The 71,795-nt window shown below is 45.8% G+C and overlaps 1 protein-coding gene across 1 annotated transcript; it reads right to left on the bottom strand.

The window, feature by feature from the left end:
- Positions 1-31,200: 31,200 nt before the first annotated feature.
- Ttc9 (tetratricopeptide repeat domain 9) lies at positions 31,201-65,664 on the bottom strand. The gene is made up of 3 exons (XM_021653958.2): positions 65,011-65,664; positions 36,509-36,691; positions 31,201-33,774 (listed from the first exon to the last, which is right to left on the bottom strand). The coding sequence occupies exons 1-3, from the start codon at positions 65,414-65,416 to the stop codon at positions 33,695-33,697; spliced, it is 669 nt and encodes a 222-aa protein (XP_021509633.1). The 5' UTR covers positions 65,417-65,664; the 3' UTR covers positions 31,201-33,694.
- Between the last annotated feature and the right edge of the window lie 6,131 nt (positions 65,665-71,795).

Here is a 71,795-nt window from a genome sequence, read left to right as displayed (position 1 = left end):
CGAACTGCGTTTGGTGTATGCCTCAGGGCCTGTACACTCAGGCATCTCTTTCTCTGGAATGTTCTTTCTTTGGAGGTCTGTGCAATGGTGCCATAGCCTTACTGGGCCTTGGCTCAGTCTTTTCAAGATCATTTTTTTTTTCTAGGTGTCAGCCACCCCCCTGTCCCTGTCGAAGCAGCTTCTCCATCATTTACGGTTCCCTCGTGACTTTTTCTCTAGCATTTCACTATCACTTATATTTTCTGTTCATTGCCTGGCTTTGTTTTGTTTAAGTTTTTTTTTTTTTCTCTTAGTTATGTGTACATGCTTATACATTCAGTGTCCTTGGTGTCTGGAAAGGATATCCGATCCCTTGGAGCTTTACAGGCAGTTATGAGCTGCCAGACGTGGGTGCTAGGAACTGAACCCAGGTCCTCTATAGAGAAGCATGCGCTGTTCACCTCGAATAATCTCTGCAGCCCCAAGAGCAGAGGTTTTTGTGATTTTATTTGCTGTAGCAGCCCCAGAGTTCAGAACAGTGATGGGATCCTTGGAAGGAGATTATCAAATAGGAATGGACATACATTTGAGCAAATAACTGAGTAAATATTGTCCCTTATTTATTAAAAAAAAAGGTATGAAAATTAAACAGGAAAACTGCTGTAGATTAAAAAAAAAATGACCACTAACACAAACCCAGGTCTTATTCAGTGTCTGTTTTGAAATGTATCGGGTACTTTGCATGGATTATCTTATTTAATGGACCTTTATCTTCATTTTGCAAAGAAGGAAGTTGCGACTTAGAAAACTGGGGTCACCTTTCAGGGTCACTCAGGAGTCAGGTCCATTTTAGATCCAGGTCCTGATCTCAGATCTAGGACTCTTGATCCTCAAAACTTACATTTCATCCATGGTAATTGCCCTCTCTAAGTCATCTCTTATGATGGATCTGTAGGGTCTGCCTCCCTCCTCTTCTGTGAACCCATCCCTCTACTGAAAACATCTTGGGAGAGTCCCTCATCTGGGGAGGTCATGTGTGGTGACAATGAGATGGGGAGATTGTTAGAAAGGCTTTCCTTGCTCCTAACTCACTTGTTATCTGGACAATTTTCGCCCTCCTGCCGTCTGCTGTGTAACTGAACACTGAGCTATCTCTAAGCTCGAACACCCTGCTACCGGACACCTCACCTCACAGAGGAGGACCCTTCCAACAAGCCATGGCTTGGACCAGTCCGACCCAAAATGCAGTCTACCCTGACTGAAGGACTCCTGGGCTTTCCCCTCCCATACCTCTTGAGCTTGAATTTCAGGCTATGGATTTGAGTGGGAAGATGAGGGGACAAGTATAATTTCTTCTCTAAGGTGAGCCCAAGAGAGAACTAAGATATGGGACCCTTCCCACCCTTCCAGGAAGGAGGCCAGTGCCCCTGAAAGTGTCCCTGTGTTAGAAGGGCCTAGGCCGACCAACACCTTCCCAGTTCCTGAGATGAGCCTCCTGCCGAGTGCCAAGGGTCCTAACGAAGCATTTATTGGTTAGCCCTGAAATCATCTCACTTCAGTATAAGTTACAAATTGAAAAATCTTTTTCCTAGTTGAATAAACCAAACTAGCTAGAAGCTTGAGTATTTTTCCTTCATTGGTTCACTCATTCCATTCATTCATTCATTCATTCATTCATTCATCTGTTCAATATTTATGGCTAGACTGACACAATTAGCTAGGTCTTGACAGTTTAAATTGCGCAATTGATAATGTAAGGAGAGTTTATTTATTTTAAAGCTCAAGAACAACTTATATTAGAATTTAAAAGAAAAGCCACACCACCGGACAGACAAGCTATAATAACTCCTGGCAACTGCCTGGAGGAGAGAAACGGATAAAAGGAAGAGAAGGGGCCTTGCGTTTTGGAGGGTCAGCAAGCAGCCACATGGCAAATGACAGATAGCTTCAGAGAAAGGGTGAAAAGCCCCGAAGTAACAGGGAAAGAATAATTAGGCTCTGGCTAGCATCCGAAAGAAAGAGAAATGAAGAAAAAGAAAAAAAAGTCCTGGCTCAGAGAGGTGGGCAGGCCTCACAGAGCCTCCATGGTGACTGTTGGGGAAGAAAAGCCAGAAAAGCATGCTTATTTGTGTGTCTAAGAACTCATTCTCCAGGGAGAGGGGCAGAGTGAAGGAAAACGGAATGCGAGCAGAATCCTAGAGCAAGTGACATTGAAGGTGGGATGAAATGGTGGTGGAGCCTCTGGTTTGTATTGCACAGACTGATAACAGCCAATGCCTTTTGGATGAAAGACTAGATCAAGAAGAGCAGTATTGTTCTGGGTGTGATGAGTGTTGCGTGACTAGGATCCCAGCACTCAGGAGGCTAGGACAGAAGGACTGAGAGCTCAAGGCCAGCCTGGCTATATAATGAGACCCTGTCTGGAAAGAAGTGAACAACGAGATGACATTTTCCTTTTCTTGGGTTTGGTATTGGGTTATTTCTTCTATCTGTTTGTTCATTCATCCATCCATTCAGCATGCATGTGCTAGACTGGCAGCGACTGAGTCACTGTAAACAAAGCTGAGGAAACAGATTTTTTTTCATGTTGTGTTTGATGACTTATCACAGGCTAGGAATTCTTTTATCTCCTTCTCACAATGGCTCCTAAGGTAGGTGTTATTTAACCCTGTGTTAATATTAAGGAAATTGAAGTTCAGAAAAGTTATATCATGTTCCTAAGGGAACTCAGCAAGTGACAGAGAAGCCATTTGTATCTAGGTCACTGGACCTTATCCAGAGGCAACATGGGCCCACAGAAGACATTTGACAGTGTCTGGAGAAATTCAGGGTTGTGCCAGTGGGAGTAGTGGGGGAGGGGGATAAATGGTACAAAGTAATCTTAGCATCTGTGCATTACTCTATACAGGGTTTTCAGTGTGTAGAGCAGCCCTTTAGAATAGCTATCTACCTACCCCTCAACATCTGCAAGTCTGAGGTACTCTCTTTTTATTACACCAAAGAAAGAAGTGGAGCTAAGCAGGGGGTCATAAAAAAGTGGCATAGTGTGAGACAGATGTGATAAATATTCGAGGAGGCTAAATTACAAGTGGTGAGAAGTGTGAGTTGGAGGAGACACTGGAGCTATAAAGACCACCCTAACCCTAACCCTAACCCTAACCCTAACCCTAACCCTAACCCTAACCCTAACCCTAACCCTAACCCTTACCCTTACCCTAACTCTATCCCTATCCCTATCCCTAACCCTGAGTCACAGTCTAGGGGAAAGGCAGGAAGGGTTTAGAATATGGGTGGCATATGGATTCAGGAAATAGAATATAAATGCTAGGGGGAAAACTTGATGACTCTGAGCTTTCAGAGGAAGGGAGAGGCAGAGGAAAGCAAAGACAAGTCAGGATGACTCCATTTTTCCGAGTTCCTCCTCCTCCCTTCCCTTCCCACTCACCCTGTCTCCCTCTGGGGTCCACATCCAGGCTTTTGGTCCAAGCTCCCACATCCATCAAATGCAACACGGAAAAATCTGTGTTTCCTCTGCTTTGTTCACAGTGTCAAGAACCATCAACCCCCAGCCCCGCTCCCCAGCATCAAAAGACATTCACACATCCTTTTAATCTTGCTTCCCTCTACATTTCCTGTTTATGGGGTCATTTAAAAACTTCAGCCCGTGCCTATCATCATTCTAAAGACAGACACATGGCTCCTGACAGAACCCCAGGGGAATTTCTAACACGAGGAAGGAGGAAGGAAACCCTTTGTCTCTGTTTTCTCTGGAGTGGCTTCCAAAGGACACTGCCTGTTGGCAAGGCACCCCTGGGGCCTCTCAGGTGGCCCTCCTCCTTTCCTGTCCCTTCACCCATGCCAGTCCAGTCATCCCTCAGAGAACCAGCACTCTAGTCATGTCTGAGTCCTTTTGGCAGGAACATGCATGTTTGGTCTCCAGCTTGGCTTCCCAGTCCCTTTGCAAATTTGAGTACCTGGGTAGCCTTGTTGAGACGCCACTGGTGTCTCAAGCCTTTTGGGAAAAATTGTCAGTAAGACGTCTGTGGGACTGGAGAAGTAGCTTGGTAGAGTGCTTACCTAGCATGAAGAAGACAAAGCCTTGGGTTTGATGCCCAGTGCCACATAAACCTGGATGCTGGCACATGCCAGTATTTCCAGCACTCCAGAAACCAAGGCAGGAAGAGCAACAGCTCAAAGTCTTTCTTGGCAACAAAGGGATCTAGAGACCCTGTACTGAAATAATAATTAAACTAGACAAAGAAGGCTGCGAACGTAGCTGATTGCGATAGTCATTAATAGCTTAACCTGCAGTTGTCACAGCGGCTCTGAACACCCATCCAGAGGGAACCATGCACTTCTGAGCTATATCAGCTCTGCAGCTCCTCCCATCCGTCTCCCCTATAAGCCATTCCCCCTCTTCTCCCCAGCCAGCCTTCCTTCCTGTGTTCCCTTCCTTCAGCCCTGTGCCATGCCTCATCCCTATTTCTTCTACCCCTCCCCCTCCCGACTCCCAGGAGCATGGAGCAAAGCCGGCTTTTTCCTTGCCTTCCATCCCCAAGAGCTCCTCGGATGTGCCTTCCCTTCCCTCTTTGGCATCTGGTTCTTTGCACTTGCATGCACGCACACAAGCACACACGCATGCCGGAACCTGTCAAATGACCCGTTCTTGGGAAAGGATCTGACCTCGGTCCTGTGTACCTGTGGTGGCCTGGTGACATAGTGTTCTGGAAGACAAAGTGTTCTAGACTTCAGCAGCCTGGCTTGGAATCTGCGCCTTCCTCTTTACACGAAGCTCTAGCTACATTTTAAACACCTTCGCACTCAAGTTTCCTCAGCCTATTCATTGGCACTAAAAATAGCATCTAGCTCACAGTGTTGAGCATGATGTGCTACTGAGGGGATTATGTGAGTGAGGCGTATAAACAGTTTGGACAAGCCCTAGCCCTTGAGAAGTCGTGGGAGTTGTTATCTATGTGAAAATAAGTTGGCCCGCGGTATGTCTAAGAAAGGTTCCACTGAAAGAGGCAGAGAAGCAGAAAAGGTAAAACTCCCGACTTAGAAAGGTGGGCAGACCTTTCCATGACTCCACAGCGACCACATTTACTGGGGAAGAAAAGTATGCAACAACCTGCTGAGTCAGCAGCCATGGAATAGTGCTGAGCCCTAACCAGGAAAGGCCGAACTGGATAGTGTAGTTCATTGTCAGCAAAGGAACACAACTGAGGGAGCAGGGGGTCCTGTCTGAGTGGAGCTGCAGAGCTGTGGGAGGAGCACCAGACCCACTAGCTAGAGACCTAGGGCAGCAGAGAGCTTGTGCAGCTGTAGGAGGACCAGAGGGACAAAGGGAAAATGTGCTTCCCTGGTGGGTGGAAGGAACCTGAGTGAGGCTGGGGAGATGGAATTGGAGCCTTTCTGAGGGGAATGCAATGCCATCCTGGGACCAGGAACACCCGTCTGTGCAGGCAAAACACCCACACATAAAAGAAAACGAATAAATCCAATTTGAAGAAGAAATAATATCTTCATCCAGCAGCCAAGCCAATATCCAGGTCTAGGACCTCCTTTCTGGGTTCCTGTCTCAAGGACAGGGCCTTCTCCAAGAGCAGAGTACTAGAGAGTACCCAAGGCCCACACCCAAGGGTTCATGAACGGGGTTCAATCTGAAGCACCACTCATGTCTATGGCCCCCGAGTCACACAGGTGCAGAGCTGCCGTGGACCCCGCTCTCATCAGAGACTCTGCTATGCCCTGGGGACCCTTCCTTTCCGGGTTGTGATTCTCTTTTGTGAAGTGTGGCATTGGAGGAGGTAACTCGGGGGATGGGAGCAACCAACCTGACCCTTCAGGGATGATGAAAGGCTGTTGCCTAGAAGAGGAAATGTTACCTATAGCAGAGGCTAGACCAAGCTCAAAGCTTCCTCTCCCTCACCTGGTCGGAGTTCATGTGCAAGGGTGTTGTATGGAGAGGAGAGGAGGTACCAGAGGCATGCCTGTGCAAATGCTGCCAAGAAGCATTTTCTGGCACCTTCTACAGTGTTGCCAAGCTAATGACAGGACCAGGTAAAGCAGATGTGGGGAGCCACAGAAAAACTAGGGACTCAAAGGAACAGTCAGATGTGTACCTAAAGTGGTGGCAATGCCCGTGTCCCAACACAGACCCTTTCTCCATGGGCTCGGAAAGGAAACAGATGCCCACACAACAGGTCAGTCACGTGGCCAAGCAGACTGCAGTCCTAGTGACTCAGCTGGATGGGGGTTGTTGGCAGGGAGCTTGCCCAAGCAATAGCCGAGGATGGGGTGTACTGGCTGACTGGGTCACTGTTTGCTTTCCACGCTCTATCAGCAATTTTCTATCTGTCCACTCTCTCCCCATTCAATTTTCAATCTTGAGTAAAATACTAGCAAAAGTATCAGGTCTCTAGCCAAAAGATAATTTTCATCAATACTGCCAAACATCGGTCATTTCCGAGGCAGGCTGTCAAGGAGGTTGTGCAGTCCAGAATAAGAGGCCTCCGGTGGCTCAAGAAAGTGCTATTTACTCGCTTGGAAGAAAACACTTCAGCATTTTTAACCATCTGCATGTACACACGAATTGGCTCTATCGCAGTCTTGCTTAGTCTCCACCCTCAATGGCCAGTTGCCTAAGACCTCTGGGCCTTGCCCTAGCCTGGGTATTAAATAAACCCCATCCTCATTTTTATCTGTTCCTGGAGTGGTTCTTCTGTAGTCAAAGTTGCGGGAGACCTGGGAGGAACAGCCATGCCTTGACCAATATGTTTTTCAAGGCTTCACTTATTAATACAGCTACGACTCCTTCACCAGCCCAGTTCCAACTATTTCCTTTCACCTGCCATGTTAGAGCCAAAATCAGGTTTCTAAACCTACCTACCCTGAGCATTCCTGTCCGCAAACCTCTGCTCATGAAATTTCTTTTCTCTCCATCGGGTGTCTCTCTTCTCCTGCTGTCTCTAACTCACGTCTGTCCTTTACCATCATTCAAATGCTCCTGTCTCTGTGGAAGTGCCCACCTATTTCTCTGCTAAGAAACGTGCCCTCTCTAGCTAAGTGTGGTGGCATGAACCTGCAATCCTGATATGGAAATAGGAGAATTCCAGCCATATCTGGAGAGTGAACACCTGTCTGCACACAAAATAATTAACTTCCCTCTGTCTTCTGGCGTTCTAACAGGTTCTTTTTCTTCTTTCTCTTCCCCCCACCCCTTGGTTTTTTGAGACAGTGTTTCTCTGTGTAGCCCTGGCTACCCTGGTCTGTAGACCAGGCTGGCCTCAAAGTCAGAGATCTGCCTGCCTCTGCCTCTCCAATGCTGGGATTAAAGGCCACCACTAGCACCTAACAATTTCTGTTAAACTATAATATGACAGGTTTTTATCCTCATCATCATCACTACCACCACCACCACCATCAAGACTGTTCTGCCCTCCTCTTCTTTATCTTCATCATCACCTCCTGGTACTTTACTGAGCATCTGCTCTGTTACGAAAATACCCTGTACTTTACAATCCTCTTTGCTTTTCTAGCTTGCAGAATAATTATTTATGCTTGTTTTCTTTCTTTCTGGATTGTAATAATAAAACAAAATGGGATTTGGAATCAAACAGTCTTGAGTTGGCATAGTGGTTTCATGATGTCATTATTATCCATAAAACTTTGCTGAGAATCAACCTTCTTGGCTGGCAAAACACGGATTGTAATACCTGACACAGGACAGTTGTGTTACATTAAATAATAATCGCCACCGTTTATTGAATGCATATCACATGCTGGGCAGTACTTCAAATATCTTTTCTCCATTATCTTATTGAATAATTTAAACCCCCACAACAATGCTATGAGGTATGAGTACCCTTATCTTACAAAGGACCACTTAGGGCAGAGACACCAGGGAGAGAGCCAGAAGTACAAGAGCTTTAGAGTTAGTATTTTTAATCCTGACCAATAGCTGCCTTGGTGGCATGGGCCATACCCAACACAGGCTGGGAACCATCTATACAGTATTAGCCAGGTACCCGGAGTGCACACCGTAAGCAGCAGCGACTATTCTTGCTCCCATCAATGAGGGCTGGAGTCCGCCCAGCACTTCTTTGCTCCCCCACCTCACCATAGTAATAGCTTGCAGTAGTTAAGCCTTTCTTCCACGTGCTATCCTGAGTGAAGTCTCCATCCTAGCAAGCAAACAAATGAATAATTTAATTAATGAGTGAATGAGAAGACAGAGGGAAAATCCTTGAACAATGGGCGAAGATGATCAGAAAGCTAGGCTGGAGGATAAAGGCGTGGAGGGGAGGCCCCGGGGACCTGACTTATACTGAGCGCTGAGCAGTATTTTCATTAACGGCTCCAAAATGGAGGCTAGAGTGTGCTAATTGAATTGGTGAAGGCTGAGGTGAAACAGAAGCCGAGTGCTTAGGAGGCGGGCTGGAGTATGCAGACAGTCCTTGACAAATTAGAGAAATAAACAGAGTCAATGGTCGGAGCTTCGGGAACTGCAGCTTGGAAGTGGTTCCTGGGGAGAGGCTGCTGCGAAAGGATCTGCCCAGAGAAACCTTCGGCCTACTTTTCTTTTAGCCTCGCCTGGCTGGGTGGCACTGTTGGACCAAGCCCGGGAGATACAGTGCCCTTGATGAGGGTCATGGTTTTGGATCTAGGAATCATATAAAGTCCCCACTTAAAAAGCTAAGTGAGCCCCTCTTCCTACAGGCCCCTCCCCTTCGCCTGTTTGTTCACCCTGTCACTATGGAGATAGCTGTATTTGTTCCCCCTACAACTTACATGCGGCAAAAGAATTGCACTCACCCGTGATGCCTCATTCTGACACTCTTAGCCGAGTTAACCTCTCATCCTCAGCCTTACCTTCCCAGCTGCTTTGAATGTTGGCCTGACCTCATTTTCCTTAGGAAAATGTCCTGTGTGTAAATAGCAGAACTGAGGCAATAGGTGTGCTGGGAGATCACCACCTTTTGCATGCCTAGCATGCAAAAGAGAGTCAAAATCAGAACAGAACCTTTCACTGGAAGAAGAGATGGCCACACACAACCCGGGACTCAGATGTTCAGCTGGGCCTTAAGGGATAAGATCTGGGTTAGGTGTGCTGTTACGAACCACAGCTGCGCTGTCTTCTCTGGCATTGTGAAATGATGTTCTGGTTGTCATAGCAACTGGAGAATTGGCCTGGGGTACCTAAAGCCAGACACCGGAGCTCCAGTTCTACCTTCTAAAGGGCCTTGTGGAGAGGACACAAGTCTGTATTCAGATCTGCCTTTCAAGAAAGAAGGAACAAGTCAGATCCACTAGGCCCAGTTTCTTGCCTTGCCTGGTCAGTCAGAAGTGGCCTGTTGAGTGGAGGGTGGGAATATCCCAAGTGCCAGAATGCCAGCATAGCCCACCTCTAGGCAGCCAGCCTCGCCTGTGGTGAGATCCAAGTTTAGTGAGAGACCCTGTCTCAGAAAACAAGGTGAAGAATAAATGATTGAGAAAAACATCCCAATGTTACCTCGGGTGTGTGTGTGTGTGTGTGTGTGTGTGCGTGCACCGGCACATGGCTGTGGCACATATGTACACAGTATCAGCCAGCCACTAAAGCTTTAAGTGGCCTGTTGCCAGCCCCTTCTTCCAGCCCTGGAGACCTGAGGAGACAAAACACGGGGGGCTCCCGTCAGCGCCTCACGGGAGCTGTCCATGGTGAGCTTTCCTGCCTCAGCCTACTGCCGTGATGGGAGCTGCCCAGGATGATGACAGCCTTTTCCTGCTTCGGCCTTCTGCCTTCACTGGAGCCGCCGACAATGGCAGTGCCTCCTCTTCCGTCTCTGCTGGTTATTCATGCTGCAGGGAAAGGCTTCCCTGTTGTGGACTCCTTGTAAATTTTGTAAACCTTGAAAACTTTATGACCCCGCAAGGCAGAAAAGTGACCAGACCCTTGCCTGAGAAAGCGCCAACAGCCCAACTCTTCCCCAGATCTCTATAACTGTCATTTCCAGCCCCTCGGTAAGACTCATCCCAGATTATGCTAATTTGAGGTGGAAAGTATGGACAAAAACCCACTAATCCCAGAGCAGGAGAACTGACCAATCACTAAGCATCACACTAAAAGCCACACCAATCCCAGAGCAGGAGAACTGACCAATCCCTGAGCGTCACACTAAAAGCCACCAATCCCTGAGTAGGAGAACTGACCAATCCCTGAATAGAAAAGTCCACCAATCCCTGAGTTCCCCAAGCTTAGGCCTTGAAATCCCACCACTCCTCACTCTGGAAATCCCTGCCCTAGAAAGCTCCGCCCCCTAAGAAATCCTATATAAAGGCTGTATCTGCCCCGTTCTCTGCTGTCTTCTCTTGGGAGCAGACACTCCTGATTCATTGCTCCTCTCTTGGATTTGTCCTCTCTTATCAGAAGGAGCAATGAAAAAGAATAGCATAAAGAAGAAGTGGAGCTAGACCCTAAGCTCCTCAGCTCATCAGGGGTTGTGGTAGCCTGCCCCTGGGAGCTGCAATGTCCCTGTTGAGGAGGACTTTTTTTTTTCTTCCCCAGAGCTGTGTGGTTCCTGGGCTCCTGTGTCTCAGGATGCCCTTGGGACACTGTCCCGCTTCAGAGCTATGCAGTTCCTGGGCTCTCCTGTCTCAGGATGCCCTTCCCTTGGGACTGTGTCCACCTCAGAGCTGGGATAGCTTCTCAGCCCTTGGAGTTGTGGGTTACCCTTTCCATGATACCCTTCCATCAGAGTACCAGGAAGGCAGGCCAGCAGCAGCAGCAGCAGCAGCAGCAGCAGCAGCAGCAGCAGCAGCAGCAGCAGCAGCAGCAGCAGCAGCAGGGTAGGTAAGGAACCATCTGTAAAGGAACAGGGCAAAGGGAAGTGAGTACCAGGAATGTCTTTGTTCGTGCTCCATCTGGGATGACAGAGATGTCAGTGACTGGGGCAAAGAGACCCGATACCCAGTTCCCAGCTAGGAGCATAGCAGCGCGACTGTGTTATAGGCATGAGTGCCTAAACAGTCTTTCATTTATTCTTTCTTTGAATACGGGTGTGTTGAGTATCTGTCTGCTGGCCACCTACCATCCTAGTGCTTCAGACGTGAGGCATGAGAATGCTGGTGGAAAAGAAAAACAAAAAATAAGGGAGTAAATTAGCAAATAAAATGTGTATTCCCAGAAAGTTGTGAGGATAAGAAATAAAGTGTGAAAGAGACATGAACTGTCAGCCAGGTGGGCGAATTTCAACATTTTTCCACTGTGGTAGTCAGGGAGGGTATGGACAAGAAAAGAATGTTTGATTCAAGGCCTTGCAAACAAAATGACGGAGCTAGCCATGTCATCTCGGGGGGGATGAGGAGAAGATTCTGGGTAAATGGAACAGCCGGTGCAAAGGTCCTGAGGGGGGCACTCCCTGAAGCAGATGGACAGCTGATGAGGTCAGAGCCTTCATAGGCTCAGTGTGTGCTGAACGCTGTGGCAGTAGGAACAGCAAGCAGTTTGGCGTTTGCTCTGAGAAAGGAGGAAGTCGTCGGAGGGGCTTACAAAGACCATGCTGTTGTAAATCAGGTTGCGCTCCACCAGCCCGCCGTTCAGTGACTCAGCCTATGCCATCAGGTGCCGCTGCCAGGTGTGGCCCATTTCTACTATCAATACCAGGGTACACACGACCCCTTTAAAAGGTCCCAGGACCCCTGACGTCTCTCTCTGTCTTATTCATTCTCTCCGTCTCCCGACCTCGCTGTCTGCCTGCCTGTCTCCACTTGTCTCTGTCTCTCTCTCTCATGTCCCCACTCCAAGTTGTCCTTTTGCTCTCCCCTATCCCCCAATAAAATTCTTGCGTTATATCTGTGGCACGATGTGATCTCTTGGCAGCACACCTTGACCCTGGACTCAACAAAGGTACTTTTCTGCCACTTTATCCTAACAGACACCACCTGAATTGAACTTTAATAGGGTCTCTTTGGAATATATTTCAAAAGTCAAGGACAGAAGTCCAGTTAGAGGGCATTACTACAGATCTAGAATTCAGGTCTTGGACCAAGGTAATGATATTAAGAGTCAAAGAAGTGCTCAATTGTAGATAAAATTTGAATGTAGAACTGATAGAATTTGCTGTGGTCCACTTTAACCTGTAGGCAGTGACATCAATTTTGATTCTGGGTCCACAGATACAGCTTAAAACATAGACTTCCCCCTGCTAGCCCCATTTCCAAAGCATGTCTTTGTCCCTGTGCTCAGGGGCCACCCTGTTTCTGTGAAGAGGACTGCTTAGAGTAATGGCCTTTGCTCCTGGGGTCATGAGGCTCCGTGGCCAGGTCTGCAAAGAACAGACAGTGTGGGATGTGGCTGAAGGTCCCATGGGATGTACCCAGACAGTGACATAAGTCTCTTCTTCTCCTCCTTAGTTTATAGAGCCAACACAGGGGTCCCAGGACAGAGTTGCCAAGCTTCTGAACCAGAAGTAGGCCCTGAACTTGGATTCCCAGTCCAGCCTTCAGGGGCCTCAGTGGACTTTAAAGAGAGTCACATGTGGAGATGTGACAGCCAGCCCTAATCTGATGGCACTGTGTTTTTGCCTGCCCAGAAATGAACTTCTCTATCCCAGTCTTTAGAGTGCTCAGACCTAATAATAATTTACACAGGTCCCATGTGATGACTAAAAGAACTTAGTATGGAGCTGGGCATCTCTTAAGGGCTGCTGACCTTTTGCTCTGGAATGTCTGGGAGATCCTAGTAGCCTGCAGGTGAAATAAGATAAGAAAGGATAATAGGCTATGAAGTGTTAACAGTTGCCTTTGCTTCTGTGTAACCTGTTTATCGCTCTGGGAAAGGGATGAAACAGTCTTTTTATTGCTATAGAGTGAGAAAGTAAGAAACAATGGAGGGAAGGAAAACAACTTTCCTGCTCAGCTGTGGATTCCATGAATGATTGTAATACATACCTAATGTCTGTCTTTAAAACACCACCTTAAACAGCCCCCCCACCCTCCCCCTCCCTCACTCCCCACTGTTTGGCTCTAAGGCTACCTACCATCTTTCTGCTAGCAGTAAGAAGAAATTCATTTAATCTAAACTTGAATTGAGCTTAAGTCTTGGTTTCTCCCAGTGGAGTCCATTGCCACAGCACATGGGCTCCTCCAAACCTCCCCACTCCCATGTTTTATTATCTGGGATATTTGCTTCTTTGGACTCCAGAGCCTTTGGGTTCCTCATTCTTTTGACCTGAGTCTCTTACTTATCCAGAAAGATAGGTGAATTGCATGTTGCTGAGATGGCATGATAGACAGGATGCTTTTGAGCTAGGCTTGAGAATTCATCACTCTCCTATCAACAGGTCTAGCGTAAGCAAAGATGCTGATCTCAGAAGCAGGGGGAGTGAGTCATCGGAAGTGAGGCCTGAAGACCACACCTGCAGAGTTCTGTGTCTGTGTCCCGTTTGTCTTTACCCTCACATTTCTTGCAAATTGTCTTTTTCCGTCAGTTGGAGGGCAATGTGTGCAACAAAGGGAAAGGTGAGACTTTTATTTGGGAAGAAATGAACATGTCTGTTTTGGGGGTGTTAGAAGGTCCCCTCACTTGCCCATTTTGGACTATTAACCTGGTGGAAGGAAGGGCCTGTTGTGAGACAATTTGAGCTCTCTGAGCTGTGGATTCTTCTGTGGTGCCACAGGGCCCAGGAGCTGCTGCCTGCAAGTCAAAGATAGGACAGCTCCCATCTGGAAGCATGGCTCTTAGGTCCGTTTGTTCTGAGTGACCCATTACATTCTGGCTACTCTTTCTGGGGTCATTAGAGAAAGCATCATATGCTCCGTACTGCTTTTGTTTTAATTTTCCTCAGCTGAGACTCAGTGAACAAAGTATGTCAGAATTAAGGCTCCAGAATTAGCATGCACTGGGGGACTTTTGCTTTGGGGTACAAAAGCAATGATGCTTAGACAGAATGAGACGGGTAACATACACTGTGGAAGGTGGGCTCGCATTAGGGCCACATAGGGCACAACGCCCTCAGCTTAAGCTTCAGGCAAGTGATTTATAAAAACAGTTTTAAGCTATTCAGTGTCTTCTTGCCCTTCGTCTTTATTACAAATGCTTATTCCTGGAGCTGAAGAGATGGCTCAGCACTTTAGAGCACTGGCTCTTCTTCCAAAGAACCCAGGTTTGAGCCCCAACATTCACGTGGCAATTTACAACTCTCTGTAACTCCAGTCTTGCATACTCTGACACCTTCTTCTGGCCTCTGTGGGCACCAGACACACGTGTACATAGACATACATGCAACTGAAACATGGATCCACATTAAAAATAAATGAATCTTTAAAAAATCTTTAAAAAATAAATTCTTACTCCTCAGTGATGAGAGCCCTATGGGTTATTACTGACCTATTATCAAGGATTCAAGAGTAAGCAAGACAGATGTCAACCTCTGCCTTTGAGGGGACCAAAGCATGTATTCATAGCTGTCTACTCACCATGTCACCAGATATCTGGAGAGTACTTTAAAGAATCCTAGATTGCACCCAGGTCACGTTTTAAATGTTCTGTGGATAAGAACCTGTTTTTTTTTTTTTTGTTTGTTTGTTTGTTTGTTTTTTTCTCCTGGCAATGGTGCCATGCTATTATTATTTGCTTGCTTGTTTTTATTTATTTGAGACAGAGAACCGAGGCTGGCTTCAAATTCACTTCGTGGCCACAGATGATCCTGAGTTTCTTGTGCTCTTCTACCTCCCAAATGCTGGGACTATGTGTGCCACCATGCCGAGTTCATGCAGTGCTGGGGATCAAACCTGGGTACTGGGTACACAGTTGGAAACACTATACTAACTGAGCTACGTCTCCAGCCCATGATGGTTCAATGACTTGTCTCAAACACTTAACACACCCTTACTCCCTACTTTCCATGAAAGCTTAACATTTTTCCACTAAACAATCATGCTAGCTCCTCTATCTTTCTCTTTCTATGTGTAATCAGACACTTCATAGTGAAGAAGCTCTGGTTCCCACTCCAAGAGATAATGGGATGTTTCAGGGATGAGAAAGAATTGACTACTTGACCACTTAGTCATCGGCCTTGAAGGGAGTTTTCCCTCGCCTGTGTTCTGTTCTGTTCTGTTCTGTTCTGCTCTGCTCTGCTCTGCTCTGCTCTATTCTATTCTATTCTATTCTTGTATTTTATATTCTATTCTCACTTCTATTGAGAGGTACAGAATTATCAGACAATTTCAGGCTTCCCTAGGGTGCAAACTTTACTCCAAAACTCCTTTGTTTTTATCTTTCTTGCTGACTTTTAGCAGAGTAAGTCATAGTTTCCATAACTCAGACCAGTGAAGGCCAGAAGAGTGGAGACAGGAAAGTGAGCTGTACAGAGCCTTGGAGCCCACCACCAAAAATCTTAGGTTTTTTTTTTTTTTTTTGTTTATTTGTTTGTTTTGTTTTTTGACAGGTTTTTCTCTGTGTAGCCTTGACTGTCCTGGTCTCACTTTGTAGACCAAACTGGGCTTGAACTCACAGAATACTGGGATTATAGGCATGCCCAAACTCTGTTTTTTCTGAGCATGGTGACACCTGCCTGTCATCCCAGGATTTGAGGACAGCCTGGGAAACACAGAGATTTTGTATCTAATAAAATAAATTATCTGGGTACTAGTTTCCATTCCTGTTTGTGCTCTGGGTGTCAGAAGCCAGATCCCAAGAATGGCATAGCAGTTCCAGAGGGATAAGCTCTGTGCACGTTAACCCTGTTACCTCCAAAAATCACAGGTTTCACTTCTTTTCTTCTTCTTCTTCTTCTTCTTTTTCTTCTTCTTCTTCTTCTTCTTCTTCTTCTTCTTTTTCTTCTTCTTTTCCTTTCCCTCCTCCTCCTCCTCTTCTTCCTTCTTTCTTTTTGTTTTCACTTTGCTTTGATTTTTGTTTTGTTTTGATTTTGAGACAGGTTTAATCTGTGTAGCCCTGGCTGTCCTGGAACTCCCTCTGTAGACTGGGCTGGCCTTGAACTCACAGAAATCCATTTGCTTCTGCCTCTTGAGTGCTGGGACTAAAGGCATGTGCCACTATTGATCCATAGATTTCGTCTTTTAGTGGCATCATTTAAATGAGTATTTGGCTTTAAGAATATCTAACTAAAGGTAAAGCCAAGCCATTGGGCTAGGAGAGGAAGGAAGACAATATAAATTAAACATTTATTAGAAAAAAAAATTCCCCTGTCTTCTTAGAGTTACATAAAAGGCCATAAGAGAGGCCAGGGCATCTGCAAGGAGTTCTTTCCCAGGTCCTCAGTGGATTTAGATGTACCCTTTTCTCCGTTGGCTCATCAGCAAACAGTTACTGAGTAACTCTGGTATTCTTCCTGTCTGGAACACCCGCCCCACCCTCGCTTTGATTTCAGCTTCCTTTCCTTAGTAGTCATTTATCTTTCAGGCCACAGCTCCCTGAGATAAGGCTTACAACGCAGCTTCCTAAAAAACCTCTGTGCATGTCAAGACACTAATAAATGGTCTCATAGCTTTCTCTGGAAATAGCTTTTGAAGCAGAAGGCAGGGGTTTCAGAGAGCAAAGGAAGACAGTGAATGAGAGGCGGAGGCAAGGCAGCTCCATGGGGTTCAGTTTGGGCAAGAGAGGCTGGGAATCTCAGGAGCCAGTTTGTCCCACTCCTCAAGTGCTGAAGATACTCAAAGCAAAAGCCACACATTCTATATGTGTGTGTAAAACTGAATTCGGGTCTACCTCTGCCTAAGGAGAAGTGAAAGTAGCCAGAGTGAGTTATAAGTGGATATAATTTAGGTTGAGGAGAACAAAGGAGAGTCCTTGTCATCTCAAAGAGAGCAAAAGGTTCATTCTAGGACCCAGCTTCCTCTATCATCAGGCCAAGAACCTGAACTTTGGGGTAGGACAGCTTGGATTCACCTCTTGGCCTTTTTACTGAATTTCATAGCTTCAGGCAACATATTTAACCCACTGCGTCTCAATTCCTTGTCAGTAACATGGAAGTTAAAATAATAACTACTTCATGCATTGGCATTTACAAGCTTACTGAGAAGAGCAAGCCACAGGCTGGCACATGACAGCTGCAGCTGTTTCCTATGCTAGGATTGGATTACACCGGAGGGAGGCATAGGAAAGAGCTAAATGATAGGTTGGGGGTTCGGATTATAAGGGATGGGTTGGGGTTGTACAAAGAAGGACTTGGCTAACAGGAGGGTTGAGGTGGCATGGAGTCTTTATTCTATTTCCCAAGATGTTTAGAACGGTGGAAACCCCAGAGTTGTCCCTTAAGAATCCTGTATGTTATTTAGAGACAACACACGGATAGCTAAGGATACCGTCGGAGGGGTAATTAGGTGTTTGGCTGGGAACTCGCTGACTCTGCAGAATGTCTGCCTCTGCTCAGGAGGAGGCAGCCACTTTCGTTCCCTCCTAGTTACAGGACAGGCCGAAGCGCTGGTGTGAAACATCACCCGGGATCACATTAGGAAAAACCCTGGGCCTTGTTCCACACTGACTGACTCAAAATCTACATTTTAATAGGATCACCGGGTGATTCAAGGCACATCAAAGTTGGGATGGGGGTGGGGCTTCCCGAGTGTTAACCATTTTCCCGCAGGACAGAATGCCATCAGGTGCTGTTAAGAATCTGATCACTGGACTGAAGGCATGTGTCAGTGAAGAGACACTGGCAGTCTTGGCCCCCTTGACCTGAGTTCAAATTCAGGTAGGAGGAGTGAACCAACTCTACTTACCTACACACACACACACACACACACACACACACACACACACAGAGAGAGAGAGAGAGAGAGAGAGAGAGAGAGAGAGAGAGAGAAAGAATAAATGAATAAACATAATCTGATTCTCAGGCAGGCATGGTGGCACATATCTGTCATTCCAGCACTTGGAAGGTAAAGGCAGGAGGATCAGGAGTTCAAGGTTGCCCTTGACTACACAGTGAGTCCCAGGGCAGCCTGGGCTGTGTGATACCCTGTCTCAGACAAAACAAAATCTGATTGCATTATAATTTTAAATGAAGTTTATATTTTAGTGGGCCAATTATCTCTTATTATTATCACCGTCCTCCTCTTAGGTTTAGAGACAGGGTCTCAGTATGTAGCCTGGGCTGAGGTTCATGTGTTGGGATGACAGGGATATGGCTCTAGGGACTTCTCTTCAAATAAAGTTTTGAATATAGAACAATGCTATAGAAAGACATATCACCAACATGCCCTCGACATAACAAGCATTGCTGGTGCGCGCGCGCGCGCGCACACACACACACACACACACACACACACACACACACGAGAGACAGAAAGAGAGAGCAGCCATAGTCAGCAAAAGTTATGAACACCAGATAACACCTATATTAGTTGATTCACTAGACATTCCCTAATGCATAACTTCTATTAATAGTCTTATTACAAATTCCTCTATTGCCATCTGTCAGGGAATGCAGTAAGCCAGCTAGCCCTGTCAGCCCCCAGCGGCTCTGGACTGACGCCTAAGGTTTCAGTACAGTGAACCTCAGAAAGGCTGTGAGTGAAGTTTATGCAGTGTTGATGGCCAGTGTTTCTTCCTTAACCCACTATGTCTCAGATTCTCAATTGCAACGTGAGCAGCCTTGGTGATAAAAGCTTTAGCTTATTGGCTGTGCTCTGCAATCTTTCCTCTTCTGTTTTCACTTTTCCTTTTTCTTTTTTTGTGGCGCTGGGGTTGGGGGGAGGGAACTGTTATGTAAATGAGCTATACCTTCAGCCCCACCCTTCCTCTTTCAAAAGAGCCTTGGGTTACTAGTCTTGAAGCTTGTGTGCAGGAGACGTGGTGGAGCGTTTGACCCCAGGCTAGGGCAGCAGGGCTGAGTGCTTGCAAAGAGCAGAAGGGCAGTGAAGAAAGGCAGAGACTCCAGTCCTTCTGCATGTCCAGGACAAGCCTGATGGGACTTGAAGTAACCTACGTTACCTCCTGCTCCATTACAAGTCAGTGCCTTGCTCACACCAAATTCTGTGACCAAATGAGTCACTGGCATGCTTTTTAGGTCTCTTCATGTCCTTATTAAGAAGTCTATTCTTACCTTTGTACCAAACCAATGTCCTTATGCATATTGATTCAGGCAAATACGGTGCCATTAATTGATAGCCAGTCAGTAATTCCCCACATGCCAGTCATATTTTTTTCCTCCTACAAGGTGAGGTTAGGGTCTCGCCAGGTTGCCCAGGCTGGTCTTGCCCTGCTGGACTGTAGTCCCAGCTTCTTCCACTTAAGCTCCTAAGAACCAGATACTCCAGGTCCATGCAACTGTGTGAAAACTTTGGCTTTTAAAGAAGATACTGTGGTTGAGGAGTTAGCTCAGGGTGGAGCACCTTCTTAGCAGTTATAAAGCCCTTGGTTCTATCCCAGGTACCCCCCAAATGGAACAGAGCACCTCTCACCTGGATCTGGTTTATTTTATTTTATTTTATTTTTTAATGCTCACGGGATAGTTCTGATACCTTGATAGACTGGGAATTCTCATCCGTCTTTAGATGAAATGAACACAAAGGAAGCCTGCAGCAAGCTTAAAGTCCAAGCCCGATGTGGCAGGCCCGGGTTTCCCTTTCTTGTCTCGGGACACCTGCCTTTCCGAGTCTGCCTGTCTTTCAAAGAACTGCAGTTTCTATACTGTGAATGCATGTAATCAAAAAGTAAACATTCAAGGAGCATTTTCACAAGGTGACCTTTACTAGAGTGTTTCCCTGAAAGACTGAGAGAACCAACACATTGCCAGTCTTCTCCCTCTCCCTGCCTGCACTCAGCCTGAACCCAAGCCCCAGTTCTTTGTGGTTGGAACCAGGGAAGGAAACGAGGTATTTTACATGATTCCATGGTCCCAGCAGCTTCTAAATCTAGGAAAATCCTTTTTCCTTACAAGCTGCCAGACTCTATTTAGGACTTAGCAAAACAAACAAAATGAAACAAAGCATAACATTAAACCCAAACAATAGCTTTAGCTCAAGATTCCTCGGGGAGGGAACCTTGGAAACCGCCAGGCCTTCCCTTGTGAGTGACTGGTGTGTGCTCCCTTCTCTCCCTTGACCTTCCAATGAAAGGGATGTCCATAGTCGGTGATTCTCAGACCCTCTCTTGGGCCTTGCCCTCTCCTAGCACACACTCTACTGCCAGGATCTTTTCTCCACTTCCCTCTTCCCATATGCCATCTCTCAGGATAAAGCATCCTGAAATATGACCATAAGTGAGCAGGCTATGCCACCCCAGAACACTGCCAAACTGGTTATTAGATAGTTATTTTGAGAAACCATGGACACAGGTATCTTTGAGAAGTTGTCTTCAAAGATTTTTGCATCTGGGGGCTGGCAAGACACTCAGCAGGTAAAAGCCTTGCCAACAGGTCTAGCGGCCCAGATTTGATCTGCAGAACCCATGTGACAGAAAGAGAGAATTAATTTCCAAAAGGTGTTTTCTGACACTCCTCTCCCAACACACAATGAAATAAAAAATTTTAAAGCAAAGATTTTTGGGTTCTAACTTTTCATTAGTTAAAGCTGTGTATTGGGGGCTGGAGAGATGGCCTGGTGGTTAACAGCACTTGCTACTCTTCTAGAGAACCTGAGGTCAGTTCCCAGTGCCCGAAATTGGCAATTCGTGACTGCTTATAACCCCAACTCCAAGGGATCTGATGTTCTCTTCTGGCCGCCATGGGCGCTGCACTTGTGTGTATAAACCCACATACATACACAACACACACACACACACACACACACACACACACACATGCACACACACACACACACACACACACACACGTTTTTTTAAAAAAGGCCATGTGTGGCCTTTAATCCCAGCACTTCAGAAATAAAGGTAGATGGAACTCTGTGAATCTGAGGTCAGCCTGGTCTACACAGAGAGACTCTTGTCTCAAAATTAATTTCATGTATCACTAATGGGATGTTCCTAGATAATATTAATTACCTGAGAGAATCTTAATTCATATAACAAGGCAACATTTTTTCACCAACTTCCTTCACCCCATTCTCTCAATTAATCCCCACAGCCCCCACAAGCATCAATCTCCACTCCTTCTGTGACCCAGAATGCTAATAAGCCCCAATCATCTGGCTCTCCTAGAGTCTCATATTTTTGTGGGACTTTTGTGCATAATAAAAATGATCTTTCTCCTGCTAATATGCTTTTTGTCAGTTTAATCCCTAGCTCAGCCAAAGAACCGAAAAGAGCAGAAGAAAGTCACTTTCTTTCCTCTATAGATCAATCCACATAGATCTATCAAGGAGGATTATCTTCCTGTACCTCCTCTGTCCAGGGCTTCTCATCCACTAAGCTGCAGGCTTCAGGCTTTCTAGTTAATTGCCCATGGGCTCCTTGTGGTTCCTATCTGGTGTTAGATTAAGGACAGAACTACTACCAATCTGAAGGTAACACAGAGTTGAGGACATCAACAGCTAGGTAAGGGTTGGAGAAATGAAACCAATTGCTTCCAATAGATTGTGAAGGAGTGAAATCAATATGAATGATTTGCTAGGAATAAAATGGTGGACTAAGGTCTAGTGCTATGCTATTTCTACTCTACATGGCATTTTGTGTATATCATCACATGCAATCCTCACAGAGGTTCTATGAGAATGGGATTATGATACCCCCATTTTTCATTCGAGACATGTACCTGGTAAATCATAAATGCCATGTAGAGTCAACTTAGAGCCAACAGAGAGGCTCATGGAACAGAGTCTCTTCCTTCCTACAGCAGTCCTGGCTCTGCCTTGCCTCAATGAAAACCCTCAGAGGACTCTGGTTTTGATGCTGGTGGGAACTCCATAAAGGATCAGGATTAAAACCACCAAGAAGGTCCCTGTAATCTGGTGACTGCTCCATCTCCACAGAATCTTCTTTGAAAAACTACAGTTGTGCTGTCTGATGGGGTAGCTCCTAGCTATATGTAATGTTAAGCCATTGCACTGGGGCTGGTTTAAATGGGGTGTGCCATTCAGTGTAAATTACATAGTACATTATGAAAAAAGAAGAAGCAGAGGAGGAGAAAGGAAGGAAGGAAAAGGAAGAAATAATATGAAGGCTGGAGAGATGGTTTGAGATTAGGAGAGAGTACTGCTTTTGCAGAGGACCTGAGTTCAGTTCCCAGTGCCGGTGTTGGATGGCTCACAACCACTTGTAACTTGAATTCCACATGATCTGACACCGACAATAAAGTGCTCAGACTCACACAGACACAAAGTTTAAAAAAATTAAAGAAAGGGACATTTAGTGTAGATGTTTTAGTACTGCTTGTTTGATGAAACAGTAACACTTTAGATCTATTGGGATAGATAAATTAATGTAGTGTTTGGCATGGTGATGCACACCTTTAGCTTAACATCTGGGAGGCAGAAGTAGATCTCTCTGTGAGCTCAAGAGCCATTCTGGTCTACACAGCAAATCTCACGCTACAAAGTAAAACTGTCTCAAAAACAAAACCATAAAAACAGAATATACCCATTTGAAGCACACATTTCAACACGTTTGCCAAGTTGCATAGCCATCAACATAGCCGATTGTAGGGCATTTTTATTACCTCAACAAAATCCCCACACCCCTCAAATATCAATTCTGTTTCTTCCATCCCCTTAAATCTGTCCTTTAAGCCATTGCTAATCTTTTTGTTTGTTTGTTTGTTTCTGTCACTTGTCTGTTCTAGAAATTTTATATAAGTTGGAAATCAATGATGTGGCCAGGTTCTTTCATTCAGCATCTTGTCATATTTGTTCTGTAGCATGTTAGTATCCTATTTTTTTTCCCCACTCTCTGAGTCATGTGTGACTCAACCATGTTTTATTGACCAATGGTAAGTTTATGGGCACTTGGGTTGTTTTCACTTTCCGGCCTCTATAAATAACGTTGCTATGTTCATTGGTGTGTAGATTTTCATGTGGACCTATGCATTCAGGTATCTTGAATATTAAGTCAAGGAGGAATTACTGAGTGTTACAGTGTTCATGCTGCAAGTTCCCAGTGAGACTATTTAAGAAGGATTAGGAGGTTTGGCCTCATTGGAGGAGGTGAGTCACTGGGTGTTGCAGGAAATTTGATCCCATTGTGAATCCCAAAACTGTGAACTGTAAAACCCTGTTTCTTGTTTGGTGTGGCTGAGCCCTAACACACCTTTAATTCAAGAGCTTTCTGTTCATCGTAAATAGGTGGTTACGGTGTGGTTCAGCCAGGCCTACCACACACCTTTAATCCAAGAGCTTTCTGTTCACTGGATTTAAAAAAGTTAACATTAGGTCAAGAGGTGGAACAAGAAACCAGCTGACAGGGATTAAAGACTAGGAGTGACTTTGACTTGAGACAGTGTGGAGAAGTAGTGGAGAAGTAGAAAAGACCTTTAGCTCAGCTCCCTGGCTTTAGCTTAGGTTTCAGCTCCTCAGCTCCTTGCCTTTTTGAGCTTTGAGCTAGCAAGCCTTTGGCCTTGGGGTTTTTGGCCTGTTCCTCCTGGGCTGTCACTTGAGCTAGTGAGCCTTTTGGTTTTTTTTCATCGGGATCGGAGCTTAGAAGGAAGGTCAGCTGTGTGCTTTCTCTGTCTTTCTGCTAGCAGGTTTTCACCCCAGCATCTGGCTCCTGAGTCTTTATTGGTAAAACAGAACTGTTGGGATTTTCATTTTTGTTTATAACAACAGTTGGAGGTGGGCTTTGAGGTTTCCAAATCCCAAGCCAGGCCCATTCTTTCTGTGTCTGCAACCTTCAGGTCAGATGTAAGCCCTCAGCTACTGCTCCAGCATCATGCTTGCCTGCCTGCTTGTGCACTCCTTGCCACGATGGCCATGGACTAAACCTCTGAAACTATAAGGAAGCCCCAAATTAAATGCTTTATTTCTTAAGCTGTATTGGTCATGGTGTCTCCTCAAAACAGAATAGTAACCAAGACCTGTAATATATGGGAAATGTTCTCCACAGGCTCATGTTTTGAACACATGGCTATCAACAAGTTGTGCAGAATCATAGGTCTTGCTAATCTTCTGATTGCATGCCAGTAATCACTTCAGGGACTTAATCAGACACAACTTCAGGATCTACTGTGATTGCTCAACCCTTGGGCCTCCAAAAGCAACAGACATGGATTTATGTGAACCCAAACTTGAGAAACTGGGGAAAAGTGGGAAAACAGCTTGTGGTGACCACTTCCTGTGGTGGGGGGTGTGGTGGTTTGAATGAAAATGGTCTCATTTCCCATTGGGAGTGGCACTTTTAGGAGTTGCAGCCTTGTTAAAGTAGGTGTGGCCTAGTTGGAAGAAATGTGTCACTAGGGGTAGGCTTTGGGGGTTCAGAAGCTCAAGCCAGGCCCAGTGTCTCTCTTTCTGCTGCCTGCTGATCCAGATGTAAAACTCTGCTGCTTCACCGGCACCACTTCTGCCCGAATGCTGCCATGTTTCTCACCTTGACAATACTAGACTGAGTCGCTGAACCTGTAAGCAGCCCCAGTTAAATGTTTTCCTTTATAAGAGTTGCCGTAGTCCTGGTTTCTCTTCGTAGCAACAGAAACTCTAAGTAAGACAGGGGATGGGAGGATTGCAGAAACACTTCGATGTGGAGCCTAGCTAGCAGGTGCAGAACACAGGGGTGAGCTGGGAGGGTGCTGGGTTAGTCTAGCTCTCTGCTTCCTGATCTGCTGAGATGTAGTAACACCCCCCCAACACTCCTGGTACCATGAACTTGAAGCAGCCCTGGCACCATGTCTTTCTTAGCGTCATGGACTGACTGTACCTTCTAAACTGGGATCAAAATAGGTCCTTCGGGGTAGTGGTGGTGCATACCTTTAATCCCAGCATTTGGTAGGTAGGAGCAGGCTGAGCTCTATGAGTTCCAGGCGAGCCTGCTCTATAGAGGGAGTTCTAGGACAGCCAGAGCTGTACAGAGAGACTCTGTCTTAAATAAATAAGTAAGTCTCTCTTCCCTTGAATTGCTTCTGACAGGTGTTTGCCTGGAGTAATTAGAAAAGTAAATGATGCCTGGCTGTGGTGACACACAGGCTACACGGTGAAAACCTGTCTTTGGAAAACAAAACCAAGCAAACAAGTAAATGAATGCAACTGTAGTACCTTTTGTTAATTATCTGATAACCCAATCCTAGGGGCAAAGAGTGGTAGCTTATTGTAATTTTGATATGTGCTTCACTAATGTTATTGATTATCTGCTAATGTGGGTATTAGCATTTGCCTATCTACTCTGGAATACCATGTATTTGGATTCCTTGTCCATTTTTTGTTTGTTTGTTTTTGTTTTTTCCAGACAGGGGTCCTCCTTGGCTTGCTTTGCAGACCAGGCTGTCCTTGAACTCACAGCCTCTGCCTCCCGAGTGCTAGGATTAAAGGTGTGTGCCACCACAACCAGCCCCCTTGTCCCTTTTTACATGAGGTTGTTTTTCATTGTGAACTCATGGCAATTCTTTATGCATTCCAGATTCAGGTCCTTTGTTAGACACACTAATTGTAGCATCCCTTCCCCCCACCTCTGTGGTCTGTCATTTCTGGGAAGTGTCCTTTGAAGTACATTTTCAGTTTTCATTGAGGTCTAGCTTGTCATTTTGCTTTCGTTGCTTGTGTTTCAGAACCCTCATCTAACCATAGTCTCATAAGATTTTTGTAATGCTGGCACTTACATCCAAAGACGGAAGTCCATGTTGGGTGGATTGCTGTATGTAGCATGAGGCAGTTCCCACAGACCTGGCACAGGGTCTCTTGTCAGCCCAGCACCATTTGCTGGGAAGACTTCCCTCCCTCCTTCCCCCCACCCCCGCCCGACTTACTCAGTTGTCTGGGAACTCTTGTAGAAAATCAATTTACTGTAAATGTCAGGGCTTATTTTTGGACTCTCATTTCGATTCTGTTGATCTATTGATCTATTGTCCCTCTTGATGTAAGCCTCACACCGTCTTCATTATTACAGCTTTATGATACGTTTTGAAAGCAGGAGATGTGGGTCCTTTAGTCCTTATAGTAATATTTACCTTTATTTAAGAAAGGGTATGTGTGTGTGTGTGTGTGTGTGAGAGAGAGGTGCAGGTATCTTCACAAACCAGAAGAGGGTAAAGGATCCCCCGGAACTGAAGTCGTATGCTTGTGAGCCACACTTGAGTCCCCAGGAAGAACGGTGAATGCTCTTAACCACCGAGTGAGCTCTCCAGTCCCTGCTGTTCTGTTTTTGCTTTTAGGTTGGTTGTTCTAGATTCCTCAACTCTGTATATGAAATTTAGGATCACTCTGTCAGTGATAAAAACAGTGTCAGATCTGCAGATCAGCCTGGGAAGTCCTGCTGTGCGACAAGACTAAGTCTCCATTCCCTCAACACGAGATACAGTCCCGCTCATTCAGGCATCTTCTAACTTCTCCCGGCAATGGTTGATGTTTAATGTGGGAATATTAATTCTTTATTTCTTTTGATAAATTTCTTTCTGAATGATTTTGGCTGTTTTCTTTAGCTTTGTTTTTATTTATTCATAAAAATACTACTAAAGGTAGTACTCTTTTTTTTTTTTTTTACTTTTTGTAGAACGACTGGAAATAAAGATGGTCCACATTATCTTTCTAGCACACAGTACCACCCTAGATTGAATGAAGAGGCTCAGATATGAGAACTGATAATGTTGTACTCCGTCCAAGGTGCTCATGAAATCGTGTGGGAGCTACACTGTATGAAACCTGACATAGGATTTCCCTCTTAAGGAAATCATGTCTTTTTTTATGTGTGGTGTCTGTGTACATGCTCACATGTACGCATGTGTATATGTGCCTGAGGAAGCCAGAGGTCAATGCTGGGTGTTTTCTCCTATCACTCTCCACCTTATTTTTGAGACAGGCCCTCTCGGCACACCAGGACTTCACTGATTTAGCTCGATTGGTTGGCCAGTAAGCCCCAGTGACCCTCCTGTCTCCCCTTCTGAAGCACTCAGATTTCCGGTGTGTGCAATAGTGGTACTGAGGAATTGAGCTTAGATCCTTGAACCCAGTCAGCACTCTTACCTGCTGAGCCATCTTCCCAGCTGTGGAAAGCACTAGTCTTACGTTCCTGGCTGCATTCACAGAGAACATGAATAGCTACTTGAAGGATCTGATCAGAAACAACTGGAAAATCTTCTGTGATTTCTTAGCTCTTGGACCTGAAAAGGTCCCAAAGCACCAGCATTGCCTGATTCCAGGCATGGGGAACCAGGAGAAAGCAGGAAGATAGCACATGATGGCTCTCCGACATCTTTTTAGAGTTATGGCCACTAATGAGATTGTCATTGAGCCTGGTCTGAATTTACACATCTCTCCTTTACTGTGCTGGCTTCATCCAGGAAAAATCTTCCTGTTCCCTCGGGATGGGTATCGATGCTCCTTTCTATGCTCCAGCGTCTTTGGTGACACTACCTACACAGAAACTAGTATTGCTTACTTTCCCTTCTTGCCAGTATACTAAAGTCTTGCAGGCAGAGGTGTGCCTTGTTAAAGCACTGGACCCTCTTCTTCTGAAGAACACATGAGGACAAATACTGAGTGGAGGAATAAACAAATGATTACAGTGTCCCTATTTTCTTTAGAGCAAAACAATTCACAGCATCAAAATTCGTGTTTCTTAGGTGAGGGGCACTGTGAATATATTTCGGCTTAGGGGAAGTTGTTTGTCATCAACAAAGTGGCCTGAGTTGCAGTTCTGGCTGAACAATTGATAAGCTGTGTGCCCTTGAATTGATCATCGGACTAGATTTGACCAGTTGTGTATATGAGGGTCCAGTGATTTCACCTCAAATTTTCTTCCACTCCCAACATTCTTTGTGACTTAAAAGAAACAGGGCAGTGGAGGCCTCGTTCCAGACAACTTTCTTCAGAGGCCGCCACCTCCTCTCAATCTCCTACGTCTTAGAAAATATTATTAGCCAAAGGCCTTGCTGCATGCGGTTTTTAATAGAATCCAATTTCAGTCCATTTAGAGTGGGACTTTTCATGCTGACTCGGTAATTTGAACTATGCCATGCCTGATGGACAGAGTGCATTTTCCCCGCCTCCACCACCTGCCCCAGACTGCTATGGTGCTGGATGTGGAGGCTGGAACATCTTAATCAAAGCACCTGCTGGTCAGCTGTTTGACCCAACAATGGTCACATGATGGGGACACCAAGGGCACTGGAAGGAGAGGGTAGTCTCCCTTCTATTTCCTTATACTTGCTCCTCCTTGTAGCATGGAGACTGCTTGGGTGGGTTGTCAGGAAGGACACTGGTGTTGATCTTTGGATATAACCAGAGGACAGTGGGTTCTGAAAATCATCAGAATATTTCCCATCGATTGCCGTAGATAGAGCATGAGGAGGCCATCTAGGGCCCTCACTTTCCTACCACCCTTCCCAAGAACTTGTCCTGTTTGAACAGAGTTACACGAGGGCTTTTAGGGTGCTGGGTGTGAGAATAGGGAGGGCAGGCATAGAGGTATCATCAGACTATCAACAAGGAAATTGAGGCTGAAGAGAGCAAGGAAGGAAATGGTCGTTTCCTCTGTCGAAGACATTAGCTGGGAGCCAGTTATTTCCTAATCCTCTCAACACCCTTCTATGTAGGTTTGGAAAACAAGAGTCAGAAGGTTAAGTAACTACCTCTGTGTCACAGGACCAGTAGTCTTTTAAGTGAGTGCTCCAACAAAGCTTTATTTATCCACTGTAAGAAGTCACGTGGTTTGACGCGATGGAGCCAGGTGTATGCTGGAATGAGGCTGCTGGCCTGTATCAATGCAGGCCCCTTAACAGGCCTGGTCATCACTTTAAGGGCCTGGGCAATATCCCTGTGAGTCTGATTACTGGATCTAAGGCTGAGCCTGCATGTACTTTAAAAACAAACAAACAAACAAAAAAACCTGAAGTGATTATGGTGTTTTGAAGAGCAAGGGCCAGAGCATGCGGCTTCCCTGCAAACCTGAGTATTATAGTAAGTTCTCATTTCTCAGAAGAACAGATCTAGTCCAGATCTTCTCTACCACAAGTGATATCTGCCACCAAATTCACTGTTTATCCATCGCAGATCCTGTGTTCACCAGCTTTCAAGCACCTACAGTGTCAGGCATTCTGCCTGCAAAGAAACCTGAGCGCCTGTTTTGGGGAACCCAAGGGTGAGGGGAGAGGTGAGTGTAAAAAGGACATTCTTGCCAAGTGGTGTTAGCACAAGCCTTTAATCCCAGCACTCAGGAGACAGAGGCAGGAGGATCTCTGAGTTCAAGGCCAGCCTGGTCTATAGAGTGAGTCCCAGGATAGCCAGGGCTACACAGAGAAACACTGTCTTGAAAAGCCAAAATTAAAAATAAATAAATAAATTAATTAATTAAATAAATAAATTCTGGTAAGTTGTGGCAATCAGTGGGCAGAGGCTTTGCTTTAGGAGCACAGACTAAAGTTTGGGGAGTGATGCTGTGTCAGCACTTAAAAGAGTTACCAGGCAAAGATGGGGTTAGGTACAAGGAATGTCCAACAAGGAACAGGAGCCAGCATGAAAAGACCCACAGACCTGGCCAGCTCAGTGGCTCAGGGTTACATGACTATAGAGTGAAAGATACTTTAAGAAGGCCAGAGGTGAGCCTGGTAAAGTTGAGTGTTTGTTTCAGGGTTTGGTTTTTATCTTAAGAATGATGTGAAGTGGTGAAGCATTTTGAAGCTGTGGAAGCAACTGCTAAAACTGCATTTTAGATACTTGTCTAAGATACAAGCAGGAAAAACTAGCAACATAGGGCAAATTAATTGCAGAATTAGGAATTTATGTATGTCAAAAAGCACCATAAACGAAATCTGAAAGCAAAGCACTTGGAAAGCATATCTGCTGCATTTCTTGACAAAAATAATATTCTTAAAAGTTACAAATAGATAATAAAGATAAACATAGATAAACATCAATATCAAATAAATAGAAAATTCACAAAGAAAGAAATACAAATGATCAATAAGCATATGAAAATGTTATTCAATGATAATCAAAAAAAGTTAAAGCAGTAAGTTGAAATACCATTGACATACTATTATTTGCCTATCAAATTGTCGAAGATTTGATAAGTGATAATACCTAGTGCTTGTTAAGGCCCAGAGAGCAGGGCATTCTGGGAGCCACAAACAGTACAGTGTCTTGGTACAAACTTCCTACAGGGCATTGGCAACAAGTATCAAAATCCTTAAAAACAGTGACACAGTTTCCTTCTTGGATGACATCCTAAGGAGCTCATCATTGACATGTGCAAAATTTATCGACGAGAATGTCAGTTACAACATTATTTACAGCAAAGATTGGAAACAAGTGAAATCATCCGCATTTGTGGACGGGTTACAACATAAAGATCCACCCAAACCATGAAGATACTATCAGAAAAGTCCAAAAGATATGCCGAAATGCCCGTGACATATTACATAAAGCAAAAGGGGACAAAAGTATCTGATATGCCACCACTTGTGAGCGATAAAAGAATATGTACACATACCTTTGAAAAACATGTCTCTCTAGGCAGTACATGGGAAGCTAGCTGTGGCAGACAGGGGAGGAAAAGTTGCTTCCAACTACAGAGTTTGTGTACTATTTTGTATATCTGTGCATATATTACATATCCTAAAATATAAATACACATTTGAAAAGTAAGTTATTAAAGAGTATATACAGCGTGATCCAGTTTTCTTCATTTAAAAAACAAAAAAACAAAAACAAAACAAAAGCCAGTGAACGGATGTGTACACATTTATACCAAGGAGAATGACAAATGTGCCAAAAAGGTAAAAATGTTGTCTTGGTGGTGGTGGTCTTGGGATGGGTTCCAACCTTAAACTTTTCTTAAATGTTTCACAACATGTGTGCAAAGCTTTTATAACTCAACAACAGCAACAACAAAAGTATAAGTTCTATGCCAAAGGGTCTCTCATGAATGTCCAGGCAGATGGGCAATGCAGATCCATGTTGAGCGCTGTCTCTACAGTTCAATAGAGGCAGCCATCAAGTCTGCAATTAGAGTACGGTCCTTGAACTTAGGAGATGTGGGAGAAGGAAGAGAACAGCCTTCTGAAGACTGCTGACAGATGCACAGCAAACGCAGCCCTGCCAACCCCTGGTTAACTAATGTGTTAACTAATACCCCAGGTAGCTTCTTTTGGTGGTGGTGGGGGAGGGTGTCATTGAAGTCTGGGTCACAGTGAATGGAGTTCCCATGAGCATATGGCTCGGAGTCACTGGATCTGAGACAATGGTTGTATACTTGCCCTCGCCTCATTGTGCTTTTCAAACGTTCTCTCTGGGGTGACAATGGTTTGATTCCTATGAGGATAGCCCTGCCCTGATGCATTCATCCAAGCAAGCCTTCTCCTGCCCTTTGTTGGGAATCAGTATCAAGGTCACTCCCATGCATTGAAGAACAAAGGGGGAGCCTGCCAGTCTGAACTCATTCTGTAAACCACCCCGACCTCATTTTCATCCTTCCGATCCTAAAGGTTGTCAGCTTATAACCTCTGAGCTTGGGGATGGCGTTGGGGGCTGAGGGTGTGGGTGTAGGCATATGTCAGGGCTGAGAGTAGTTCTAGGTGGGGGTCGTATGAAGCCATTTTGGAGCAAGAAGACAGGATATGTTCAAAGTCAGGGATTGTGGTACCTGGGATGGCTTTTTCCTTTTCTTCTCCAGAGCCACTGTGGAACTCTGGATATTTCTAGCACCTTCCTGCAGCCCCCACTGAAAGTGTTTGGGGAGCTGTGTGGATATAACCTGTGCTGCTGGCTTCCGGGCTCCTTCAGCAGCGATTGGGTCTTACAGTGGCAAAGCCACTGCTCAAACAAATAATTAATACTTAACTTTGTGTCTCTATTCAGTCTTTGCCTATAGTTGTGATCCTTTCTCACTGCTGGCCATACAGTGAGGAATGCCAGGTGGGTTGTTCAGGGTCCTGCTGCTCTATCAGTAACTAGAATGACCAGCAAGCACACAGATGTAAATGCTGGGATTCAGTTGTCTTCCTCTGGCTGGTCACTGCCCAAGCCACTAGGCCTTCTGGCTTCTGGTCTCTTTGTGTCTTGCTTATGTAAATATAAGGGGATGTGGCACTGACATGTTGAATATGTTTCAACTTCAGGCAAATTTTTCTGCTCTCAAACAGTTGTACTGTCCAACAGGGAGGCAACTAAGCATAAGATAGTTAGTAGCCAGGGCTCGGGAATCAGACAGATCTTTTGAGCCTAGCCATGTCCCATAAGGCCATGCAACCTCCAGAAAGTTAATTTTCCCAGCTTTTTGTTTTCTTCTTCACCACCTGAGAATAATATCTCACGGAGTGATTATATGAAAGAAATAAGATTGTCCATGTAAAGATCTGAAGAGAGTGCATTTAATAAATCCTAACTATTAACATTATTGCATCTGTATATATTTTGATTCTATACAATAGTGTCTCACTAAATCACACGAAAAATACATGAAAGTGACTTGAAAATGTTTAAGCATCATATATATTAATGGTGTCATTGGTAATAATCTCATAAGGATGTCTCAGCTTTTCTATCTCCGTGAAGACTGGGATTACATCCTATATTGCACTATGGTGGGGGACCAGTAAGCCCTCAGGAAATGTTTCAGCATGGCATAGCATAAAAAGCATCGGTGCCAGGAGACCAGGCTGGGTTCCAATTAGTTTAAGGCAGGCGAGTCAGGCTGCGGTCGAAATTTATCCATTCAACAAAAATTTATGTGCTAGATAATTTTGTCAAAAAGGGTGTAGGTGTGTGTACAAACTCCCACACAGCCAAGTCCTGGACCAGTTTCCGTAATCCCAGCACACTCCCAAAAGCACAAAAGCTGTGGCCAACATGATGTATAGTCTTGGACTGATAGCCACTGGCTTTAGGGGAAACTGTAAGCCACTCTTCCTGAGGGACAGGAAGGGAACAGAAGCAAGAGGTGGACTGCTTCCAACAGAAATGGCAGGAACTGATGCCCGTGAATTTGTTTTTATTTACATCAATTAGTCCAGTCCCTCAGCCCACCCAAGGCTCTTTCTTTCCCTTGACATCATCTTTCCCCCCTCCATCACCTACACAGTCTGCTCTGCCCCCAAGCTTTGGCCTATTTCACCCCGTCCTTCTGCTGTCACAGCTGCTTGCTGGCTGGGAGTGGGAGAATGGTATGTGTGCTCACCAGAGGGCATTGAGAGTGGGCCTTAATGGCATGTGAATCCTGGCAAAGACCTGACCTCCTAGTGGGAGAGAAGAAAATATAAGCCTAGACAAGTAAGGGTGTGTGTGTGTGTGGCAGGAGCTCAGGTGACTGAGGGGGCTGAAGGAAATTCACCATCTCAGCATTGGTTCAAACAATGCTTCTTACATTCAGAACCAGCCCCAGATTTCCTCTCAGTTCCCTCAAGATGCTCTGATCCATCAGGAAAGTGTGTATGTATGTATGTATCCACATACCTGCCAGGCTCAGAAATACTGGCCCAGGCCAAAGCCACAATTTGGCCCCCAGTCCATCAGACTCTTCCTTAGCTGTCCCATTGGCTGGCCTGCTAGAGAAGAAAATAAGTCCACGTTTGGGCTGCCCACCAAGGTTCAGGAGTAGACAGACCTGGGGAGCAACAGGAGGAGCAACAGGAGAAGGAGTACAGGAAGAACCAAGGAGAGAGGGAGAGAACCCACATTGGGACTCTCTGCCAAAGGTGCCTGGAAGTCCCTGGTCGGGTGTGAGTGCGGCTCAAGAGAAGCTTCCTCGTTACATGGCCTCTTTCTCCCTTTGAGAGAATCTGCTGAGCTTCATCTCTGTCAGCTGGATGTACCGAATCACATTGGTGTCTGTGAGGAAAGAAAACATACCTCAGAGACTACCCAGCATTATGGCGGTATCTTCAAAGAATGGAGCAAGAGCTGGGCCTAAAGCTTATTGACAGGCTAGATTCAGTCAGCCATGGTCCGGCCTAACTTGCCCTAGTGGTGGCAGAGAGAGCAGCTAGATGCCAGCCTTTTCCTCACAGCTTCTCTGTGGCAAATATGACCAGTCTACTGTGACTGGGGTTGGATAGGGGGAGGGCAGGAGATGATCTCAGTGGTCCCTGTGTTGTCAGTACACTTAGCCGAGTCTGCTTGCCTTGGTGCTAAGCCTCAGGCAAGCCACCAACTTCTCTACCCTGTATCCCATTTGCAAGAAACAATATTCATTTTTAATATCTGCTCTGTGATTTTTTTTAAGTTAGAAATAAATGTTGCTTACAGCTGGGTGGAAGAGCACCTAAATCCCCAGACTTGGGAGGCAAGAAACATGAGGATCCGTTCAAGGTCATCCTTGACTACATACCCAGTTTGAGGCCAGCCTGGGCTACAAAAAACTCTATCTTAAAAACCCAACCAAAGAAGATATTTCTAACGGAGGGGTCGTTGCCCAGGCTGGCTTCACACTCTGGGAGTCAAGTGATGGTCTTGCCTCAGCTTTCCAGGTACCACGACTACAGCTGGATACCCCATGCCTCGTTATGCTAGGTGTTTTGTTGTTGTTTGCTTTATTATTTTTTTTACCATCTTTATCTCATCTATCTCTTATTACAATCTGCAAGGTGTATATCCTGACCCTCTCTGTGGCAAAACGGAAGACTGGGACCTGGAAAGATTAAGATTTTCATGGACGCTCATTGTGGCCTACTCTTTTACTCCGTGAGTTTGAAGCCAGACTGGTCTACATAGTGAGTTCCTAGACAGCCTGGGTGGGCTATGTAGAAATACCCTGTCGTGAAAACAAAACGAAACAACAAACAAACAAACAAAACACAAAAAGCGAAACAATCAAGCAACAACAATTAAAAAAAAGAATCAAAAAAAAAAAAAAAAAGCTCAAGGAGACAACACAGTGATTGGCATGTCTGCTCAAGCCTGATTCTCCTGGGGATCATAATACCCTTCTCCTAGAGTCGATGTGAAGGCCAGAAGAGGGAAGTCTAAAAGTGCTTAAGACCGTGATCAATAAACATTAGTTGAATGTATTGTTTTACTTAACTTAGGAGCTTAAAATGACTTTGTTCCATGCTTATTTTTGTCTTTTTAAGTATGGCCAGATAGTCACTTCTCAACTGGAGCATCCCAATTCCAGTCCTTGAATTAAGTGAGTGGTGCACGGCATTCAGGAGCCGCTCAGCTCTGCCCTTTCTGCACAGAAGAATCACAGTGCTGCCGGGGTTACCTACTTGTGGAAGTAAAAAAATGATAGTGCATCACACTTAAAAAGCTCCCGGCAGCATCCTGTACTGGCATAGAGCAGGTGCTCAAGAAAACTCTGTTGGATAAATCTGCTTTTAGTTCCAAAGTTGCTTACAATATAGTTGGCAGAAACACACTTCTATTCGCAGGAAGTAAGCCAACCATATGTAAAAATAGAGAAGTATTTCTTTAAAAAGGCAAAGAAAGGGTACGGTAGGATGTTAGCAACTTGAGAAATTCTTAAAGACGGATTGGAGGAAATCTGGCCATCTTAACGAACCAACCACATGGACAATCGCACCTACAGTTCATTGCCTACAGTTCAGCTCGACACAGAGGCCTGCAGACCACCTGCCCTAAAACAGCATTCCCTTTACTCTGCTCTATTTCCTTCATAGCATTTACTGCTGCCAAGAACGCATCATCTACTTGTCTATCCACTTGCTTCCTCCTTTATAATACACGCTCCTTGCTGGGTACGATGGCACACACTTGGGAGGCTGAGGCAGGAGGATGGGGAGTTTGAGTACAGCCTGATTGACACAGCAAGACGTTGTCTTAAGAACAAAAAACCAACCAAACAAAATAAACTAAATGAAAACAAAAACAACAACAAAAAAAAACAAATAAAACAAATAACTTTTCCCTGTGTTGTCCAGGCTGGTCTTGAATTCCTAGACTTACGCAACCTTCCTGCTTCCTGAATGCTAGGCCTACAAGCACAGGATCCTGGACACAGCGGCAACCTTCTTTGCTTATTGCTAATGTACTTACCACCTAGAGCAGTTCCTGGCCCACTGTACTACCTTAGCAAATGCCCATGAATAAATGAAAGGGTGGCTGGGATAGCTGTTACACACTACCTAAAGTAATGCCATCTCATTGGAGAAGTCGGTGGATGTTTCCTGAAAGATGCTGGGCTTAGCATCCGAAGTGTCTGCTCGTGCCTGTCTTGTCAATCAAATGTGGACTCCTGGAATAGGGAAGGGCCTTCTCACCTCCATCCCTGGTGCCTGGCACAGCTTGTGCCACAGGGTGAGCACTCTGTGTTTCTTTACTGAATAAGTGAGGAGATGTAGCTTTGTGTAGGCAAGGGTAAAAATCAATTCTACAGTGTAGCCGAAGGGAAGAGGTGCCCAGGGTCCCTAAAACCAGACTCCAGTTGAAGGCATGGAGCATGTGGTCTCCACATTCCGGGTCGTAATTACCTAAACCTGAGCCCTTGACTTCTATCTCTGGCCCCACCTCGCCCTGCCAGCCACAGACACCATTTTCTCCAATAAGCAAGCCCTAGGAATTGTCAGGGTTGTCTGTGGTGATATAGCAGGGGCATCTGTCTCACCTGTTGGTTGTCGGGTCCTTGCTTCTTTCAGGTAGTGGAGAGCTTTGTCATAGTCCCCGAGATGATAGAAGGCCACACCAGACCTGTAAAGGGCCTTGAAGTTCTCTCCTTCCTTCTTCAGGACCTTGAGGCAGTACTCCTTGACTCGCTCATAATTTACCAGCTCGGCCTGGAGCAGGCAAGCTGTGGGAGAGGGCAAAATAAAGAGAAAATGCCATCACCGAAACAGTGCAAGTCCAGCTAGTCTAGCTTATGGCCCATGACCCACATAGCTAATGAGTGCAGCCTGACCCATCTGTAGATGACACCCCTGCCTCATTCTTTCATGCCAGAAAATGCTGAGCACAACTGAGGCTTTCCTTTGGGGTTTACGCTGAGGGATCCACTGTCAAAAAAAGAAAAAAAAAATCTCTGGCTACAAGATGGGTTTCATCACTAGCAAGTCACATAACTTTAAGTATGTTACTGAGCCTTGTATCATGGGTCAAGTTACGTCTTCCCTAAAAGACACATGGGGTGTTATCATTTGTCAGTACCTGAGTTCGTGACCTTGTTTGGAGACAGGATCTCTAGAGGTAATCGCGTTCAAAGCAGGTCATTAGAGTGGGCCCAAATGATGGGAGTGATGCCCTGATATAAGGGGGAAGTATGCACACAGGGAAGAAGGACAACAGGAAGAAGGGACGCAAAGACAACTGCCTGTAACTGCCGGAAAGTTGGAATGAGAATCTGGCTGGGCCAGGAGGTGGAATCAAAAAAACAACAAAACAAAACCCTGACTTTGGACTCCTAGCCTCCAGAGCTAGTTTGTGGCACTCTGTTACAGAAGCCCAAGAAGAAACCCATCAAAGGCAACAGCAATAAGGCTAAGTAATACATGTTGACTGCTTGCCTTTCGCCGGGGGCGTCTCTCACCCATTCTACATGCATTTATCTGATGCAATCCTTGGGATATTATGGGGTGGGTACTATTATCATTCCATTTTACAGATAAGGAAGTTGAGCCTTTAAGAATGCAAGAATGTTCCTGAGAGTACACAACGTGCAAGAGGTAAGGATAGGGTTTAAACCAAAGCTGTATGGCACCACAGCCTAGATTCTGCCTTATCAGGTTGTGGGGTGTAGAGTACAAAATAATGACCGTAAAGTACTTAATACATGGCACCACAGCCTAGATTCTGCCTTATCAGGTTGTGGGGTGTAGAGTACAAAATAATGACCGTAAAGTACTTAATACATGGCTTGGCGTTTGAGGAGCACTTAAACAGAGCTTGTTAACCTTACTGTGACTCCGTCCAGCTCATACCAGGGACATGGGCCCCTGACCTCCATCAAGTCAGGTCTTGGTCTCTCTCCATCCTTCTTGCCCGTTTCTACAGTGCCCGAGAATAGGAGCTTTCTGATTTACTAGTGACCAGCTCATACAGGACCCATTGTGGACATGGAGCCCTAGGAGTTTCAGCCACAGGAAGCTAAGGCTAGTATTCTATAATTAGTCATATTTGAATAGAACATCTTCCCTTGTAGGATCTTCTTATTGGCCTGAGCCACAGGACTGGGATAGGATGAGAATGTTCCTGGAGGGTAGCAGAACCATCTTGGAAAACAGTTGAAATTTTGGACTCTGGGCACTTCACTGTGAGCCTGCTGTGACTCTTCTATGGTGTTTAGTAAGCTCGGAGTTAAAAGCAAAGACATTCCCTGTATACACTGGAAGGACTGAAGGTAAGGAAGGGTGGGAAGGCACCTATTTCTTCAAATCAAATGAAAAAAGAGACACTGGACCACCCAAAGCCAGCCTAGATTGGGGGGAGGGACGAGAGGCATGGGTGATAGGTGTGTGGTTCTTTCCTGGTACTCAGAAAGGGACTTTACAACACAGACATTTATTATTTATTTATGAGGCAGGGTCTTCCTGTGTAGTCCCGAGTGTCCTGGGATTCTCTATGTAGACTAGGCTGGCCTCAAACAAACAGAGTTCTATGAGCCTCTGCCTTCCGAGAGTGTTAGAGGCATGTGCCACCCACCCAGCCACTGACTTTAATCTTAAGAGGTCCAGTTTCACTCATTTCCACCCCCTCCGTAACATTCCACCACACACTCTGAACCCAAACCCCATCCTTCCTCAGACCAACAGGTGAAAACGCACACACTCTTAATCTGAGGGTATGAGAACCAGAAAGAGAAAGAGACCTAGAAACTAACCTACCAGGTTTTCATAGCTGCTGGGCAGAAAGCCAAAAGCCGCTCAGCAGGGCTATTCACCCACAGTCAGGAGCTGATGGTGCACTAGAGGCTCCATCTCCATGAGCTGATGCCACAAGACCCCCCACCCCCTTCTCCCCAGCCACCTTCAGCAGTGGTGCCCTGGACTCTTCTGTGCCTTCCCCAGCCCCAGGCTCTGCCGACAGGGAGGGGCTCTGAAAGCCGGTTCCTGGATGTGATAGCTAGCTACCTGTGTGGGGCCTGGCTCCTACATTTGCTCTTACCACAGAAAGATTTCCTGTGTGTAGCTTCCGGGGCCCTGTCTGACGCCTTCTCTGACCAGGCACAGCACCTACTTCCCGTCTCACCCTCCATCTCTAAATACACACTTCTGTTTACCAACCAGGGCAGTCTAGGAAACAGACCTTTGCTTCTCTAGAAACAGTTTTTGGATGTCTAGAGCAGCAGAGAAAGAAAGTCGGGAGCTGAAAATAGGAAAGCCTCACCCTCTCCCGGCCCCTACATGGGAAAGGCAAGTACAGTGATCTGTTTTGGCACTCAGCTCATACAAATGCTTCTAACTCACTTGTAGGTAATCTTATGGGAACTGGGGCACCTGGCTGTGGACCAGAGTTCAGACCTGATAGGGGGGCAGGGCCAGGCTGGTTGGTTACAGGGTGTGGAAGCCCTGCCCACACTGGAGGTGGTGCCCAGGGAGACAGAGAAGTGGGCATCCCTCCAGAGAAAGGCTGAGGCAGGAGGTGGAACCTGAGAGGCGGAATCCAGATAAGAAGCCAGGGTGCCAGGCCAGGGTTTGAAAGAAGATGCAAGTGGAGAAGGTGAGAGGCTGGAGGTGACCTGAGCCCTACCTGCAGGTGCTGTAGAGGCACTTCTATGCTTCGGAGAGGGAATTATCTAGGCACATATAACTAATCTATAGTAAGACAAGACATCTGTAGGTACCTTTGAGTGCTGAGGGATGTAAGAATAAGGTGACAGGCTGCTTCCAACTATCCATTTTTCTGTCTGTGGGCCTGGAGCTTACAAGGGCTCTACACAGTAAGTGTGTGTGTGTGTGTGTGTGTGTGTGTGTGTGTGTGTGTATGTGTGGGTGTGTGTGTAAAAAAGTGTGGTGTATGGACATGTAAGTAGATATAAGCACTGTGTGTGTGTGTGTGCAGAGGCCAAAAGAGGATTACGGTGTGGTGGTCTAGCACATTCCACCATATTTCCTTGATACAGGGTATCTCACTGTACCTGCATCTGGGCCAATGGCCAGCAAGCTCCAGAAAACTTGTCACTGTCAAGTCCTCCTATGTGCTATGGTTGCTATGGTTACAGACATGCATATGACCGCACCTGGCTTTCTTGCGGGTTCTGAGATGTGAGCTCAGGTCCTCACGAACATACAGCAAGCACTCTTACATACTGAGCCATCTCCCCAGCCCCCTCCTGATGGTAACGCATCCCTCGCTCACTCGATGTCAGAGATGGGCTCAGTAACCCCCCCCATGCACACTGTGCATGTCGTTCAATCTCCACAACTCTATGGAACAGGTTCTATTTTTATGCTCCTTCATAAATGATGAAACTGAGTTCAGAGAAATTAAGCAACTTGCTGAAGGTCACTCAGTGAGAAGGGGGTAGAACTGGGATGAATATCAGACTCCCAAGAGTGTGCCAGAATACTGGAGTATCTGCGTTTGAGGCTCTCAGAAACCCATGCCACTCCTGGGGAGAAAACAAACAAACAAACAAATAAACAAAACACCTTGCCAGCTACTGTGTCCAAGAGCAACAGGTAAACGTGTGCTGTGTGGAACACAGACGGTGGGTGAGAGAGTGGCCCAGTGCATTCTCTACTCCAGGTGCTTTTAACCTGTGGCTGGCAGGCCATACGTGTCCCTGGCTAGCTATACCTGTGGCCCAACACATTAGTAGATATAATGTTACAGTATCAAATTATGGATACCCCTCGTCTACACCCTGGAATGAGAGGCTGCTAAGAAAGCAGGTGCTACATCATTAGGGAAAGGGCAGAGTGGAAACACTTACTGGACTATCTGAGGGGCTCCAGGGGAGGCCTTCCTGGAAGAGTGACCATTAAGATGAAAGGGAAATACTGGTAGTTTCTAACCTCACTATTATGGACACTGGGAGCCAGAAGACTTTTTGTTATAGGATGACGCCCTGTGCATTGTGGGGTGGCTAGCTACACTGGCTTCTCATCATTCGACACTAATAGTGACAACTGACAAATAGCCCCCCAGACATTGCTAAATGCCCCCTGGAGAAATGAAATCTCTCCTGCTTGAGGATGACTGGTCTAAAGGAAATTAAGAAAAGTTTTCTGTGTAGACAGAGAGAGGGAGTGAGGAGGGGAGGGAGAGACAAGCACACGTTGAGAGGGAACAGACTTGTCCACACTTGCAGGGAACTGTCTGAGGGACTCCAGGAAGCAACATCAGGCTGGACAGAGAGCCCACCAAAAAGGCTGAGAGAAAAATGAAGCTGGAAAAGCAAGAAACCAAGACATCTAGGCCTTCCTTTCCATTTTGGAGTAAGTGTGGATTTTCAGGATATTTAGCTAAAATTGAACTAGGCAGGAGGAATGTGACACCCAACAGGTAGAATTAGCTAGCATGGGGAAACCCCTATTGTCCCTCTGTGAGTTTGAGCCCTTTGCCCATATTTCCTGCCACTTTAGACTTATGCTGAGGAGAAAGTATCCTTTCCCTCCGCTGCAATCTGCTCTCCATTTGAATTAAAGTTGAACTGTGCCGTGTGGCACAGACCAATATTCCCTAGACGGGGAATCCAAAGGGTGGGATTCTGGTCCCACACTACAAAAAACATGCTCTCTTTGTCATGCTTTGACTTTCCATCTGCTAAACAGGGGATTTAAAATCTACTAAACAGCCTCAACCTCCTTTTATATCCAGCAGCCCATGGAGAAAAAGCATTCTCTTAATGGAAGAACACAGTTGTTTCCCTGGTTCCTTGTTAAAAAGAATTCCATTTTTACTGTTGAGTGAGGTATTTTCTTTAGGGGATTATGGTCAGAATTCAGGATAAGAGGTAAGATGGTCAAGAAGTAAGATGACTTATCAATCTCACCCCCGAGTGGATTTTCTCTCTCTTTCTTTCATGTGTGTGTGCATGTGTGGGTGTGCTAGTGTGTGTGCTAATGTGTGTGTGTGTGGAACTGGAGGTGATCTTCCAAAACAAGGCCTTAGGGAAGGTTCTTTCTTGAAGTGAAGCTGTTAAACTAAATCAAGAAGACAAGTCATCTGTCTACCCACCCTCCCCACACACATCCATCCAAATTTGTCTTTCTACCTACCTACCTACCTACCTACCTATCAAAATCTATCTATCTATCTATCTATCTATCTATCTATCTATCTATCTACCTACCTATCATTTTTATTTTTAAAATACTAGGAATCAAACCCAGGGCCTTGAACATATGAGGCAAGCACTCTGCTGAGCTATATCCTCAGCCTGGAATGCAAGTCTCGGGACTGACTGGAGACAAAGCTTGTTCCTGGGAACAAGTGAGTTTAGCTTGGACTCTGAAGAGGTAGTTACTTGACAGTAGAACTGTTGCATGGTGGGAGATACACATGAGGATGGACACATGCTCTGTAACAACTATCTCTAAAAGCCTCCTTTGAAAACACGTCATTGACTTTCTGATTTCTGAGTCTTCTGAGAAGTCTGTAAACAAGTCTGGAGTTGGTTAGGCAACAGGTGATAGACGAATTAAGATAAACTTCATCCAGCATCAGAAGAACCAGACAGGACACTCTGTCCAGTCTAATTGGTGATGGTGGCAGTAGCTGGTGTGATTTACAGGGTGAATTTAGAGGCTGTAAATTTCCAACCACTCCAATCAGATCACTCCTGAACTGCCTACTTGGGTGGTTTGGGTATGATTTTTATGAAAAAAGTTGGCAGGCTATTTCAACTCCACAAAGACATCTATGTTCACACAGAAATGGAGAACTGGTGACTTAAGGAACTTCAAGCACAGCCATGAACACAGAAGACCTTAAGTTTGACATTCCCCAAAGCAACCACACTGAGACCTCAGTTACACCCTACGCAGACCTCCTCATTCTGGCACCTGTTTTATGTTGTTCCTGGTGCATTCAGGGCAGAGTGACTGCCTGGGCAAGATGCCACCAACTGGCATGAAAGGAAGAGAAACCAGATGAGAGGAAGGAGGAGTTCATGCAGCCACTGACTTTTTCTTATGGCCGACTCACTAGTGTGCTCTTACGTGATGAACAGAAAAGAAGCAGGAACTGGATGGCAAGGAAGGAGCCACCTGGGGTCGGAAGGAAGAAGGAGCCCATTCCACAAAGCTGCTTCACTACTCTGAGTTGTCTTATGTCTTCCCCAAAAGACATGTAAGAGTCATAATTCTCAACATCTATGAATGTGATCTTATTTAGAAGTTAAAAAACAAAACCAGAAAATCCCAAGAAGGTCATTGGAGACCATTACAGAATACTGTAAATGGCCAAAATGCAGAGAACAAGGTACGTAGAGGCCAGCCCCAGCTGATAAGACCTCTATCCTAAAGCTCAGGGAACAATCGATCAAGGGAGAGAGGGCAGAAAGATTGTAAGAGCTGAAGGACCAGGAAGTCTGTTGGCAGAGCAGGCCTTATAGACATACTTGGGAAGCAACATTTATGAAATCTCAAAAGTATGGCGGCCTAAACAAGACCCAAACAATTCCAATGTCTGACTAAGCTGAACACTAGTTAATACCGCAACACCGATGTGGGAAAACTCAAGGGTCCACACCTTAATGAAGAGTGACAAGCAACTAAGGAGTGCTGAGAGAGTGGGAATTCACCCCCAGGGATGAGCCCTCTGACTGGTTATCCAATATTAAGCAGTGAGTCCTAAAAATCATGTACATGCAAGCAACACTAAAGAGATTCAGTATATATATTTATTTATATATTTATTCACACACCCCCCACCAATAATGATTAAAGAAAAAAAAAAAGGCCATGGATTTGAGGGAGGGCATGAGAGGAGTTGGAGGGAAGTGAGAAAGGGGAAAATGTTGTAATATTAATAATTTTTTTAAAAGAGGAGGTGTTAGAGTAGGCCTTAATCCAAATGTCTTCATAAAAAGGAGGCACATGGAACATAGATGGCCACAGAAACATAAATGGAGAAAGGCCACAGGTAGAGTCCCAGTGATGCCGAGGGTATCAGGTATTTGGAAAAACATTGTTTTCTCAGTCTTCAGGAGGAACTGCCCCTACTGACCCTTTGACCTTGTACTTTCAGCCTCCAGGGTACTATGGCAATCTATCTTCCTGACTTTAAGCCCCTCAAGTCAAGGAAATTTATTACAACCTTATAGAATCCAGGTTGCCTTTCCTGTGAGGTGGCCTTGGAACAGCCGTTACATACGTGGGGAGGAAATTTTTACCCAATTTGTTAAACTGATTGGCTTGCTTTTAAATTTATTTCAAGGAATATTGGTGCAGTGGTAAAACGGAAAGAGTGGAGGATCCAGACAGAGGTGACATTCGGAAGAGTTAATGACTGAGAGAGATTACAAGCATTCCGGGACACCTTGGCTAAGAATCGCTCTTGGGTCTGGAGACACAATTCTGAGCTGGAATCTGAGCCCTGGCGCTTACCAGCAGGGGCCTTGGGCAGTAAGTTTGTCCAAATTGTCCTGGCCCTCTTTTCTGTGTTCAGCAGGTTATCGATGCCCGTGAGCACTCTTGTGATGAAATGACATCATCTGCGTGTAGATATGCATTCTAGAGAGCTGGAACAAACACTGACTCTCATTAGAATTGTTTTTTAAGGAAGCTGCCTACAAATGAGATCGACTCGGCCATGCACACACGGGTTACAGAGCATGTCTATCTTGAATCCCTCCAGCACACAAAGCTACAGTAGTGCATTCCTGAGAATAGGTCAGAAAACCTGAATTCACCTTTCCACAAAAGTCTGATTTTTCCCTTCTGCATATGCAAATGTTTGATTTCTTGTTTTTGTCTCACGGGCTGTGATGTAAAGGGTCCCACTCACTCCAGCTACTTCCCAAATCTAGGCTTGATCCTAGGTTTACTTAGCAATTTTCTTCTCAACGGTGTATTTTCCACATTGGGTTTGGTAAATACAGACCATAATTTAAAAAGAAGCTGTGAAGCCAGGAAGAGAATGAAGAGTTCTGGGTCTATTTTCTCCCTTACAGATCACCCTGGGGACACAACCTCCACTCTTTATGGGACAAAACCTCAGGCCCTACTGCTGCTTGCCCTCCGTCCCTTTCCTTGCTACAAATGGATTCCATTGCCCCAGCTGGCAGACAGCTTTATGGCTGGAGAAAGCAATGAACACAGTCTTCTGGACTCCTCTGGAGTCCCAACAACATAAGAGCTAAGCACCCAAAAAGCTGTGGCAACAAGAACGAATTTGAATAGGTTGGTCCCCAGCGCTGTAGAGAGCCTATGAAGAGGCTACGAAGGTAGAGGAAATATCTTTAGCAGGAGGTAAGTAGCCTCCTGACAGAAGTTTAGAAGCCTCTGAGTCAGTGACTACAGTGTTCCCAGCATAATAACTCATTCTGTGCCCTGGCAGAGCACCCCATCTCTCAGTACCTCAGTGTTGAACATGTGAAATATAGAGTTAGTAGTGGTTGCTAGCTGTGTTTTCCTTGTAGGTGTGTTAGCAGGGTGGGAAAATGTCACTGAAGTGCTAGCTCTGAAATCTAGAGCAACCCAGTCTTGAGAGCGTTTCTCCTAAAATCATCCATAGAGGTTTATTTAATGTGGGGATTCTTGTATCACAGACGCAGGATCCCAGGGGCCTCTTGGATGTGGATCCCAGGGGCCTCTTGGATGTGGCCCCCACTCCCATTCTAGCACTTTAGAGCCATACTTCTCTTTTGATGCTGATTTTTGCATTACTGCACACTGAACCTCACAGTTCAGTTTGAGGGTTAGCACTTTACTTCCGAGCCATATGCCTACCCTCCTTTCACTTATTTATATTTCTGATTTTTATTAGTTTTTCGAGTTCATACAATATATTTTGTTAATATTCACCCCATCCTCCAAACTCATCTCGTATCTATACCTTCTTCCCTACTCACCTATGTGTGTGTGTGTGTGTGTGTGTTTAATCCATCAAGTCCAATTTGTGCTGCCCAGATACTCTAGGATATGTGATCTTCTACTCCCATGTAGCCAATCTAGTAGGGACCACATCCTTAAAGGAAACTGATTCTCTGTCTCCCAGCAGCTTCATATCACCCAAGAGCTTCTCAGCTAGGGGTGCGATTTTATAGCCCCCTCCCCTCTCCATGCTGGGGTTTGGTCTGGCTTGAGTTTGCGCAGGCCTTGTGCATGCTGTCGTAACCATGGCGAGTTCATGTATGCAGCTGCCCTGCTGCATCTGGAAAACACTGCTTCCTTGCAGTCATCCACCACCTCTACCTTTTTGCAATCTTTCTGATCCCCTCTCCCACAGTGATCCCTGGGAGCCCTGGGAGGAGAGGATACAGATGTTCCATCTGGGGCTGAGTATTCCTCAGTGTTTCATTCTCTGCACCTTGACCTGTTGTGTTCCCTGTTTCTGTCTACTACTTCTCCGGTGAGGGTTGAGAAGTCTATGGGTATAATGATAATTATTAGGAGGGGGCTTAATACTTGTCCGGTTAGCAGAATAAGAGTGGTAGATTCTCCCCTAGGGCCTATGACATGTTTAGCCACAGGTTCTTGGCCCAGATAAAGTGCTAGGTATTGGCATCATCTTGTAGAACAGGCTTTTAGTCAAGTCAGAAAATGTTTGGTTACTTCCATGGCATGCTTGCCACTATTAAACCAGTGAGCACATCTCTCCAGGCTGGTCAGCATTACAGCTTTCAGGGTTCACATCTGGGTGAGATTGATGATTACTCTTCCGGTAGTGTGCGTAACACCTTGCAGAACTATAAAAAACTAGCCAGTAGGTATGAATTCAGCAGGTGAGTACCAGCTTGATTTCTCCATGTTCTATGACTCAAGCATTGGTGTATTCAGTAACAAGGTCTTCATGTCCAGTTCTGGAGGATGGTAACCAAGAGCGATGACAAATAGCCTCTGATGTTTGGGAGGTATATAGGACCCTGCTGGCCAACAACTTCAAAAGACGTAACTCCATTCTTAGCACTAGGCTTTTTATCTGTTAGCCTGTGGTATCTAGTGGGGTAATCACTGCCCCATTATAGGGTAACTCAACTTAAACATTCTATATATGTATATATTTTGGGAAGCATCTACAGTAGTAGGTTTCCAAATGACTCTTTCTTAAGATCTTTGCTGTTATTTATTCCTCCCCCACATGCCCTCTTCCACTGTGCCTTCCAATCCCCTACCCTTTTTGTTCTGTTATTTTTCTTGAACCCTTTATAGCACTATGTTCTATCTCCTTTCTTTGAAATACCTTCTCCACTTCTCCATACTATTTCCTGACCTCTGTAGGTATTCTAAATGAAATACATGTATCTGAAGAGTCAAAGCTAGCATTCCTAATGAGAGAAAACATGGAACATTTGCCTTTCTGGGTCTGGGTTACCTCACTCAGAATGATAATTTCCAGCTCCATCTGTTTACCTGAGAAATTCACAAATTTGATTTTCTTAAGTGCTGAATAATACTCCAGTAGGTAACTGTACCATATTGTCACTATCCACTCCCCAGTGGCTAGACATTCTATCTGTTTCCATTTCCTGTCAATTGTGAACAGAGGAGCAATGATCATGGATGACTGGGTATTTCTATAGTAGGATATAGGTTCCTTTAGGCAGATACCTGAGAGTGGTATAGCTAGATCACGTGGTAGATCTACTTCCAGCTTTTCCGGAACCTTCAGTACTGATTTCCATAGTGGCTGCCCCAGTTTGCACTCCCATCAACAGTGAATATGTGTTTCCCTTTCCTACATTCATGCCAACATTGGTTGTCATTCTTTTAAAATCTTTATTTTGAGATGGCATCTTACTAAATTGCCCAGGCTTGCCTTGAACCTGCGAGCCCTTCTGCCTCAGCCCCCGAATAGCTGAGAGTTTCTTTTCTTTTTAAAAAAGATTTACTTTCGTGTGTGTGTGTACCATATGTGTGCAGGTATCTGTGGAGGCCAGAAAAGGGTATTGGCTCACTTAGACCTGGAATTTCAAGCAGTTGTAAGCTACCTACATGGGTATAGGAAACTAAATGAGTTGTCTGGAAGAGTGGGGAGTGCTGAGTCATCTCTCGGGACCCCAGATGTGTGTTTAAGAAGCATGTAGCTGTTAATCCCAGGACAGTCGTTAGATACTCCAGGACCAGACAAAGGGCAGAGATGTTAGATGACCACATTTTAGAACTGGGAAATCTTCAAGTATAGACAAACAACTGTTCTCAGACAAACTCAAATCCTGACATCCTGGCTATTTGTCTTGGTGACTTGAGATTTCTCGCTGGAGTGAAGGAACCTGGGCAGTGGGAGAGGGAAGCGGCAGGACAAGGTGCTGTATGGTGAGATCAGAAGAGTCCAGTATGCATCAGTGGCCAGTGCCCACGCAGGAGAACAGTCAGCACAAGACTGGGGAATCAGAGTCAGCACAAAGGGCTGAACCTGCTTTCTAAGCAGGTTGACATCTGCCTCCAAGGCATGTTCTAGCATTTTGTCCACTTTCCAGGTGAGGAAAAAGAGGCACCAGGAAGTCGAGTCACTTGCTCAAGGCCAAAGTGTGACGTGTTGGAGCCAGGGTTAGAGTTTAGAAATCTGCTGGTCCAGGATTGGATTCTCCGCCTTCCTGTCAGGCATTTATTTTGTAAAATATATCTACCTTCTTCCTGTCTTCTCTCCCCAACAGCTGCCAATCTGTTCTTGATGCCCTAAATGTTGTGTTTTCAAACTGTTATATGGGCTGAGCATGGTGGAACATTTCACAGCCCTAGGATTTGGGATTTAGTGGTAGGAGGACTGTGGGTTCCAGGCCAGCCTAGGACACATAGTAAGTTCAACGGCAGCCCAGACTACATAGATAAATCCTCCCTTATAAAACAAACAAACCAATTAAACAACAGGAAAAAAAAAGAGGCGGAAAGAAAAGAGAATAATGAAGTATGAAATGTTTTAGAATTATTTTTAGCCAACATAATTCCCTTGAGCTCCCAGCTGTCACACGTATCAACAGCTTACTTCCAAATCGTGTTCTACGGTGTGGATGTACCATTGTCAATCATTTATCTAATGAGGCACACCTGAGCTATCTATTTATCCTCTATTAAAATTAAGTTACTGAATGGTTTTCCCTCCATAAGGTTTATGAATTATGAGTTATTATGGGTAACGGTGATAAGAAACCAAGAGTTCAATTCCTAGGTCGTAAGGGAGAACATTCCTTCAGTCTTTTGCTACTGAGTATAAAGTGAGTTTTAGTTTCTTGCAGATGGCTCTTTAACGATCAGGTACCCCCTCCTCCTTCATTTCTGTTAATAGCTTACTAAGAAAGCATGACTTTAGAAAAGTCTATCAACTATAATATACTCTGCCTACTGGTAAGGCTTGTATAGAATGTGTTGGGGGACTGTCTTTCTAATGAAATTATGACTACAGCTGTGGTCATCAAGTGGGTCCTTTTGGTTACTAAAAATTTCCTTTTCATAGTCACAGCCTTAAGTCAGGAGGCACCCATCTTTGCAGTTGTTTATGATATATGTCTCTTCTGCTCTTGTGACAAGCATCTCCAAGGCATCTTTCATTCCTCACCCAGCACCGGTTATGGTGGTCATAATTAGTAAACAGTATTACCTAGCATGTGTTGTTGGCTCTGCTTCCAGAAGAGCTGGAACTCTGGAAGTTAAATGACTTTCCTCTCTCTCTCTCTCTCTCTCTCTCTCTCTCTCCCCTTTCTGTTTTCCTTTCTTTGTATTGTTGCCAATGGAAAAAACCCTCAAGGTTTTTTTATTTATTCCATGAAGATTTCATGCATGTATACAATGTGTCTTCCTTCATCATACCCACCCCTCAGTGCTACATCTCCCTCCCAACTTCATGTCCTCTAATCATAATTAAAAAAAGTTAACCCACTGGGTCCAGCTAGTGCTGCCCATATGTTCATGTGTGTGCGGTCATGAACTGGGGCATGGACAACCTTCCAGTGGCCACACTCCTAAAGGAAAGTGACTCTTTCTCTCCCAGCAGCCACTATAGCACCGCACTCACTTGGTAGGGAGACAGGCAGTATCACTTACTCCCAAGTCACACCCACAGAAGTGGAACTTGGTGTTGCCATTCTTCAAAGGCTTCTTCCAAGATTAGAGAGTGGGCAATGGTTGTGAGCAGGAGGATGGCCAGATGGGAGCCAGTACCTTCCAAGTGGCTGTGTCTTTGTTCTCAGAAATATGTTCCCTTCCTGACAGCCAAACAGGAGTCTCCCACTACCCTGCTGCCACTCCCACCTCCAGGCTGCACTTGGCAGATTTATCTCAAGGTAAATCTTTATTCTATCACCACAAATTTTGGATCTCCTACTTTTACAGATGACCACAGACTCCAAAGAATGTCAAGCATACCTTTCGTTTTTCTTGCTATCTTCGGAGAGTCCTCCTTTTGCCACTACTAATCTGCCATTTTCCTATCTCTGAAGCCTCCATCTGGATATCCCTGTGCTGGGGTGCTTCATAATACCTCTCACTATCACTGTGGGTCCCAGACAGATGCCCTTGGTAAAGCTATTTAATAAGGATGTACTCTTCGTGGCCTGTGCCCAGGATTCATGGGAAAAACACTCCGAAGATACTGCTTTGTTCAAGTTTTTATTCATATTCACAATGCTGGCAAGCCAGCCCTTCACATTGCATGTTCTGCATGTGTAGATCAAACCAACTGTCAGTCAAACATATTTGGAAAAAGAGAGAGAGAAAAAAAAAAAGAACCCTGCATCTGTACTGAACAGACTTTTTCTCGTCATTCCCTAAGATAGTATTGATTACAGCTGAATAGCGGTTGCACTTCTAGGTCACGTAAATAATCTAGAGATGATTTCAAGCACACAGGAGGACGTATGGAGGTCACATGCAAATATGACACCATACTGTATAAGGGACTTGTGGATCTGTAGATTTTGTCATCTGGTAGGGCTCCTGGAACCAAAACCCCATGAAGATTTGGGGTGGCCGTTAAATGGCAGATGAAGGAGCCAAGGTGGAAAGCCAGTGTAGTATCGTTTAAGCTGAACGCTTATATTAACAGTCATTTACGGCATATTGGAAACCACTGAAGAGAGCTGTAGCACCGAGTCCTGAGGTCAGTTCAGCCTTTGGTGCCTGTCTTCCAAGAATGAAGTCCCTATTGGGCTTCTATAACAGCTCTTTTCAAGTTACCACAACCACGGTCACCAAAACTCACTCTTGATCTTCATGTGATATAGAAGGCAGTGGGGTGATAGGATGATGTGTGCCTAGTCTATATTAATACCCACTCTTTCGTCTGGAAGCGGGGTCTTGGGGAGTGTCAGTTTGGCTATTTGCTATGTGATGATGGGTACAATTATCAGAAATACTCAGAATAAATCTACCTGGTACTATCTTTCCCTTGTCAGCTCTGTCTGAGAACATATCTTGGTCTGATCTGGCCCTGAGCCAGGGATGGGGAGAAATCAGAAGCCAAAGTTTCATCCTGTTCTTTTTGGATATTGTGGTAATTTGGATGAGAATGACCCCCTCCCCTTCAGGCTCCTATCACCTGAGGTCAGAAGACCCACCCACCTTTAGTCTGGCCCTACCTTCCAGTGGGAACCTACAGAAAGGACTAAGAAGAAGCTTTTGCTCCCTTTTGCTGCCTTCACATCAGGATGTAGAGCTCTCAGCTACTTCTCCAGCACCATGCCTGCCTGCCTGCAGCCATGCTCACTGCCATGATAAAAAAGGACTAATCCTCTGGAACTGTAAGCAAGCCCCCAACTAAATGCTTTCTTTTTAAGAGTTTCCTTGGTCTTGGTGTCTCTTCACAACCATGCCACAGTAGCTAAGACAGACTAAAACCAAATCAACCAAACCAAACCAAAGCAACAACAGAAGCCCAAACCCTTCTGTTCTGATAACCATTCCTGCCATTCTCTTGTGACCCCAAATGTATCTCTTCTGCCCCTAATGTCTCTCCCACTGGCCTTCCACCATGCTTTCAGATGCTTGGGGTGGGTTAACAGGCATAACTATAACATAACTATAACACACACAGCCTCAGCACCTTATCAGAGCAGACTGTTAAAAGAACCAGAACAATGACTGTGTAGGACATGAGCTAAATGAATAAAGGCACAATGAGGAAACTGGAACATTGTAGAGAATAATAATATTTAATGGCACCAAAACTATTCTCAATGGAAAAAAAATGAAAAATTCACTGAATGCTTAAAAAAAAGCCCCCCCCCCTCAGGCAAGAATTTACCCACCCACCCCACAGTGTGAAGTAGGCTTCCTTGGTGACACCTAGGAGGACCTAGCGCACCCTGTGGGGCTGAAAGAGCCAAAAGAGACCAACTTCATTCCTGAACAAACTGGAGAAAGGTAAATAAATCATGAAGTGAGGTGGCTGATGACTATTTGTTGTCATAACTTCTTAGACTCTCAACAACTTCCATTACTATGATGTTTTATTTATTTATTTTTTTAATTAGAAGCCAATAAGACAAAAAAAAAAAAAAAAACAGAAAGAAAAAACAAACACTAATTTCTATTCTGTTAAGGAGAGAGGACTGGGGGACATTCTGTTCTTCAGACACCTGAGAGGAGATCCAAAGAACAACACACCGCTGCTCTCTCACTCCCGAAATACCCAGCAAAGCCAGAGCTGTTTCCATCCTCAGTCTTGGAGGCAGCTCTGGGGTCTAGGCACCTGCATGACAGATGGACAGCATCTGTCTTGTGGCCTCTCCCATGGGCACCTGCCCCATCCCACTCCACCATCCCACTGGCTTTCTTGCTCAGCTCTATGGGACGTATGGGAGCCCACAGGGTCACAGTATGTCTGTTCTCTTCTCATCAAGTCCCTGCTGTCTGACAGCTGGGGGGCAGGTCTGGTTTGTGACAGCAGCCACCTGCCTGTAGTCCTTTTCCTGCTGGTTCAGTTCAAAGAAGGAAGCTGGGGAACCTGGAGCGGAGGATGGAATGTGGAGGGCAGAGACATTCAGACACATCTAACGGAGCCTCATTCACTTACAGGGTGTCAGCCTGGAGCCCATGACTGCCAAAAATCCAGCAGTTTCTTTCCTTTTTTTTTTTTTTTCCTTTGGCTGTTATGTGGTGTGTGAGTGTGTCTTGTGTACACGGGTTATGGAGGCCAGAGGCTGACTTTGGTGTTTCCCTCTTGTCTCTCCCCTCCATATACATTGAGGCAAGTTCTCTTGAACCGAGAGCTCATGATTCAGATAGTCTGGGTAAGAGTGCTGCTCTGGGGATATTCTTATCTTCACCTCCCAATTGCTGGACTTACAGGTGGGCCACCACTCCTGCCAAGAATCTATGTGGGTGCTGGGGATCTGAACTCTGCTGTTCAAGCTTTAGCAAGTATTCTGCCCACTGCACCATTTCCCCAGTGCCGACCGAGCAGTTTCTATGTGTTTCCTGAATGGATCCCTTAATCCTGAGAAGTTGGAAGGGGACACAGGTTCTTGACCTTCTAGGGTCAAGCGCAGGAGGCCCTGACAGGATTCAGCTGACTCTCAGAGAACGTCGGGTCAACGTTTCCTTCATGCAGCCTCCCCACTTCGACACCAAAGGTGTTGCATACATTTTGCTCATCTTTCCTACCCTGTGTCTGCTTAGGGGGATGAACCTTTCACCACCCTTTCTTCGTTCTTCGTGCTTTCCCATATCCTTCCCATGTTCCTAGACCCCCCATTCCCACATCCTCCACATCTCCTCTCATATACTCCCCTCTGCTGTCCTTAGTTTAACCACCCCTGCACATAGCTGTCATTTTAATCATCTTCTGTATGCCTGGCACTATGCTGGGTCTATGTGCCTGTACCATTTAATCATCTCGCATTCCTGTGTGTCACAAATCTTATCCCCATGCAGTAATGCACAAAGTAGCTATCAGGGGTTGGGACCTGTCCGTCGTTAAAGGAAAAGCCAAGACTCAAGATTCTTACACTAAACAGAGATCTTCCTCCATTTTGCCACCTGTCCATTGCTGGGGCCCTGTCATACAGCTCAGGCTTTTTTCTTCCTTCCCCATGTCTGAGTACACATGGGCACATAGCCCTTCCTAAATCAGAGAGGAGTCCACTCAAATTTCTAATAGTTCTGTGGTCTCTACAATTTGGAGGCGACAGTTCCCCTAGAGAAAAGTGCTCAGTTTTGACTTGGTATGACGAAAACTTTCAGATCTGGCCCAGACTCCCCAAAGCTATTCAGCCTCACCCCCAAGGGTGGCTTCTTTGTAAGATGCTAGAATTTGGCTGTCATCTATTCCCCAAAACTCTTTCTCTTGCCAGCCTGTGTCTCAAAAGCTTTTTGTTTCTTTTCCTGCCTCCCTGGGGGTAATTTCTGATGCCAAATGACTGTGTGGTTAGAGTCGAAAGTCAGAATTTTTGACTAATCAGGGCAGATGAGAGCATCAGTGGGTGCTATTCTGGGTCAGCAATGGATGCCAAGATCCATAGAGAAGTTTATATTGGCTTAACCCCCCCTCAATTCACTATCTTCTCAGAAGCCCCATATCCATCCCTAATATCCTGGGGAACAGGGAAGTCCCTCGGCCTCTTCTCGGAGTTTGCAAGGGTTGCCTGTTGATCTCAGCCAACCTCTTTGAATGAGTAGTTGTCAGCACAGATGAGTAAACAGGAATAAAAGAGAGCTTGTCTCCCATTTCCCTCCCCAAATCTGGCCATTCTCAGAGATAAAGGATGAGACAGGAAAATGGCTAAAAGCCCTTCAAAATCCTAGTGGTTTGGTGCTCCCGAAAGGGGACATGGAGAGAAGCTGCCCGCTGTTTACATAGAGGGAAACCGAGCCTCCGAATGATGGGATCTGCCTGAAGTTGCCAAGCAGATTTTCAGCAGGGCCTGGTCTCGAAGGCTGGCCCTGACATGCCACTTTGAGAGCAGAGTAGTTAGAGTTTGGGTGGTGAAGAGCCACAGCAGGTGTCCAGCAAAGATCGGATGCATAAACAGGCTTCCTTCTGGTGGCCTGGCTGCTCTGTAGGAGCCAGCTTCAGGCAAGATTTCCTAGACAGGAATCCTGAGCACTCACCTTACCCCTGACCCTACTCTTCCTTGTCTCACACCAGCCCCGAATAAATGTTAACGTGTGGTACTCTCCCTGTTCTGTGGGGGTACCATGCTGCCAGGCTTGAGCTGGATCTTACCAAGGGGCATAAAGAGGAAATACAGGGTCTGGGAGAATTTGTTTGACATCTTTGATGTTACTGTCTGACAAAGACAGACAAGACATAGTTGATTCCCAGAGTGATAGTGAAATATGTTTGCATGTTGGGTTACCTTGGGGGTAAATGTACGGAAAGCAAGAGGTCTCATAATTTCTCTACACAGAAAACTAATGTCACCACTTTTCTTAAAAAAAAAAAAAGCTATGAAGCATATAGTTAGAAAAGTCAATAAGAGAGACTTTAAATAAAAAGCTGAGCTCATTTGTCTCTCCTGTCTGAAGTTCCTTAACTAACCTCTTTTTTCAAAGGTAACTATTAACTGCTCCACTACAATTTCACATAATCTCAAATTCGAAGACTGTTATTTTGTCTTAAATATTCAAATAGGGGAAGTCATATTAAATCCTTTTCTGCATTTTGCCTTTTTGCATAATAAATTTTTGGAGACTGGTCTCTGTAAGCACATACAGAAGTGCTGTTCAGAACAGAAGGACCTAGGAAGTTTATCTTTAAGAGACTGGAAAGGACTTTAGAGACCCCAGAATCCAACCACTTTTTTATAAACCAGAAACCCATAACTCAAGAGGTAAAATTCCTTGGCTCAAGGCACACAGGAAAAAAAAGGAGACAGAATCAGTAGTCCGGGTCTAAAGATGGGCATGTGTGAAGACAGCAGTGACATTTCCGCCTCCAGAGAACACACCCACTGCACCTCCCCAGCAGGTGATTTCTTCTGTGTCCAAAGTGAACACCTGCTCTTAGCACCTCCACTCAAACTTCTCAAAACTTGTGGGTGGAGCCGCTTAGCCCAGAGCAGGCAGGAAGTTAAGAGGAGGAGGCAGGGTGGGCTTCCCTATGCTCATTAAACAGTTTCACGTAAGGGCTTATTCTTCTCTGACTACACACACCCAGGTCACATTTCCACTGACATGGGAGGGGGCTTTAGGCTTTATGATTTCACTGTGCAACATCCGCACAGACTCAATTGTTTGAGCCGTCTGGCTTTACTCTGTGGCTCTGTTTTGGGAGGTTGGGAGGTAGCTGGCAGATACAGGACGGCAAGAGTAGGGCTTACGGGATATAGCCCTACTTCCTGCCCGAATACTCTTCTTCCTGCCTGCAGGTCATGTAAACCAGTCATGGCCTGCTTTCACTGTCTCAGTCACAAATCACTCCTTGTAGCCGTGCCTTCCCAGCCATGACAGACTGGGAAAACTAATCAATCCTTCCTTTCTTAGTATGTTTCTGCTATGTATTCTCTCACAGGATGAAAAGTCACTACACAGAAGCTGGGACCCCCTTCCCCTCCCTTACTCTCTCAGGACCATCATGGAAGGGGAATCCCCATGAGACACAAGCACAGTAAATGGATGCTTAAGTTCCAGAAGAAAGGACCAAAGGATGGACAAGGGAGTCGCTCTAGAAATGTCAAAGCTTATCTTTCTAACAGCAATGAGATGTAGTCTGCGCTGTGGCAAAAGAAGAAAACAGATGGAGTGATAGAAATCTCAAGAAGACCCGTTTCAGTGCTTAAGCCATGTGGCATGAGTGGCTACAATGGCAGGCTTTGGGATTCCAGACCTGGAAGATAAAGTCCAGTTCGCCACATACTGCTATGTGGCCACGGGGAAAAAAACAAAAAATGACTTAACTGTTCCAAGTTTGGGTTTTCTGTCTTATAAAGCTGTGCAGATCAAAATGGACGATATATGTGAGTCCACCGAAAGGGGAAGCTTCACTTCATAGTTATTGCTGCAAACACCTAAGCCCAGGGTCTATCACATAATTGGTACCCAATTAATATCAAGTGAACGATTGGGTTACTTGGTTCCTTAACACAAGACAGACAAAAACATAAGCGTTTTAGTCTTCTCAAACACGTTTGCGGACCACGCACTATGCACCAGGCATTGGGCTTAAGACCAATCTTATTTTTGTTTCTTCTGCCAGTTACTGTTATTAGCATGGCTGTCGTTCTGCTGGTGGTGGTTGTCACAAGGTTCATCTAAGATGACTACATTGGAAATGACTAACTAGGACATATGGCAAATTTGTAATGCTGATCACAAAATTCTTACACTTAAGGTCTACTAGGGCCATAGGCCAATCTGTTATCATAAACTCTTGTCTTACACAATTCTTGAGCTAGCTAGTTAATCCCGGTTCATGCTTGTTCTTTATAGTGCACGGAAGCACTATAGCGGGGAAACACAGTGTCCTCTCTAAATCCTGCCTGTCATTTGGGTGCCTGCCTGCTTGTTATTTATTTTCTTGTCTTGCGGGGGGGGGGGGGGGGGCAAAACCTAGGTTTCCTTGCATGCTAGACAACTGTTCTGCTACTAAACTCAACACCTAACCCCTGAGTGATCTTTTAAAAGTCCCTTTGGGGGCTGGAGAGATGACTAAGCAGTGGAGAGTACTTGTTGCTCTTTCAGAGAAGCTGGATTTGATTTCCAACACCCACATGGTAGCTCACAACCATCAGTAACTCTCAGGAGATCTGATGTCCTCTTCTGAACTCTTCGGGAACACCAGCAATGCATGTACTGCATATACACGCATGCAGAAAAAAAAAAAAACACCCATGCACATAAAATAAAATAAGCCTAAAATACTTTTAAAGTCTGTTTGGCAGAAAGATGGAAGAATGGAGAGACTACCTGGACCCATTCTAACCAGAGCTTCTCTGGCTTAAGTCAACTCTCCTTGACACTTAACCTTAATTATTATTTTTAAATGAGAAGGGTCTTACCAGATATGGCCTTACTTGAATGCTGATATGAAACCATGTATGAACAAAGTATGCAATAGGTAATAAGCTTCATGCTGCTATGCACAATTTCAAGTCCACATGGAACTTACCAGAAAAAAAAAATCAACTCTTCTATGGCATTTTCTTAACTATTTATTTTTATTATTTATAATATTATTTAATATTTATAATATTATTACATATCACTGTGTGGGTTTGTGCACACGGGCGTGGGTGTTCTCAGAGGTCAGAGATGTCAGATCCCTGAAAAGCTGAAGTTAAGGGCAGGTGTGAGGCACACAAAGTGAGTGCTGGGAACCAAACTCAGATATTCTTCAGGAGTAGGACATGCTCTTGACAGCTAAGCCAGCTCTCCACCCACCATCCTTGGTCTTTTTACATCTGATGCCATTGTCTGGGCGAGGGCACATGGTATTGTGTTGTGACTGAGACTAAGCCACAGTTGTTATCTGGGCAGAAATACAAAACTGTTTCAAAGCTACAACGGACTCCAAAGGGAATCAGGAAGTCTTGGTTTGGTTGGTTGAGACATCCAGTTTCTATCCTCACTGTCTGGAACAGGCATGGCCTGGTGGCAAATGAGTACAGTGGAAGGAGAGACCTTCCCATCGGAGCTGGTGCCCTACCCCTAACACTTGGGGATGAGCCTTTGGCTTTTTGGTATCTTGGCGTTTCTTCCTGTCTGTGCAGCAGCCAGACCTCTGCATCTTCACAGACATTCTTGAGTATTTGGGCTGCAGGGAGTCTGACTTTTAAGACCCCTGCTAGAGTTTCCCCGCTAGAGGCTGCCTGATGCATGCCCCTGGGGCAGAGTAAGGGGCTTCAGGGTCCACTTTAGAGACTCTGCTCAAAACACAAGGCTAGAGTTCCCCCTCCAGGGTCTTCCCTGGATGCGTTCTACACATTTAATCTTCCGTCTTTCTTTGGGATATGGTTTTAGAGGCTACGTGTATTCGGTCTCTGTGATGTGTTTTCTAATGTGCTACCTCTATAACAGCCCCAGATAACAGCAGCTTTGTGTCCCTCTCCCTTCCCTCTCCTCTTAGCCATCCTTACCCTGCTTCTCATCTTCTGGCCACCAGGTAATTGTTTGCTCCTAGTCTCTGAACTGCTCTTTACCTTTCCATTTTTGTATCTGTAATTCCTCCACCACTATGCTGATCTGTCTGGTTCCACGTGCTTTTTTTTTTTTCCCTAAATATTCTTTATTTTTAGACTTCATCTCAAAACCTACACCCACTTTTGTATATCTTAGATGTATCCATTCAGTCATCTCCTCCAGACCCACTGAGGGTTGACTTCAAAAACCAATCTGAAGCTGCCTTGGGCCCTTGCTCAGAAGTGTCCAGCATTGGTTTTCTATTCTTCTGTTGCCTTCTTCAAATTCTTAACAATTTTAAGACTGAGCTTGCATTCTGCGGGTAAAGTCTGTTGACACCATCTATAACAAGTGCAGAAGATAAGTGTGGTACTGTTTTTTGAAGTCTGAATTCACAGTACCCCATAAGCACAGACTTCTGGCAGATCCGTGACACAGAGTTCAATGAGAGCATGTAAAGGTGTCATGTCTATAACTCAGAGAATACATTGCCAGAGCCGAGAGGCCACACTCCCTTTCAACCAGAAACTTCTTCAAATGTGTGTGTGTGTGTGTCAGGAGGAGGGGGCTTTACGTAACACAAAAATCCTACAGATCTCGATCACATCCCTTCTTATTTCTGTTAGTTCCCTGGCATAAGCCAACTGCTTATGCTAGAAATGGCACAGAGGAAAGGATAGAGGGTATACCATGGCTCCTTCCCCTTTCCTCACTCATCAGAAAACCCTGCAGAAAGCCTACATATGGCATCTGCATATAGAATATGCACATAAAGAAGTTAAATAAAAAAACAGTTCATTTGTATAGCAGTCTCACTGTTCCAGCAGGAATGAATTACATATTCATGTAGGAACTACAAAATATGAATTGTGTAATTTTTGATTCCACATGCAAGTTAAGTAGTCATATTCCCATTTAAAACAGGCGTTGAACAAAACATAGATGAATAGGAAAGTTCATTCCGATATAAAATATTTGTTTTCTTTACTTGTAATGACATTGAATAGCAAATTAAAAAAAGATACCATGTCAACAGAGAGTAACCATGAAACAAAAGGAAAAGTTTTATCCTTTGCCTTGTTTTGGTTGGGTTGTTTTTGAGATAGTCCAGTTTGAATTCACCATGTAGACTAGACTGGTTAGTGCTGAACTCACCATGTAGACGAGAGTAGCTGGTCTTAAACTCACAATGTAGACTAGGACGGCTAGCCTTGAGTTCATGGCCCCCTTGCCTTAACCTTCCAAGTACATGGTTGCAGTCATGTCCCAGGTAAGATGTTTACATTTTGGAATCTTTAGTCATATGATTTCCCTGCTTTTTTGAACAAGGTCCATAGTTTCACATTGTGCTAGGCTCTTGTCCTAGTTAGGTTTCTACTGCTGTGATAGAACACCATGATCAAAAAGCAACCTGGCGAGGAGGGAGTTCAGTTGGGCTTATTCCTCCGCCACGGTCCATCTTGAAGGGAAGTCAGGGTAGGAGCTCAAGGAGGAGCCTGGAGGCAGGAGCTGAATCAAAGACCATGGAGGATCGCTGCTTACTGGCTTGCTCTTTGTGGTCTGCTCAGTCTGCTTTCTTATAGAACCTAGGACCACTTAAGGGCTAGACCCTCCCACATCAATCATCACAAGAAAACAGTCATCTCAAGATTTGCATATAGGCCAGTCTGATGGGGGCATTTGCTCAATTGTAGTTTCCTCTTTCCTAATGATCCTGGCCTGTTTCAACTTGACAAAACAAAACAAAACAAAAACAAAAAAACACAAACACAAACAAACAAACAAACTAGGACAGCTCTGAAAATTATGGGCCCAGCCCTGACCTCAAGACATGTCTACTAATACCATTCCAGAGGACACCATCCCAGGACTTCTCTTGATAGGAACTTGCTACTAGGCCTTGTCATACTTTTACACTAGGGGGCTTCAGTTGGGACCAGTGATACTGTCTATGCTTTGGTAAGACAAAACACATCTCCCAAACATAGCTCTAAATTTTGTTCTATTAACAAAATAGTAGGTGCTCATTGCAGGTCATGAGAAAAGTGTCAGAGCCCAAGTTTCTAGCCTATGGATGCAATGGCATTCCCCCTTCCCTGCCCCCACTCTGCTGCCATTTAAATCTTGGGCATCACTTGGAAATATCAATAAAGCAATGTGTGATGCATCTTTGTAGCCATCCTCCAGATGCAGGCCCCAGAGTCCCAAGAGAATATGCTCTACCCTTCACGAAGTTCCAAGGCCTCAGGAGAATCATGTGTCTTGTTCAGGGTCAACAAGACTCAATCAGCAGCCAAATGCAGGCTTGCTCTGCGGCCTGAGGAAGGCTGAGATCCCTCAGTCTTCCTGGGCAGGTTAGACTATCTTGTCTATTGGAATTCTGCAAGAAGAAAATACTGTTCCCTGAATTTCCCAGAAAACAAATCTTGTAAAATCCTATCTATTAGCCCTATACAGATAGTCAGTGTACTCCCACCAAGAAAGAAAAAAAAAAAAAAAAGAAAGAAAGAAAAGAAATCTGACTCAGAACAGAGCCATTTGCAGACTTTCTGCATACCTGCATACCCTCCTTGGGCTCCCAAGGCCATTCTTTCAAATGGGTTGGACTGACAGCCCTTCTGCATCTTAGCAGCCCCCTTGTTTTGGGGGTGATTTTACAGACAAAGCATGAGGCTCATGAACTTAAGTTTTCTCCTGAAGCCTCACCACAGCCTTGTGTTTGGAGAATAGCAGCCCTTAGCAACATAGCAGAATTCTCTAGGTATTTCTGGGTATGCTAAGTGCCTTCCCAAAGCCAAGCCTCTATCTGTACATATGGCTCTCTGTGGCAGGAACAGTATCATCAGGCTGACCAGGTGCCACCAAAACCCTGATGGAAGGCTCAACTGCTTTTCATCCAGGATGAACCTGCTCTTGCCCTTCTCCTTCCTGTTAGCCAGCACTCATGGGAAAGGCTATCTCATGACTAGGCTGCACTGTGCTAGCCCTAACTAAAACAACACAGGTCTCTCTCCTTTCTATCCAAACATAACTGAAAATACACACTTCTTTTGTTTTGCTTTTCAAGGCAAAGAACTCTCTCTGTAGACGAGGCTGGCCGCAGACTTACAGAGAGCTGCCTGCCTCTGCCTCCTGAGTGCTGGGATTAAAGACACCTGACACCATGCCTGGTCCACACTTAGTTTCCTGAGTGCTGGGATTAAAGACACCTGACACCATGCGTGGTCCACACTTAGTTTTTGTTTATTTTGCATTTAAAATAATCTCCATGAAATATTTTAATGAAGTGTACAAGTGCTTTTGACACAATGGTAAAAGGGTCAAAAGCAGGACATTTAAATATCTATCTATCTATCTATCTATCTCTCTCTCTCTCTATATATATATATATAGAGAGAGAGAGAGACAAGGACCCTTACTTTGTAAACACACATACCACATCACACACACATTCAACACAGATTTCTTTCCTTTGTTTGAGATAGGGTTTCTCTTTGTGGCCCTGGCTGTCCTGGAACTCCATCTGTAGACCAGGCTGCCTCGAACTCAGAGATCCTCCTGCCTCTGCCTCCTGAGTGCTGGGCGTGTGCCACCACAGCCTGGCTAAACATGGATCTCTGTACCAATACAAAGGAGAGCAACATCAAGCTTCTCATCAAAGTGATTTCCGTGTGGAGCCCTCTTGCCAGGTGCTGAATTTCCCACACAGGGTGTGGGCTTGACAAAACTGGTCAGCTTGTTGTCTCTCACATTATTATGTGAGACCTGAAGACAGCAGGTGGTCCTCTCAGAGCCTTGAATCAAGGTACTGTATGGTTTGTTTGTTTGTTTGTTTGTTTGTTCCTGATTACTAGGGCTGAGAGCCCAAGAGAATTTTGAAATCTGGGTACCAGGTAGCAGAAGAGGTCATGAAGATGCTCATTTTCTTCAGCATGTTGTGATGGGCAGGGCATTGTCTTTGAAGATGGATGGCTCTGGGGCCTTGGGATACTCTTCTGCAAGGTGGGTGGCCAAATCAGATTGCTTATATTAAAAAAAAATTAGTATAGGCTAGGTGTGGAGCTGTAGGCCTTGAATCCCAGCACTCTGAGGAGAGAGGCAGGGGAATCTTCTGAGTTCAAGGCTAGCCTGGTCTACATGGTTCCAGGCCAGTCAGGCTACATAGTGAACCCTGTCTCAAAAAAGTAAAAGTCTAACATAAGTTACTTAGTAGTACACATGCTGAATTATTAATATTAATAAGTGATGAGTCCCAGAGAAGGCAGCAGAAGGGAAACTCCACTGGGGCTTCTTTCCATTCTGTCACGGGTGAAGTTTCCCGAATTGTTTGTATGGTGAGGACAGAAGTGGAGAGGCTGACCAGGCCTCAGCCCTTCTCTGTCTGGGCCGGCCTGACCAAGGACATACCTTGGGTTTTGCCATAGAAATGCAGCTGTTTGTAGGGTGGAGGGCACTGGCTACTTACTGGCTGGTAGCCAGAAGCGTGGGGCGAATGCATTCTAGAACGCCTGTAGACATGACTGGAGGCAGGTTCCATTACCACTCCACATTCACGCATTAGCCACCAAGAGTGCCTCTGCCTCTCCCACAGCTGATCTACCCTTTAACTGTTCATTGGAGCAGCAGCCAGGATGCCAGAGACGTACAGGAAGTCAAAGGGATCAAGTATCCTTTTATGGATTCCCACATTCCATCTTTCTGCACCACTATTTTCTCTGGTGCTGTTATTTGTAAGACCAGGACCGTTGTTACCTGTAACTGCACTACTAGTTCCATTGCTACTAATTCTTTACACTTGTAAGTGACTTCGAGACACATAAAGTATCTCCTCAGGCTGGGTTTCACCCTAGCAAAGATGACCCCCGCTGGGGACATAGACCTCTTGCCAAAAGAGGACCTAGAACATGGCAGAACGTGAAGGTAGGTGGAGGCTGGTGCCCGAGGCTCAAGGGGAACACAGTACATCCTTCTGAACGGGCTGTAGTTGTAGAATTTCAACCTCCAGACACATCCACCACCTCCCCCAACAGGAAGTTCATGCAACTTCCAAGGTTAGAAATGAAGAAATGGCCTTTTATTCTACCAGAGAAGCTTGACTCTACCCAAATCCCAACACACAGGTTGGGAGAAGAGAGTGGTTTAGTCACTGTAAGGCAGTTGCTTACTGCTTGTCACATTTCACAGGAAGTCCTTCGAGTTTTCCCTTTTTTTAAAAAAGACTTTAAATTTTCTATACCTAACATATATATATTTGTGTACACACACACTTTAACCTCATCCCTGAAGTGCACCTTGGAATGTATACCTTCAGCCCGACAGAAGAGCCCCAGGCAGGAGACCAAGAGTTCAAGCAAGGCTAAAAGCCAACCATGAACCCGGAGCTTTTCAGACTGCTGGAGCAACCAGTAAGATCCTGAGAGAAGAGAGTGGCATTTTCGGGATTCACTTTGCTCAGGATGCTGAGGACATCCTAGGAAAATCCACTTTGCCACTGGGGCAGGAGAACTTGGGAGAAGGCCTGTGTCCGCCCGGATGCTCACTTAAGGAAAGCCGTAGGCCAACTTTGGAGCCAGGGACACACGAGTGGGGCAGACAGGTGCATGGGCTGTCCTAGAACCCGTGGCTTATGGGGCACACCTGGGACGCTATCTCTTCATTTTTGAACCCAAGTTCACCGGTGAGCTGTAGCAGTCGCTGCCAGACCCGCTGGGTCACCCCCCTCTGTCTGTCCGGCCATTTAAAGGCCAGATTTACCATGTAGGCTAGGGAAGAGACTGGAGATGACTACGGCCTTTGGAAGGCATCGTCTAGAAAGTCACACTTTTTCCTCAAGCGCCTCCCTCACCGATCTCCTGAGAGCACGGCCGTCACAGGAGGGAGTCTGCACCGCGGGGTGCCTCACTGGCTCTCTGGGACCCAGAGAGACTAGGTCAGGGAATCAGGGAACGCGTGGCCGGGTGGGGCCCCTGGAGGCCCGTGTAAGAAGGGCAGGGGGGCGCGGCGGGGCGCGGCTTACCTGCGAGGCTGTTGTAGCAGTCAATCTCGATGGCTTCAACCGTCTTGCTCTGCTCCTCCGAGAGGCGGCCGGCTTTGGGAACCCCGGCCGGGGAGGCTGGCCGCGCGTCCCGCTCCCGCTCTCCCGGGGGAGGCAGCAGCCCCTTCAGCTCCAGCAAAGCCCGGTGGTATTTGCCGATGGCTTCGCGGAATTTCTTGTCCTTGTAGCACTGCGCCCCTTGGCTCTTGAACTCGTGCGCCCGCCGGATGAGCTCGGCGGGCTCGGCCGCCGCCCCAGCCTGGCCCCGCTCCGGGGCTCCTCCGCCGCCGCCGGGGACGCACGGTGGCGGCGCGGGCCGCGGCCCCTCGCCCAGCGCGGGCGGGCTAGGGTTCCCCGAGGCTCGGGCCGCCAAGCCCTTCCTCTCCATCCGGCCGCCGCCCGCGCCCCGAGCGCGCCCGCGATCCCGGCTTTAAAAGCGCCGGGCGCTGGCTTCGCGCCCCGCAGACTCCGCCGCGGCCGTGACCCAGGGTGCCGCCGCGCGCTTGCCCCGCACTCCCATCCTAGTCGCCAGCCGCCCGAGGCTGCTCCCTCCTCCTGCGATCGTTCCCCTCCCAGCTCCCTCCCCCGCTCCCTCGGCGCCCGCCCCCGTCCCCGCCCTTTTCTGCTCCCGCAACCTGCCGCCGCCGCCGCCGCCGGCTACCAGACCCTGGACGCGCCCGGCCCTGGTGCAGGGGACAGCGGGCCCGACTAGGGTGGTGGCGATTGTCGCTGACCCGGAAGAAGCTGGGTTTGCTCAAAGGAGGGGAGGATTAACGACAAAGAGGGCCCCTGGTTCCCATTCATCCAGCCTTCCGAGGCGCGCCGGGGCCGAAAGAGGCGGTGGGGGAGGGGTGCGTGTGTATTGGGAGGACGAGGGTGGGGGTTGCCTCAGTAGCTTTCTTGGGAGCTAAAGAGAAAGGTGCGCCGGGGAGCGAGGAAAATAGACAGGAGCCGTGGCTTGTTTGGTTTGCGTCAAGGCATTACTATTTTAGGTGACAGGGCCTCCTCCCTTTTGTGGATCCAGGTTGTCGCTGAGGTGTGTCTGCCGGGCGCCCAGGACACTGGTACATGTCTGCGTGGGGCGTTGTATTCCAAGGGCTTGTGTGTGCTTACGCTATGTGCGTGCGCAGCTATGCAGAATGAATCACAGAATCGGAGATGGAAACACCTGTTACTGTTGGTCATCAGGCTTGGCGGGCACAGGGTTCCAGTTTCCATTACTAGACAGTTCCGCGCCCTTCCTGGGGAGGCTCCTCTCCCTCATTCTTTCACTCAGTGTCAGAGAGTGTCAGCTGTGTGCTGGAGATTGGCTGGGGCCCACAGACAGAGGAAAATCGGCAAGTTATCCCCACTCCCTACACCCCAGAATTGCCCAGTTTACTGCAAGAAGATAGCGATGATTAGAAAGTGTCATGGGGAGGAACGGGAGGAACAGAAAGTGCTGTGGAGCTGAGGAGGCCTTATGGGGATAAGAGCTTTTGAGGCTCCTGAAGGACAGGCAGGATTGGACAGGCAGGATTGGACACGAGGAGGGAGTAAAATATGAGCTAGGAAAAACAAGCTCAGAGAGATGTGATGTTTCTCATCTTAGGCGCATTCAGGGCATAATGGTTTGACTTTGTGGGACTGAGAGACGTCTAAGAGGGATTCCAGGGGTTCCTGGATGAAGCGTTTGGATTTGAGTTTTATAGGCAGTGAAAACGATAGATAAGTTTTTAGTGATGCTGAGAGAGAGGAAAGATGCTCTAACCTTTTGATTGTCAAAGCCTGGTTCTCAGATCTGCAACATTGGCTTCTCCTGGGAAATGATTACATGCAAGTTCTAAGGTCATATGATCCAGACCTTCTAAGACAGAACCTCGGCCTTGGGTCCAGCAGCCCATGCTTCGGAAGCTCCAAGACACCGCTAAGAAAGCTTCCTGCTCTGCTCTCACGCCAGAAGTATCAGCGGCACGGATGCCCCTGTGCGAAGTGCTGGATGTGCAGGATTCCCAACCCGCTGACCCGGAAGCTGCACTGTGACGAGGTTGGCAGTGATCTGTATGGCCACCAGACTGACCTGCTGTTCTGCACTAAGAAAAGTACAGAAAACTGTCAGCAACTGTTGAGACTCTATGTAGCGCCTGCGTTTCTGTTTAAGTGGTAGGGGACAGTGTTTACAAGTTTCCTTCTTTTTAAACTTTATGTCTTAGGTGATTAAATATTCTTTTACTGCTTCCCCCCCCCCCCGGCAGTTCTGGGGTTTCGTGTGTACCAGCAAATGCCCTACCACTAAGCCAGGCCCCTATACCTTATTTTCATGGCTACATAATAGGCTGTTGTGTATCTATGCTATAGGGTACAGAACCAAGTGTTTTTGTAGCCATACAGCTTCTTGCTATTCTAGATACTACGATATGTGGTGAACAATGCTAGATGTTACATACCCGGTGCTTACACCGTGGCAGGCACTGTTTTAAACACTTTGCATGTTAATTCCTTTAACCTGTACAACAATCTAGTGAAATAAGTACTGTTACCACCGTTTTGAATACCATGCGTCTTAGTTTTTCATTGCTGTGAAGAGACAACATGACCACAGCAACTCTTGTAAAGGAAAACATTTAATTGGGGCTGGCTTACAGTTTCAGAGATTTAGTCCATTACCAAGGTAAGAAGCATGGCAGCCTCCGGGCATAGTGCTGGAGACAAGACGAGGCACCCAGGAGCAGCCTGCGTTCCACACTGGGCGGAGCTTGAGCATAGGAAACCTCAAAGCCCGCCCCTACAGTGACTCACTTCCTCCAACGAGGCCACACCTCCCTATGGGCCAAGCATTCAAGCAGAGTCTAGGTCTGGGTGTGCGGGAGGCGCAAACCTATTCAGTCCATCACCACACACAACAGAGACTTGCTAAGGTTACACTCCCGGTAAGTAGCAAGCCTGGAATGTGAACCCATGCAACCTGGCTTCAGACTTTCTTGCACTATCCTTATTTGTTTCTTGCTCTTATTTATTTTTCTGTCTATGAAATTATGTTAATTTAAAAGTAAATCTCTTGCATCCCACCCCCAGCGCCTCGTTTGTGCTAGGCAAGCATTCTACCCACTGAGCAATACGCCCAGCTCAAGAAAGTCTTGAAACATACTGTCAATTTGCTTCCCTCCCCCCTCATGTGTATGTGTGTGGTATGCGTGAGTGTAGGTATTCCTGTGCGTGTGAACACACGTGTGTAGGATGGGAGTGCACAGGCATGTGGAGGCCTGAGGTTGACACAGAGAGGCTTCGTTGGTTGCTCTCCTTGTTTTTCATGGAGTCAGGTCTCTCAGTTGAATTCAGGGCTTAGGAAGCAGTGACTCTGGGTAGCCAGCTTCTCTGGAGAGCCTCTGTCATCTCCACCTTCCAATTGTTGGCATTATGAGTGGAGCCCCCAAGCCAGCGGGCTGGGAGGGTCTTACAAGTGCTTTAACCACTAAGCCATCTCCCCAGCACCTAGTTTGTTTGTTTAAATGTGATCCAGCTGGATATGCTGTCACCTGCCTGTCATCCCAGCACTCAGGAGACTGGGGCAGGAAGCGTGTTTCAAATTCAAGTTTAGCCTAATATACACAGTGAAGTCCAGGCCTGCCTGGACAAGTGGAGACCTTGTCTTTAAAAAAAAAATACTGTAATTCAAATTTAAAAGGTGGGACAAACCTGTGCTCCGGAACAAATGCACTGTTACACAGCATCCTCACTAACTTCAAGAGTAAAACTTGTGTAAATAGTGTGAAATTGGGTGAATGAAAAATGAACATCAACTTGACAGACATATTTCATGCTAAGGACTAGTGTTTTTCACGTGTGTAGTTACCATTTATAGAGAACTGAAGCCTTTCGATTGGACTTGGACTTAGTGTATTAAAGTATGCCTGTGTTTTATAGAATGTTCCTTTTCCAAATGCCCTGTCGCCTTTAATCCCACCCAAACCTCACATTGGCTCTGGACAGGGTAAAGAGTCTCTGCTTACACAAAGGAGCCTGCAGGTTTCTGACAGGTGAGGAGGCACTCCATTTGCTCAGTACTTAGGAAGCTTTGAACTTGACAGGTGTGGGCTGGAATTCTCTCTTGGCTTGTTGAAACTCTGAACAACCTCATGTTTCTTTACTCATGAAGTAGGGGCAGTGGTATGACTTCTTGGCTTTGCTGGGAAATACTGTGCAAATACTTAGCAGGTGATAACCCTGTTATGCATTCAGTCCTACCAGGGCTGGATGGCGTCATAATGTTGCAGCAGAACATTACATCTGCCAACTCCTGGCCCTTTTGATGTTGAGTGGTATTGTATATCAGGTTGAGCAGAAGGAAGACATTGAGAGTGGCTGCCGGGAAATTTTCCTTTTAGCCCTGTGGGAAGTCGTTCTGGAGCTGTAGGAAGCAAGTATTGAAGGAAGACCCAGACCTTGGACTTGTGATTGTCTCAACAAAAAGACATAAATTAGGTCACATCAACCATCTAAAGGTGATGTGTGGGCCTGAGGAGATGGCCCAGTCATTAAGGTGTTGGTTGTGCAAGCAAGCCTATAGAACCCCAGTGCTGAGGAGGTGGAGACAGGAGGATTCCTGGAGCTTGCTGGCCAGGCAGTCTAGTTGAATCAGGGAATCAGTGACCAGTTCAGTGAGAGACCCTGCCTCAAGAAATAAGGTGGGGAGTGACTGAGGAAGACATCTATGTCGACTTTAGTCCTCTGCACACATGTGTGCACACACACACCACACGTAAACATATACATGCAGAAAAGAAAAGAATTAAAACAAATTAAAAGGTAAGATTAATGGCGTGACAGCTTGCTTTGTTTGTTTGTTTCCCCCAGTATATCCTTTCTTCAATTTTGGACTCAAGGACAGGGCTTTGAAGGGCAGATAACCCACGTGACCTTTTCTCGTGTGGGATGCTGAACTCAACACAAGACCTTGGTGCTCCTAAGAATGAAGGGGAGGGGAACTCCAGCGAGGACGGGAGGGAAGACCGTTGGGGGAGCAAGGAAGGAGTTACTATGCCCATCTGTCCCCACTTGGCAGTGATGAATGTGGGTGCCTGGGACTGTTTTATTTGCTTGTTTTCAGTGTGCTTCTGTCTGCCTAAGCCACTCACTTGTAGTGTGTTCTGGCTTCTTGGAAATGCTTGCTTCCCCTCAGATGGAATTAAAGAAGTGCCAAGAAGAGTTTCTCAAATATTCTTTCATTAATTATTGACTGTATGCCGAGCATTATTTTAGGAAGTGAGCAGAGCATGAATTTGGGAGCCAGAAATTCAACGTTCCTTAGACTTTGATGAGTTGGAATTGCCTTACAAGCTGCTTGTCTGATTCTGTTTGCCTTAGGTGGGTGGGGGGCAAGATTCCAAATTTATAATAGGTTCAGGCATGCTAGTTCTGCTTGTCCATGATGAACCCTATGAGGAGCAGGTGATGGAGGAGGGGGAAGCCCTGGATTTCCCTGTCTTTCCTAGCTTTGCCTTTCTGGGGGTGGGGGTGGGAGTGGTTGTTCTGTCTCTTGGTTAGAGTCCAGGAAATAAATTGGTCCACATTTAACAAGAGCAGAGTCATCAACTCCCCCTTAGTTTAGCTCTTTCTTCTACTTCATTTGTCTAGCACAGGTAAACTGAATCAGGGCCTCCTTTGTTGGGATCTAGCTATCTTGATTTCTCCTCCCCAAGTGCATAATCACACATACTTTTTACTGCTTGCCTTTTTGACCGAAAGTGAGGTGATTTTTGTGACTTGTCACTTGGAAGCCATTGACGTAGGCTGATGGGCCTAAAGACTCCTGAACTAATAAACTTGGCTCCCAGGTACACTGCTTCCCTTATGAACCTAACAGAGAAAGATGACTGGACCACAGTAGGTGACTCATGATCACAGACCTATGATCTGCTAGTCTCAAGACCTCTTCCATCCATGACAGGTGGGCTATGAGCATACCATCTCGGAAATCTATGGGTGGATACACCCCTCACGAAACAACTCTTTACTCCTGAGGTAGGCATGGAAGCTGAAGTATTCAGAAGGAGAGAATGGTGTGTTAGCATGGGGGTCCTGCTCCCCCAAGAGTTCCAGCCCTCTCTGTGTCTTCTCTAGGTCCTGATCTTGATTCTGCTCTGGGAGTCCCTGACTCTTTTGCTATCCACTGACCTTCAAAGCCCTCCTTCTCTCTCTCTGCAGAGTCATTCTGGGGGCTTGCCTACCTCTAAGGAGATGGCTGATGCTGCCTTGCCTCTTCCTTAAGCTCAGTTTCTTGAGCAGACATGAGACATATATCTGAATCTCGTTTATTCAAATCTAAGCTTTTCAAGGTTGGATCACATGCCAACCAAACCAAAGCTATTTTGAGGCTGTTTGGCTAATTGCACTGAACTTCAGAATTTACCTGAGAAAAATTATAGCATTTTTTATCATCTGTTTTTATCCATATGTAAGAAATAAATCATTATGTTCTGTTTTCAGTATGAGGTGCGTTTAGAGATCATCAGAGAGTCACAGAGAAACAGGAGGCACTAAGCTGCTGGCACCTGCTTCCTTGGCACTGTCAGTTCACCCTGGGGTTGAAAAGTTACAGACAGTCTGCTGCGTAACTGAGCCCACATTATTAAAGGAGGAACTCTCAAGCCCTTGGAAATACACTAGATAAAACCTTACTTTCTGAACCAATAGGATGGGGAATTTGGAGGGGGAGAAATTCTTGACACAAGGAAGACAGTACTGCCATGAAGAGCTTAGCCAGTGAGGAATTCAGAAATATTATTAGG

Source organism: Meriones unguiculatus, chromosome 7, assembly GCF_030254825.1.
Source record: "Meriones unguiculatus strain TT.TT164.6M chromosome 7, Bangor_MerUng_6.1, whole genome shotgun sequence".
Lineage (NCBI taxonomy): Eukaryota > Metazoa > Chordata > Mammalia > Rodentia > Muridae > Meriones > Meriones unguiculatus.
Note: the sequence above shows the minus strand (reverse complement) of the source record. Positions and strands in the feature narration are given on the sequence as shown.

Bases quoted from the DNA above. Each gene is read 5' to 3' on its own strand.
- Ttc9 (XM_021653958.2), bottom strand. From the start codon at position 65,416: ATGGAGAGGAAGGGCTTGGCGGCCCGAGCCTCGGGGAACCCTAGCCCG. The intron at 36,692-65,010 runs GTAAGCCGCGCC...CCTCTCCCACAG, and splicing joins CTGCTACAACAGCCTCGCAG to CTTGCCTGCTCCAGGCCGAG. The intron at 33,775-36,508 runs GTGAGACAGATG...CTTTCCTCACAG, and splicing joins AAGGACCCGACAACCAACAG to ACACCAATGTGATTCGGTAC.